General features: G+C 36.5%; 1 protein-coding gene across 1 annotated transcript; it reads right to left on the bottom strand.

Moving 5' to 3' along the window:
* Nucleotides 1-20,382: 20,382 nt before the first annotated feature.
* Nucleotides 20,383-56,890, bottom strand: RASSF9 (Ras association domain family member 9). Its single transcript, XM_006073008.4, has 2 exons — nt 56,357-56,890; nt 20,383-25,353 (listed from the first exon to the last, which is right to left on the bottom strand). Exons 1-2 carry the CDS (start codon nt 56,401-56,403, stop codon nt 24,093-24,095), a joined length of 1,308 nt encoding a protein of 435 aa, XP_006073070.1. The 5' UTR covers nt 56,404-56,890; the 3' UTR covers nt 20,383-24,092.
* Nucleotides 56,891-72,089: the final 15,199 nt, after the last annotated feature.

The raw sequence follows: 72,089 nt of genomic DNA, 5'->3' as shown, positions 1-72,089 counted from the left end.
CCTGAAGTTTCCAGAGATGCCGGGGTTGCAATAGAACTTTCTTTAATTGTGACAGAATCTTTTCTTTACAACATACCTCCTTTTTTGTATAAGCAAATTAACTAGGTTTCTGTCACTCACAACCACAGAGTCCTAACTATAAAAATACCCAACCTGAACCACATGCTATCTGAATATTCTCATTCTCTGTTGATTTATGTTTGTATATTTCATTTCCCAAATAAGACTGAAAATTTAAGGGATGAGAAGAGAGGGTGATGCTTGGTATATGATTCTGCAAATATTAACACAATAAACAATACATAATTATTGAATAAATATGTTAGATTATACACTTAGCAAAGCTTTGGAAATAAAGCAAATTTAAACTCATGCACAATTATGGATTTTGAAATAATGAATTTTTATAAATCAGTTTTAAAATGTTTTCTTGTAATAAAATTGTAAATTATATTTGACCACAGTACTTTTACTGCCCAATGTTATCATTTTGCAGATGAAAGATATAGGCCCCATACTGATTAAACTTAACCAAAATCACAGTTTTCTTATGTGACAATCTCCTCAACCTTACATAGACTTGAGGCAAAAAAATAAAAATAGGTTTATAGCATTTGCTTGGAATATTCAAGCAAAAGTAATTCAGTGAGTTAAATTAGATAAAATCACTTAGTCATCTTTATTAGTGCCATTGTTTTGTTAATTTTATTTGTTGTTTCTGCTTTTAGCAACAAATTTGGAAGGAATTAAAGTTCTAGTCACTATAAAAAATAGATTTCTTTCCTTTTTGTGTACTTATGTTTATCCAACAGAGAGTAAATCAATAGTGAAAAAGAGAGTGAGTCTGTCAATATGACACTCCAGGATACATAATTGATTCTTAAGCTTTTTGACATTTGCCCTAAGTATATATTGAGCATCATTCATGAAGACTTTTAAAAGATTTTTTGGTTTATTATAAATAAACAGTGAAAGTTGAGATGAAGCAATCTTACAACATTTTCTCTGAGATAGGCTTCTCCCAGATTACTTAGTGAGAAATGAAATATTTCAGAAATATTTGTAAATGTTTTAGTGTTAAAGCTATTAAAAATTCTACATCAAATAAAGAGCTTGTGAAATTTAAAAAGACAACATTCTTTTTTTTTCCAGTAAAAAATATTATTTCCTTTAAGAAACCTAGCTTAAACTGTTTATATGAAAATTTCATCAGTAATATTAGGTATTAATTTTATGTTTAATTAAGCATCTGCAAAAAAACAAAAAAAACAAAACTTCCTTTGCTTTACTTTTATACCACATCTAATTTTTTGTAAAAAAGTTCACCACACGTCAAAGTATACCCCAGCTTTGGTCCCTTTTCACCACCTTCATTTCTGTCACCTTTATTTAAGCCACTGTTTCCCACCTGAACTGTTTCGGTGGATTTTTACTGTCCTGTATACCCCATGTATATAGAACAGCTTTCTGTTCTATACACAATATCCATAGGGATCTTGTTAAAGCATAGCTTTAATTTTGTGCCTCCCATGTCTTCCCGGTTTACCCGGAGAAATGGTAACCTGTATGATGACCTACCAGGCCTACACAATATAGTGGTCTCCCCTCAGATTTCCTCCTCACCATGCTCCTAACCATCCTCTCTTCCTTTCTGTTCTGTAAAAACATCATACATGCCCACAATTCAGGTTATGCACCTTCTCTTCTCTCTAAAGTGCTCTTCAACCTGTTATTTTATAATACATTTTGCTTATTTCCTTCCTTCAAGCATCTGCACAAATGTCACCTGTTCAGGGAGACATGGATGGACCATTGTACATAAAATTAGACAGACTTTTATAACATGCATTTCTTTTTCATAGCAAGTTACACCAGCTAATATATTGAATATTTTTCTATCCCTATTAACATAATATAAGCTGAGTGAACACAGGGTCATTGCTTTGCTCACTGACGTATTCTCAGAAACAAGTAAGGGTTCAAAAAGAGAGTGTGAAAGAATAGGTAAAAAATCAATGAATCAGTGAATGAACAAAGTAATAGCATCTAAAATCTATATTGAGACATTTAAGGATGTTTTGTTTCTAACTATTGCCATTGCTTCAATCATTTTCATTTCAAAGTTTGCAATTTTTATTCCAAATAATTTGGAGATTCTACAGTTGAAGTTAGATGTTGTGACTTTAAGGTAACTAAGACATGTGTTTCTTCCAAGTTAGTGCTTGAGGGCATAATCCCTCTTAATTTGAGCCTTCAGATGAGACCATCTTGATCACAATCTTGTGAGCTCTTCTGAAGAAGCCCTAGCTCAGCTATTTCTAAGCTGCCAATCTACAGACACTGTGAAATAAGAAATGTGTATTGTTTTTAGGCTGCTAAGCTTTGAGATAATTTGTTATGTATCAATAGATAAATGATCATATTAGGTAATTTTATGTTAATTTCTTTGTGCATAGAACTTGGAATATTAATATAAAGGTTTCTGGTGTGTTCTCTAGACATTTTTTGTTCTTTTGGCAGTGCGGTAATTTATCATTAGCAAAGTATACCTTCTTCATCACTCAGGTATCATCACTGAGCTCTAAGAATAATCAAAACTTCTTGAACTTTTTCAATTTTTTTAGTATAAAGGAGCTGTTAGAGATTTCCCTGATGATCTAGTGGTTAAGACTCCATGCTTCTAAAGCAGGGAACGCAGGTTTGACCCCTGGTTGGGGACTAAACATCCTATGTGCCTTAGGGTATGGCAAAAAACAAACAAACAAGCTAAAAGAGATGTTAAAGAAATGATTTCATCATATATTATATGTAAAGATTAAATGTGCTCTGATTTATTTATTGTGCTCAGTTTGTTCCTTACATATTCTATTCTGTTGTTTCTAAGGAAAGTTGCTTACCTGTGGAACTTTCCATTCCATATCTCTTGCAGAGTCTTGATTATTTGCCTTTTTATTTTGGCACATCTCTGAGATTTTTCTTTGACTACATAATCTGTCACCTAATTTTATGACCAATTTTTTTCTTTGTGACTCACTACCATTTTTTTTGATTTACTGTATTTTTTTTCCTCACAGTGATATATTACCATTTCTTCTTTCACTTTATGTAATTAAGAACTTGTATTCAAACACGACAAACCAAAACAAATAACAACTAAAACAAATAAGCAAAAATGCCACAGAGACCACAAAGGCTTTATGGGTTACTATTATACTTCAACAAACCAGCTCAGTATATTTCGTGTTACGACACAGTAGCAGATCCTTTGTAAAAACAAGAGCAGCTTAAAAAAAAATAGTTGAATGTAGCTAAAGTTAATAGAATTTAGAAGTCATAAAACCAGCATTATTAACCTAGAGTTTCTGTCTCTAAACCTTCATGAAAGAAGTAGGTGGTCAATATCTTGACTAGCAAGAGGATCATGGGATCAAATAAAATATGCTCAGTTTTCAACAGGTGAGGATTGAAACCAGAGAGAATCTTATTATTTTAAGACAACTTCATCCTAGAAAGAAAGCAATTGCTGTGCCCTTTTCTCCTATTGGTGAGTTATATTATATGTCTATATAATTAAACATTTACTGTAATTTGGTCTAAACCCTTCATCTCATTGTGTACTTAGTTGCTCTGTCATGTCCCACTCTTTGTGACCCTATGGATGGTAGCCTTCCAGGCTCTTATGTCCATGGGGATTCTCCAAGCAAGAATACTGGAGTGGGCTGCCGTGCCTTCCTCCAGAGGAGTGTCCCAACCCAGGGATCAAACCCAGGTGTCCCTCATTGCAGGTAGATTCTTCACCATCTGAACCACCAGTGAAGGCTATCATCTCATTAGATTCCTGATCATTACTTGTAATATATGTTTCTGTGTATAGCTGCAACCTGTAGCTTAATTATGTGTCTTAAATATACTACAAATCAAACTATTAATTATTTGTCCTTGGAAATCCTTTCCATCAGATACAAAGAAATAAGAAAAGGAAAACAACAGAATGACTTTTCAATCCTAAACAGCAAAAGTACTTTCTATTTTCAATTCATTTTCTCACAGGAACTACTCCTCAATTCAGTAGATACATTCTGTTGTAAATGATTAACCTTCTGATTGTAGGCATGTTCAAGTGTTAGTTTGAGCCAAATGAATTTGAATATTTCTTAAGTGAAAAACAGTTTAATAACAGTAACTTTATATTGCTTTACCTAGCAGGATACCTGATGTTCAATTATTCTTTTAAGAAAGGTTAACCTCAGTTTGGATTATTCTTCACTTGAAAGGAGTTATTCTTTCCCACATTGTTTTTAAAATCCATTGAACACCTTTGCATATGAGATTGTATCTTTCCCACACTCATTTATAATCATATTTTTCAGCATATGTCTAAATGTGAGACACCACAGTATTACATATAATACCACTAGATTACCTCTCGACCCAGGTGTGGACTGGCACTGCTGCAGGCTTACATTTGTGAGTCAGTTGTCTGTAATTTTCTATGAGAATGTGAAAGAGCCTTTTAAAGGCCAAACTGAATTTCTCTTGTGATCAGTGGAGCATTTGGTCAAGGAGTATTTTTTTTTTTTTGTAGATATAGTATATGCTCATGGTAAAAACCTTAGAATATATAATGGGACCAAATGGAAAAAAAAATTGAAACCAGTTTCTCTAGAGTACAGTCCAAGGGTTTGCAAAGAGTCAGACACTACTGGGTGACTGAGCACACACACATACACACAAACTACTATTCTAATGTATGTTCGTTTAATTTTTCTTAAGCCTATGTTATATTTATATGAATCAATATATGTACTATCATCATATATTTTTTGTATATTTATGGCATGCATATATATATAATTGCATGGAAAAAAATAAATGGTTGATGGACCTGTTAATATGTTCTTCTTATGAGTTTTTATTATTGTGGTACCCTCTATTCCTCTGTATCTACAAACATTTTGAGGCCAACACTAACATATTAGTAATAATTAATAATTCTTTCATATTGTTTTAGAAATATGAGTATTTGTAGATTCCTATAACACCAGAGTTCCAAAGAATAGCAAGAAGAGATAAGAAAGCCTTCCTCAGTGATCAATGCAAAGAAATAGAGGAAAACAACAGAATGGGAAAGACTAGAGATCTCTTCAAGAAAATTAGAGATACCAAGGGAACATTTCATGCAAAGATGGGCTCGATAAAGGACAGAAGTGGTATGGACCTAACAGAAGCAGAAGATATTAAGAAGAGGTGGCAAAAATACACAGAAGAACTGTACAAAAAAGATCTTCACAACCCAGATAATCATGATGGTGTGATCACTCACCTAGAGCCAGACATCCTGGAATGTGAAGTCAAGTGGGCCTTAGAAAGCATCACTACGAACAAAGCTAGTGGAGGTGATGGAATTCCAGTGGAGCTATTTCAAATCCTGAAAGATGATGCTGTGAAAGTGCTGCACTCAATATGCCAGCAAATTTGGAAAACTCAGCAGTGGCCACAGGACTGGAAATGGTCAGTTTTCATTCCAATCCCAAAGAAAGGCAATGCCAAAGAATGCTCAAACTACCGCACAATTGCACTCATCTCACACGCTAGTAAAGTAATGCTCAAGATTCTCCAAGTCAGGTACAGCAATACGTGAACTGTGAACTTGCAGATGTTCAAGCTGGTTTTAGAAAAGGCAGAGGAACAAGAGATCAAACTGCCAACATCCACTGGATCATGGAAAAAGCAAGAGAGTTCCAGAAAAGCATCTATTTCTGCTTTATTGACTATGCCAAAGCCTTTGACTGTGTGGATCACAATAAAACTGTGGAAAATTCTGAAAGAGATGGGAATACCAGATCACCTGACCTGTCTCTTGAGAAACCTATATGCAGGTCAGGAAGCAACAGTTAGAACTGGACATGGAACAACAGACTGGTTCCAAATAGGAAATGGAGTTTGTCAAGGCTGTATATTGTCACCCTGCTTATTTAACTTATATGCAGAGTACATCATGAGAAACACTGGGCTGGAAGAAGCACAAGCTGGAATCAAGATTGCCGGGAGAAATATCAATAACTTCAGATATGCAGATGACACCATCCTTATGACAGAAAATGAAGAGGAACTAAAAAGCCTCTTGATGAAAGTGAAAGTGGAGAGTGAAAATGTTGGCTTAAAGTTCAACATTCAGAAAATGAAGATCATGGCATCCGGTCCCATCACTTCATGGAAAATGGATGGGGAAACAGTGGAAACAGTGACAGACTTTATTTTGGGGGGCTCCGAAATCACTGCAGATGGTGACTGCAGCCATGAAATTAAAAGACGCTTACTCCTTGGAAGGAAAGTTATGACCAACCTAGATAGCATATTGAAAAGCAGAGACATTACTTTGTCAACAAAGGTCCGTCTAGTCAAGGCTATGGTTTTTCCAGTGGTCATGTATGGATGTGAGAGTTGGCCTGTGAAGAAAGCTGATCGTGGAAGAATTGATGCTTTTGAACTGTGGTGTTGGAGAAGACTCTTGAGAGTCCTTGGACTCTCAAGGAGATCCAACCAGTCCATTCTGAAGGAGATCAGCCCTGGAATTTCTTTGGAAGGAATGATGCTAAAGCTGAAACTCCAGTACTTTGGCCACCTCATGCAAAGAGTTGACTCATTGGAAAAAACTCTGATGCTCGGAGGGATTGGGGGCAGGAGGAGAAGGGGATGACGGAGGATGAGATGGCTGGATGGTATCACTGACTCGATGGACATGAATCTGAGTGAACTCCGGGAGTTGGTGTTGGACAGGGGGACCTGGTGTGCTGCAATTCATGGGGTCACAAAAGTTGGACACGACTGAGCGACTGAACTGAACTGATATCACCAGTACACAAATATGTGCTTCAATGAATGTAAAATCAATATTCAATAGAAGCTTCAATAGAAATGAAGCTTTGTTTACTGAGTTAAAGACAAAAGAGAAATTAGCTGGCTACTTATTTCAATAAAGTAAAATTAGAAAAACTAATATATTCCAGAATAATTTACTTCCTAATGAATGTGAAAATATAACTGCTAAGACTACAATTTAATTTGCACTAGGCAAGCCATTGTTTCCCCAAATGTCTCATAAAATGCTACTTTAGTGGATGCTTTATAGATGTAACAGAAAAAATAGAGTTTAGAAACCAAATAGTCTTGGACGTAATTATCTTAAATGAAGCAGGTTATTTGTTATTGTGCTATTCTTATTGTGTATTTTTCTTTGTTTTTAACACAGATATTCTCAGATATTTTAACATGCTCATATACATTGCAAATAATGAATAATAGTAGGATACATTATTTCCCAAAATATTGGACCATGGGACTCCCCCATTTCTTTTCTTTTTTAATAACTGACAAGTGTTTTAGTGAAAAATCCCTGGTTAATGCTTGTGTAAAAATATCAGAAATGATTTTTCTTGACTATTTAGCATGTTATTTCTTTTAGTAGCTTCCACTTAGGGGTCTATATAGACTAGATTAGAAATGTTGTGCAATTTTTTTACACAATAGTCTCACAAGGCTTCGAACTCTTTAAATTCAGGGATCTTTACTCTTTTGACTCTTTAGTCCTCAAGGTATTTGGATGTTAATTTCCATTTTTTAAAAAAAAGTTTTTGGCCATGCTGTGCAACATGTGGTATCTTAATTCCCTGATTAGGGCTCGAACCTGCATCCCCTGCCTTGGAAGTGCAGAGTGTTAACCACTGGACTCCCAGGGAAGTTCCTTCCATGGCTTAATCTTAAACTCTGAAATATTTTTCTCTTATCATCTCCTCTATTATACTTCTTTACTTACCTGAGCAAATTCCCAATTATTAGGCATCACAGTCAGTATTTCAATGAACCTCTTCCTTCTTTCTCCTACTTTGGTTTTATCAATATAATCATCAGAGCTCTTCTTAAAGTCATTATAGGGAATAGCCAAGGTTCAAGGCTTGGACTGAAAGGAGATCCAACCAGTCTACCTAAAGGAAATCAGTCCTGAATATTCATTGGAAGGACTGATGATGAAGCTGAAACTCCAATACTTTGGCCACCTGATGTGAAGAACTGACTCATTGGAAAAGATCCTGATGCTGGGAAAGATTGAAGGCAGGAGAAGCAGGGGATGACAGAGGATGGGATGGTTGGATGGCATCGCCGACACAATGGGCATGAGTTTGAACAAGCTCTGGGAGTTGGTGATGGACAGGGAAGCCTGGAATGCTGCAGTCCATGGGGTTGCAAAGAGTCACACATGACTGAGCAACTGAACTGACTGAAGGCCACTGCTCCATGAATTTTCTCTTAGTGATAGTAACCGATTTTTTAATTCTAATGAAACCTCAAAATCAGCAAATCAGAATCTTTAATTTTTTATCTACCTTGGTTCTACTAAGTCCTACTCAATTTACAATTTTATGTATGTTTTGTCTCCTTCCTCAACCATAGCCCAATATTTCAAACACTTTCCTACAGTTAATATTCCTGAGTATCTCTCCTGTTTTTCCCTCTATAATCCCAGTAGCAGCCACCCTTTAGTACCTCATTCCCTCCTAACTACATTTTGCTATACCATCTATTCGTTTATCCTTCCAGAATGGTAATCTCAAAAAAGTTTTGATCATGTTACTGCCAATTTATTAACTATTTAAATTAAATACAAACAAATGCAACATTTGTTTATCACTTTTCCCAAGTCTGTTTCCTTTAGCCAGGCTAGACTATTCAGATCTCTTTCTCATTCCTTAATCTTTGTATTCCTTTGTTTACATTTTTTTCTCTCTACCAACTATCGAGACTTCCCTAAGGGTAAAGAGTCTGCCTGCCAAGGCAGGAGACCCTGGTTTGATCTCTGGGTAGAGAAGATCCCTTGGAGAAGGACATGGCAACCTATTAAGTATTTTTGCTAGGGAAATCCCATTAACAGAGGAGCCTTGCAGGCCACAATCCATGGGGTCATAAACAGTCAAACACAATTTAGTGACTAAATAACAACAACTTTTCAAGTCCTTTGGGATCCAAATAAGATCTTTGGCATCATGCACTTAGTTTCAAATCTGACTGTGTTATCATGGGAAATACGCTTATCCTCTTTTAGTCTCAGAGTTTTTTGTTTGTTTGTTTGTCAATCTGGATGGTTGAGATGATAATATCTATCGCAGGCTTGTGCAATTGAAATGAGATAATGATTGCCAAGTCCCTAGTTAAATATGCTGCTGCTGCTGCTGCTGCTAAGTTGCGTCAGTCGTGTCTGACTCTGTGCGACCCCATAGATGGCAGCCCACCAGGCTCCGCCGTCCCTGGGATTCTCCAAGCAAGAATACTGGAGTGGGTTGCCATTTCCTTCTCCAATGCATGAAAGTGAAAAGCCAAAGTGAAGTTGCTCAGTCGTGTCCGACCCTCAGCGACCCCATGGACTGCAGCCTACCAGGCTCCTGCGTCCATGGGATTCTCCAGGCGAGAGTACTGGAGTGGTGTGCCATCGCCTTCTCCGCTAGTTAAATATAGACCCTCAAAAGTGTTAAGTTTCTTTCCTAACTAATTTTGCCTCCCCTACAGATTTTCTTTAAAATTCTGCCATGTTACTTTTTATTTATAATCATCACTTCCTCTCTTTTCATGGCTATATGTCTGTCTTGCTTTGAGACTGCACCCATCTTGAATCATACTTCTTTTGTCTTCACCACAATACTAAGCATGTATTGCTTTCATTGTTAGGATCATCAAATATTAGTTGAATGGATTTTGCTAAATCAGTTATACATTCTTCCATTGAAGTATAATCTAAAATCTTGAAAATTTAAATTGTGAAGAATTTCATGGGTGCTCCTAATCTGTAGATGAAAAAAAAAAAAAAGCCATCAAACTTTTGGTATTTAAAAAATGAACACAAAAGAGAGGAAGGAAGGGAGGGAGGGAGGGAATAAGAGAGGAAGGAAGGTCAAGAAGAGCAATTAAAATGTGGTTTTTAAAAAAGTAAAATGTGTATACAGTTTAAGATAAGAAACTGATATGAGAGAACTAAAAGGCAAATTTTATTCTCTGCCTACACCTTGGAGGATAATGCTTGGAGAAAAACACTTTGATGTACTTTTGTTTTAGCATCTATAAAATGCAGTAAATTTACTTAACTCTCTTCCATGTGAGTTATGATGGTAGGATGATATCATATATGGAAATCTTTTGAGATTTTTGGAAAGTTTCAATTACTGCTATTTATAAAGTGGGGTCATCATTGTGTATACTATAAATATTGTGTAGATGTAATTCTTCCAGATTTACAATATTAGTTCATTTTTATAATTTCTTCTTGTTAGTGATGATTTCATGTTTACATAGCATTCATTTTACCTGATATGATCTGTTCTTCCTTCCCTCCCTGTTTTGCTGAATATGCTCCCTGAAACTGGGACCTACCTAAGTTCAGCTTCTTCAGTCATCCCTAAAGGTTGTGTACCTCAAGTTTTAGGCTAAAGCTCAAGATGTTTGTTATTATAATTAAAGTACAGTAAGCTCTCAATTATCTATGATAATGGGTTACTGGGAGAGCCTATATAAACAGATTGGCTTGGAGATTTTTCACCTTGGGTAAACTCTCCCAGGGTGTCCCCTGGGAGTGGCAAAAAGGGTAGGGTGAGAGGAATCAGCAGGCTGACTCCCCACATTGACTGGAACTCCAGAGGGTGGCTTAACAGATAACTTCTGGAATGTTCCTGTGTCATTTATCCTTGCAGGATGAAAGGACTGACAAAACTGAAAGCCTTTAGCAAGAAACATTTGTTGAGTAAATGAGTGAGTGAGAGGATTTACTTGGTGTGGCTCCAGCAGAGAAATCTCTTCTTTTATTTCCATCACAAGTTTGGAGTAAATAAACGCATCCAGGGAAGAAAGACTATGGCTGTGCAGACTCTTGTCTCAGGAAGGTAGACTTCAACAAGAGATACTCTGTCAGCCTTTCTGTAAACTATATTCACGGCAACAAAGCAACAAATAATAATGAAATATTTTAAAATCTGCTAAATATGAAATAGCACTTCTTTAAAGATTGTCTAATACTTTATGACATTCAAAAACAATATTTATTCTGCCCCTTTGGAAACTGCTGCTGATTTTCCTGTAGTTATTTTTATTCAGTCACAAAGTCATGTCCAAGTCTTTGGGACCCAGTGGACTATAATAGCATGCCAGGCTTCCCTGTCCTTCACAGTCTCCTAGAGTTTGCTCAAACTCATGTCCATTGAGTTGGTGATATCATCCAACCATCTCATCCTCTGTCACCCCCTTCTCCTGCCATTCAGTTTCCCAGTATCAGGGTCTTTTCCAATGAGTCAGCTCTTCGCATCAGGTAGGCAAAGTATTGGAGTTTCAGCTTCAGTGCCAGTTCTTCGAATGGATATTCAAGGTTGATTTCCTTTAGGATCGACTGGTTTGATCTCCTTGCTTTCCAAGGGACTCTCAATAGTCCTGTAGTAGATAGTTTTGAAAAATGTTAACTGTTTATTGAGATAGGGAGAAGGTACATGTCTTTGAATTGTATAACCAATTGTGTAAAATGACTAGTTCATTTGAATTCAACCAATATTCATGAGATACTTGTCAGGTCTAGCATTTTCTAGTAATTAAGGATGAAAAGGTAAACAAAATACTGCAGTTGTCCATTTGTAGCTACTGTGAGTATGTGGTATGAGTTACAGAGAGCTTTGATCCCAGACTCTACAGCTTCCAGGGCTTCATGAGACTTCTGTATCAATATTTTTTTTTTTTCCCTCAAAGAAAGAAAAGATACTAAGATAAATATTCTTAGAATCTTAGAATTGGGACAGTAAGTGGTAAGTTAATACAGAGACTGCAAATAATCTACTTTCCTAAAGGCAACATGAAGAAAGAGAGAGGTCTGAATCTCAGTTATAATTCTGCCACTAACTGTCTTTAAAACATCAGGTGTCTTTTCATAATATGAGAAACATGAAGTACAGGAACTCTTAAATTTGTCTCAGGCCCTAACTGCAATAGTCGTGTCTGATTCTTTGCGACCCCATGAACTGTGTAGCCTACCAGGCTTCTCCGTCCATGGGATTTTCCAGGCAAGAATGCTGGAGTGGGTTGCCATTTCCTTCTCCAGGGGATCTTCCCAAGCCAGGGATCGAACCCAGGCCTCCCGCATTGTAGGCAGACGCTTTACCATCTGAGCCAGCAGGGAAGTTGAAGGTGAAAGTGAAGTCGCTCAGTTGTGTCCGACTCTTTGCGACCCTGTGGACTGTAGCCCTCCAGGCTCCTCTGTTCATGGGATTCTCCAGGCAAGAATACTGGAGTGGGTTGCCATATCCTTCTCCAGGGGATCTTCCAGACCCAGGGATCGAACCCAGGGCTCCCGCATTGCAGGCAGATGCTTTAACCTCTGAGCCACCAGGGAAGCCCCTAACTGAAATAAGACCATAATAAATATGGGATTTTTGAGAACTATGTGGATGACCAAAATAATGGATCATTTAATGTGAGGATTTGATGTAGTGAAGAGTCTAAGGAGTTACTGAGGTTTCCAATTGGATAACCTATGTCTGGGTAAAGGTTTTAGAGAGGTTAGTTAACTATTAACTCCTTCCTAATACACCTGAAATGAGAAGGAAGCAGCAGCCAGGGTGATTCATATACTTGACAATTGAGCACTGATTGCCTAAGAAAACTATAATCAATCTTTTTTCTTTTCCTTCCCCTGACTTGCATGTTCTTGTTCTACCCATGTAGAAAAATTCCCCTGGCGTATGCACTAAAAATTCATAACTCACTTAGCATAGAGTAAGCATACACTCTTCAAGCCTCATTTAATTTGTGTCTACAAGGAATGATGAATGCTAAGCAAGGGCTATAATTATAATTTTAAGATAGTGGAGTAAAACATCAAGAAATGACCACCCATGATCCCAGTTAATGGTGGTATTAAGTACAATAAGGTGGAGACGGAGACTTACAGAGCCAGTTTCAGCTGAGCTTCCATGGTGACTGAGGCCTGTACACAGTGCTTGTAAAAGTCTATCTGGGATGACACATCACTGCATCAAGGCTTTAAAGTATTCAACTCACTTCACATCCTTCAATTCCATTATATAAAAAAAGTTGCTTACTTATTTATGTGTTTATATATGAAAAGACATAAGATTTCAGTTGAAAATAAGTATATATTTTATCTTTTTATAGCATTTTGGGATTCTTCATCTTTAATCATTATTGATACTTTGGTTATATTGTAACAGCCACATAATTTTTTCCTGTAGTATTTTTATTACTTGAATCTCGAAAATAATTGATACTAATTGCTAAAGTAATCTTTTCTTTTTGTTAATGTGACATGGAAATAGAGATCGGAGTTGGTCTCTTTCCAGGTGTTTCCAGCTGTTTCATAACTATCATCTATTTCCTTATGTGCCGAAGTCACATACTACCTCCTCCCTAGCTCAACTAAACTGAAGTAACATTAGAGAAAGATGGTCAGCAGCCTTTATTTCTTTGGAAATTGGGGTTTTGATTATGTCTTTCTTGATGTTATCTGTTATGAAATAATAGTGGTAAGGTAAAATGTACTATACATAGAATAATGTGTATTTGCTCAGTAATGTTTTTTGAGGAATGAAAGAAACACTACATGTTATAACATTATTGACCAACCATTGTATCACTAACTTTTCTGTTATAACAAAAGTGCAGGTCAGTCTTCCTCTTAAGAACTCTTAAATTGTTCTAAATCACAAAGTATTGACAATTATGACTACTTCATATGTACCTATGGAGAAGGCAATGGCAACCCACTCCAGTACTCTTGCCTGGAAAATCTTACAGCAGGAGAAGCCTGGTAGGATACAGTCCATGGGGTCACTAAGAGTCAGACACGACTGAGTGATTTCACTTTGACTTTTCACTTTCATGCATTGGAGAAGGCAATGGCAACCCACTCCAGTGTTATTGCCTGGAGAATCCCAGGGACGGGGGAGCCTGGTAGACTGCCATCTATGGGGTCACACAGAGTCGGACACGACTGAAGTGACTTAGCAGCAGCAGCAGCATATGTACATAAAATGCTGGTTTCATAACAAATATTTATGAACTTGATCTCATTATCTTGAGAAACAGAATGTAAACACTCTGTAATAGTTTGATTCCTTAACATAATTGAATATTATTGGAAATTAATTTTTCCTAACAATCAGTCAGATGTTTTTGAAAAATTGTCATTTGGTGTCTGAGAGATATTCTGCACCATGCATAATTTACTCACACCAACATTTCTTAACTTTGAAAATTTTGTGGTCTTTTTTGAGATTCTAGGCAGTTTTTGCTGCCTTTAATTGTCTGTTCTATGAATACACAATCCCTTCATAAGTGTTTCAATGATCAAGTATAGTGCAACTTTATCTTATTAATTTCATTAAAATTTTGGTTGTTGCTTCAAATTAAGTATAAAAGTAGTCGTTCTCCAAGAAAGGATATATATATATTGCTAATAAAATTTGCATTTATATTTCAATTTATAGCTCTACTTCGATTCTTTTTTTTTTTCATACAAAATTTTAATTTTCATGCTGGACTGTAGTCAAGTATGTTAAATGAAATTTTATGGTGTAGTACAAACTATGTAAATACATAGCTGAAATGGCAAGTGGGATGAATAGATGGACACTCTGTAAATAATCCCCCAAAACTGACAGCAAAAACTGTAACATAACCTACTCTTCAACCCGATGGGCATTTAAATTTTTTTGACATAAATGAAATGATACATGATTATTTCATTATCCTTAACATATTAAAAAGTAATAAGATCGAGAACATATTGTTGTAGTAATACTTGCTGCAATTAAAAAAGGCCTACAGGTGCCATGCTCGGTATTTTTCATGCTACATCATTTATCCTTAAAGCGTTACAAAAATTCAGATACTGTTATCTCAATTTTTTAGTTGAGAAAATTCAAGCACAAAATGCTTGAACAATTTGACTAAAATCATGTAGGAAAACAGCCTGAAATCCAAATTGAACAGAATTGACCTGGCTTCCCGAGTGAAAACTCTTAGCTATTTTATGATGGAAGACATCGTATTTAATTTGAGCTAATAAAACACACCAGGTTGGATAGTTTATTATTCTCAATATGCAAGCCTACTTACTCGCCTCTGAGGAAAAGAGTATGAAACACACAAAAAAATGTCTGCAGTACGCATATGTCAACAGTAGTCCCCAGGATAGTCTAATTTCTTCTATCATTTTCATCTCATATTACATGCTGTTTGAAAGTGATACAATAAGGGTTCTGTCCTTGGGCACCTGCCATCTCAGGAGCTGCCCTTTAACAAATTTAGTGTCTGTTTTCGGATTGCCTTTGGCTTCAGACCCTAGAACTGTTTACATCTTTCCCAAGCCAATGATCTCTCTTAGTCAATTTGAGAATTCTTGCTCCTCACATCCTTTATTTTAGCATAGCAAAGCCTTCAGTTACTCACCAGCTCTGCTAGAATTAATAAACCACAATTGAATGTTGTTGCTTTAGAAACATTAGGGTAGCTGTTTAACAGCACAAAAGTTGGGGCTACGATCTAGACCGCCTTTAGTCCAGTTCTCCAGGGTGAAGTTTAGGAATTTTTAACAAGCACTCTGTGAGTCTGTTGTGGAGATAGGTTTGGGGAATTACTGCAGAAAGCTTCACGGCTCAGAATGCCTAAAAAGTTAACTCTCCAACCCAGGGCATGTTCCTCCCTACTCTGACATACTTTTGAATTATAAATCCCAGTTAGCACTACCATGCTTCATCCCAGGGAAACTGCTGTTCCTCTCAGGATTGACATTTGTCATGATATAATCCTTTGGAAGATGACCTCAGGAGTGGGTAGTGTGAGTAGATGCTGAAAAGGGGGTAGTTAACTTTTCTGTACATCTTTGGGCTCTTTCTCCTTACGGTAATTTAGCTTTTTGTCAATACTTGAAAAATCAGAAACAATATTGGTAATCACTATGTCAAACACTTGCACTTGCTAGAGGAGTGATTCATGAAACTCACATATGTAAAAGGTAATGCTAAGAAGCATTTCAAAGTCTTAGTTTCAGTTCCTAAAATGGTATAAAACTCTCTCCATTCTCTTGTGTGAGGTGTGACAAATGCTACTTAGAATGAAAAATAAACTTTAAAAATAGGACTCAGAAGGGAAAAACCTTACCTTGAATGTGCCTCTGTATAAGTGCCAGTGTATTTGTACTGAGTGATAGACAGTTATGATATAATCTTTCCAAGATACTTAAATTATAATAAGAAAATTATTGGATAGAAATTTCACTTTTTGCATCACTTACAAAATAATAGTTAACAGTTATAGAACAGCTTTTATGGTCTAGGAACTGTGCTAGAACTCTTAGTTACACATCTGATTTTACTAAAAATTTTTTGGTTAATACTAGGTGCTAATATCTGTTAGAGTCTGGAGCAATATAAATATAAATAATCCAGGCTATTTGTCTCTCCAACTCCATTTCCAGCATAGTTTTTTTTTGTTCTGGAAACATAAATGATGTTCTTTTTCCCTGGCCATGTATTGTTTAACTAACATAACCATGACTCCTTTGTCTACCAAGGGCCATGCTAACAGCCCTACAGCCCTGTCCTAACTAATCTGGAAAGAGATAAGAGTGAAAATATTGAGAAAGGCAGAATTTTTAGTTTTAACTCCTTCTTTCAATGGGTTACTTTGATTTAACCTTGCATAGCTGCTGCCACCGGAGAAGGCAATGGCACCCCACTCCAGTACTCTTGCCTGGAGAATCCCATGGACGGAGGAGCCTGGTAGGCTGCAGTCCATGGGGTCACTAGGAGTCAGACACGACTTCACTTTGACTTTTCACTTTCATGCATTGGAGAAGGAAATGGCAACCCACTCCAGTGTTCTTGCCTGGAGAATCCCAGGGACAGGGAAGTCTCATGGGCTGCCATCTCTGGGGTTGCACAGAGTCGGACATGACTGAAGTGACTTAGCAGCAGCAGCAGCAGCTGCTGCCAGAGATAAAAGAAAGAGAACAGAGCCAAAAACAAGAAATATATCAAGTGTTTATTGTCATTTACCAAAGCCATTGAATGTATTATCTTACATAATTTAATCAAGCTATAAAGAACCATTGCTCTTGTTGTTTAGTCACTAAGTCATATTCCTCTCTTTGCAAAATGGACTCTGGATCACCAGGCTTCTCTTTCCATAGGATTTCTCAGGCAAGAATACTGAAGTGGGTTACAATTTCCTTCTCCAGGGGATCTTCCTGACCCAGGGATCAAACCTGTGTCTCTTGCTTTGGCAGGTGGATTCTTTACACTCAGCCACCAGAGAAGCCAAATGTGGATTAGCTAATTTATTTTTTTAACTTTTCACTTTCTTTTAAAAAATTATTTTATAGGTAGGAACTTGGTATTCTGGGATTCAGAAGGTTTGCTTATAGCATTCAGGCTTTCTGTTCCCAGTTGGTTAATCTTATCATTATTCATCACTCTAGCTGTTTGATGTACATGAAAGTCTCTAAAAAGTCTCAGAAAAAAATATAAGAAAGTCAGTGGGATATTCTAGTATGTACAGAAAACACTTTTAACGTCTTTAGGTTATGATGTGTATATATGAAGTATATTGTGAACCAAATTTTCACCTTAATACAAAAACTCTTAGCAAAAAACATGCATCTTCATTTTTATATGAATTTGCAATTTGGTATGCATTTTTTAAAAAACAGAATTGGTCAATATACATTTTGACAACATATTAAAAAACAGAGACGTCACTTTGCCAACCGAGGTCCGTATAGTCAAAGCTATGGTTTTACAGGTAGTCATATATGGATGTGAGAGTTGGACCATAAGAAGGCTGAGTGACAAAGAATTTATATTTTCAAATTGTGGTGCTGGAGAAGACTCTTGAGAGTCCAACTGACTGCAAGGAGCTCAAACCAGGCATTCTAAAGGAAATCAGCCCTGTACATTCATTGGAAGAACTGATATTGAAGTAGATACTCTAATACTTTGGCTTTGTGATGGGAAGAGCCAACTCATTGGAAAAGACCCTGATGCTGGGAAAAACTGAAGGCAAAAGGAGAAGAGGGTGGCAGAAGATGAGATAGTTAGATAGTATCACCAACTCAATGGACATGAATTTGAGCAAACTCTGGGAGATAGTGTAGGACAGGGGAGCCTGGCGTGCTGCGGTCCGTGAGATCACAAAGAGTCGGACATGTCTTAGTGACGGCAACAACAACAATGCATGTTTTCGTTTTTTTTAAACAGAATTGGTCAGTATACATTTGTAATTCCTTTCTTTCAAACTAGATTTCTCTGTTGTGTGGTCTTATAAAAACATCAGTATTAATGTCTATAAATTTCTCACACAAGTAACACCTCAGAATTTACCTAATTCCTCTATTATTGGGGTTTTCATTTACTATTATTCATAAAAACTTGATAAGTACTTGAATGTATATGTGTTTTCACAAATTTTGGAATATTTGCTTGCCATTTATTATGAAAAATAGGAGTACTGACTGAAAGCTGTGAATAATTGGAGTTGTTGATAGATACCAGCATTTCCAAGCTACTTTCTAATGTTAGTTATAGCAATCACCAGGTAAAGCACAAATTCTAATAAAATACACATCTAAATCAATGGAATGCTATAGAAAGTCCAGAAATAGACCCAAAAAACATACAAGAGATTGATTCACCAAAAAAAGGTGGGACAGATTTATTTAGTAAGTGATGAGGGATAACTGGTAACTATCAAAATAATTCTCTTTGTAGTAACTATCAAAAAAATTGTCTTTCTACTTTTAAACATTGTGGTAAACTCAATTTTAGATAGTTCAAATGTTTAAAAATAAGACATGAAACAAATATAGCATACAGAAGATATGATAGAAACAGTTTTAAAATCACTTATCATGAAATGGAAAGGCGGTTTTAAAGAAAAATCCCCCCACCCCAAGAAAACCCTCATGTGTTATTAATGAGAAAAATCCATAAATTCAAAATAAAATTTTTTTTAAATGTTTACATTCAAACACACAAGCAGCACACACTGTGGAAGGAATGAGTATCTTTCCAATTCAGTTCTTAAAGAGTTAATTTCCTTAAAGAATAATTAGCAATGTTCATTCAATTTTTAAAAATATATTTTTCATTCTTTAACACAGTATTTCTATATCTAGCAATCTAGCCTAACAGAAATACATTGATGAGATAACAGTAAATGATTGTTAATAATAATAAATTGGAATATACCTAAATGTCCATCAGAAGAGGACTAGTGAAATAAAATTCTGATTGATATAGTGGAATCGCCTGCTACCATCAAACCTTTACATGAATAATGTAGGAATATATGTGTGTGTGTGCATATATACATATATATATGCATAGGTTATCTCTAAAACAATAAATAACAGTGATATTTCTGAGGAGGATATCTGGATAATTAAGTAATGGGAGACTTACTTTTCTTGGTACACATTTTTTGAGTATTTGAATTATAGTAATAATAATTTAAATATCATGTGTCTATTTTACTTGAAAACAAACTCAATGGTAGTACATATACATTATATATATACATATGTGATGTAGGGAGAGACTTAATAGTCTATAAAAATGCGTCTGATATTTGTATTTAGTAAAAATTTAATAAATTACTTTTTTAAAAATATGAAGGCATTTAGTTTTTCACTTCCTGATATGAAACTATTCATTATGGACCTTACAAATTGTGATTCTCAATTCCAAGGGTTATTGAAAACACAAGTTAATCTTAGGTTAAGAAAATGACTACTGTGCATTTTCTCTCACTATTGAGATACACTAAGAAAACAATGTTAACTTATTTCGATGTGTCACTACTAAATATTATATACAATCTTTCAAGAGCAATTTCATGGTCATTTATAAAGTGAACAAATGAGTTTCCTTATTTTCCAAATCATTGAGTTATTTCCAAAATTAATTAAAATTATTGTTGTTTGAGAAATAAGGGTAATGACAAACTGAATAACAGCAGGGTAGATATATACTTGAGTAGTTTTATTTTTAACTGGACTTCATTATAGAAAGTAAGATAGCCGTCTAGTATCCATCTAGTATAAATCCCACCATCTAGTATAAAAGCGAGGATATTCTTTCATGATAAGTTGAAACAAACATGTATGAAACCCAAAACAAAAGGTTTTGTTAGATCATTTGCTCTATATTAATATTGTCATGAAACAATGCCTGATATTAACTTGTGTGAGTCAGCATGACAATTACATAATTTCAACTGAAAAAAATTTATTTTTAATAGACAGGTAACACACCCCAAAAGACAAACAATATCACACAAAAGTATACAACTATTCCTTTTATTATTTTGGACCAGTTACACTTGAAAAAATTGTATTTTGTACTTGTCACATCAAGTTATTAAACCAATCAGGTAGTATGAAAAGAAATAGCCTAATAATTAAAAGAAATCTGTATCATATTAAAAGGTATTCCTTTTGTCTCAAGAAAAATACATTTCAATTAAAATAATAATCCTACCTTGAAAAATTATAAAATGCAGCCACAGGTATATATTTTGTCATGTACAGTAGATGTTTAAATAAATATAAAAATAAAATTTTAATGGATTAAAATAGCTTCTACACACCAATGAAAGGCCATTTATTTATATTTTTAATGAAAAGGAGAAAATAAAATAGTTAAGATATTTCAAAGTTATTTTGTGTGTCTACCACTTAAAACCTAGCTCTATAAAATATTTTTCATTACATGCAGGGATGCAGTGAAAAACACCATAATTTAACCATTGAAGCTTTTATAAAGAAAATATTCCCATTGTTTGTAATCAGTAACTCTGTGAATTAAAAATAAAATAGAAAATAGTAAGGCAACATTTTTTCATAATGACACTAAGACGTAGTCTCTCTTCCAAAGGATTTATAAGTAGAATTGTTAATGTTTTAAGTTTGCTAAAATGCATATTTATGTATAAAATGCACCGGTATCATTTACCATGTATAGAAATAACTTTTTTTAAGTTATAATCTTCTAAAATTTAGCAATTCAATTCCAGAATTGAGTAGGGACAAAGAGATTGATTAGAGGCAGTAAGGTTAACAAGACAGACAAGTAATAAGACAATAAAAATATGTTGAGGGAGGGAAGTTAGATGAGTACATACATAAATATATGCTAAGCCAGAATATAAATGCTCCTTTATGAAAAATACACCTAAAATAATTGTGGGTTCAGAGATAAATTATTACAATGGTTGAATAGAAAAACATGTTTCATAGCAAGAGATAACACACTGAAAAGCCTGAAATGGATGGTATTTCAGTATATAGCAGATGGAAGAAAAAGAGAGACATTTCAAGTGGGAGAATGAACAAGACACAGTCTGTGAAAATCTGTCTTGTTACAGGGAAAAATAGGTTTTGTTTGCTATTTCTAGCTTCATCTAACAATTTAATTGTTAATCTGTTAGGTTACTCAAGAATTTATAAACATTTTATTTTAAAGCTTCTATAAATAATTAAAACACTAAAGTTTTTTATCAAGTTCTAAATTTAGACTATACATTCTCATTTAATTTTTCATAGCTCAGTATCCAGAGATGAGGGCACTGCATTTTAGTATTTTTATTTGTATTAATATATTATTCTAAATTAGAGATTCACCATGGTAGTTGATGATTTAATACTGTAATGAATCAAAGGCACAAATACATTTGTATAACAACAGAACAAGTTGAAATTCTAATGTAATTTTAAAACTCAATAGTCTTGCTTTCTGACAAGAGTTTTTAACATTATTTACTGAAAAAATAGAAGAATTGGCCCTTAGAATGCATCACTATGCTTAATTGTATAAAACCAGACATTGTATAAAATCAGGCAAAGTTTCTAAAAATGCCATTATCTAGCTAGTTCTATTTATCAGATTTGGATTCAGATAATTAATCAAATTATATAGCAGATAACAATATTCTTCTTATTATTTTCTCACTAGAGAGTAATCCAAAGAGATTCAGAGATTACTTTTGAAAAACAATACTACAACTGTTTTTATCTTTGATGATGATCTTCTGAGTTTAATCCCCAGAAGAGAATAATAAATATGTCAATAGCTTTCCATAGTACTGAATGATTAATGAGATATTAGGCAAATAAACTTCCTTTTCTTAAATGACTATTTAATTCCCTTATTTCTTTCAAATTAAACCCATGTTTGTGTTATTACTTATCATCATACTTTCCCTACAGTGGAAATTCCTACTTTTCTTACCATGCAACTTCAGATAAGGTGTTTATCATGCACCTTCAATAAGGCCTTCAGCAGAATCTTAGTATGAAAAAGGGTAACATTAGATACTCCCCAAAGCTGAAATATTAAGAAAATTTAAATATCTTCCCAAAGGTTGGCAAAATGTCTGGAGGATGGAGAAATTTTAAAAAAGATTAGGAGACGGAGTTAAAACATATAGTACAGTAAACATAAATATAAAAAGGAAAGAAATGAGAAATACTGAGAATCTTAACCAATATCCACATATTCAAACTAAGTAAAATAATCTTTCTATCTACTCACATGTGAGAAAGATATTAGCTAAAGGAAAAACGAATTGCGGCTGTATTCATGCAACAGTACAACAAAACAGTTTTTAATATGATTGTGTCATGTGTTCAATAGCAAGAAATAAGGCAGGGAAAGAAGGAGATAAGAGAGAGAAAGAGAAAGAAAGGAACTTCCTAACTAAAAACCAAGCCAAACTAAGCCTCTTCTGGCACTATAATGATTCTCAGTCAAGACAGAATCTAAACCATCTATTCAACTTGTTGGATATTTACTTTCATGCTTGAGAGTGGGATAGAGTAGAGCTCCTTTTTTTTTTTTTTTTTTTCAGTTTGCACCTTAAATGAAGGACCATATAGACCATCTGAATTATAGTGTAGCAGAATAAAAGGTTTTTGTTCACATGAGTTCCTATCTCTATTTTCAGAGGAAAAATACTAATATTTATGGGTGTATTTTTGTGTGTGCCAAGTTGCTTCAGTCGTGTCTGACCCTTTGTGACCCTATGAACGGTAGCCCTCCAAGTTCCTCTGTTCATGGGATTCTCCAGGCAAAAATACTGGAGTGGGTTGCCATGCCCTCCTCCAGGGGATACTTAAGGTACATGGAGTTCTATTTTACCCACACAAAGGACGCCAAGCTGCATCCCTTCACCTTTTTTAGATAAGGTATAATCAAATAGGACTATGACCCTGTGATTTTTCTCTGTAACTCACACCGTATCTCACTCAAAGAATGAACCTGCATAGATGACTGGTTTGATCTAAAGGTTTGCATATCAGATAGAGAAAGCACATAAATATCTATTAATTTTCAGCTTTTTTAGAAAAGTTGCTGTTGTCTGCAAAACTTGGCTTTTCTTATTTATATCCCTGTCTGATCCACTGATGGTATTTGTACATGTTCCAATAACAACCCTTCCATCTCTTCTTATCTAAACCTAAACAGGTAGAGGGATTCAGGAACTAACAGAGATGATATACATTTTAAATAGCAAAGAAATGAACAAGGATTTGAATTAATATAGTTACAATAAGAGTTATCATATACTTTACAGATTATAAAATACCAATGATACAGTGTTGAAAATTCTATAACAATACATCTTAATTTTACTTGTTCACGTGTATAGTTTCAATATACTGATGCTAATATTAAGAACTAGTTTGAAGTTTGAATACATCACTTCTCATAGAAACAGACTATAATTCACATCAAATTACTTCTCTGTTATATACCTACAAGCTATTTTTGCTGCATTCCTAATGAACAGCTCATTGTTTGAACTTTTGTAATAATTAGATAACACTGGAACTCTTAAATCAAAAACAAACCAACAAAGTTCTCTAGTTCTTACTAGCTACTGAATTCCTTAACATTATTTACATTTTTCTCCAGAGTGGAATATTTAAATTTTCCTATTAAATTAAACAAACACAAACAATATTAAAGTAGGTCAGAGTGAAGCCATTTAAATTACGTTGACAACAGCACCACATCTCCTGCAGTTGTTTCCGAGTCCTGACTGTGGTTAGAGCTGATACCAGTGTCTGAGTCTGTGTCATTTGTATACATGTTAAATATTCTTTGAGTAAAAGGAGAAACCACCCCATTGCTGGTGGGCACCTCAGATTCCTTTCCTCTGTTTTCCTTTAGCTGGCATTCATCTGCATTGCTGATATGAAGGGAATTGAACTCCTTGGTGAGGAGCTCATATTCCTTAGCTTTCATCTGAAGCAATGAGTCACTGTATTTAATCTCTTTCTGGATGCCACTCAAGTGCGAGTGGATTTTCAAACCAGCTTTCATGCTTTTCTCCAAATCACATTTAACACTCTCTAAATTAGAGCTTTCAAGTTCACTGGCAGCTGCCCCTTCTGCATCTTCATTTATCTCCACGCAAACACTTTTTACTTCTTTTTCTATTTCGGCAGAGAGCTTATCAATGAGCTTTCTGTAGTAGGTCAGTCGTTCCTCCAGCTGTACAATTCCATTACTTTCTCTTAGGTCCTCCAGCATCTGCCTTTCATCATATTCCAAGCCTAGCTTTTGCTCAACTTGACTGAAACTGGGCATCAAATATGCATCCTGGACATAATTTTCTCCATTGTTTTCTACCCGATCAAGATGAAATTTAGCTTCACACTTTTCAATTTCCAGATCCAGCTCTTTCATTCTCTTCACTTGTTGATTAATAGTGTGATCCTGGGAAATAATCAGATGAACTAATGTCTCCATACTATCTCGCTCTTGGGAAACTGTGTCCTGCTTAATTTTAGCCAGTTTCCGGAAAGTTTTCCTGACTATTCTTTTTTGTTTATCTGGTGGTAATGTCTTCATGTAATTTGCCGGGCTGAGCTCCCACAGTTTTTCTGTGTTTTGCACTAATTTGGCTTCAGCTGTCCGCCACAAGGGAACTGGAAGAAAAGCATCTGCTTTAACCAAAACAAACTGCATATTAGGCTGCTCGTCTCCCCATGCTTTCCAAAGCTTCAGGATTCTAGTTAGGGGAGGAAGAACCCGTTCAGAGCCTCTCCACTTTTCTATGATGCAGTAATCACTGGGCTTTCCCAGAAGAAATCGTTTCTCCCCAAATGTAGTCTCGTGTTCCTCAAGCAAAGCCTGGATGACGTCGGCAGAGGTGGTGCGTTTGGTTAGCCCACAGACAATCTTCTCTTCCTGGCAAACCCAAACCACAATTTCCTTCTCTTCTGAATCCATTTCTTTAGTTGGAGATCTAAAAGAAAAACAAAGTACATTATACTACAGCCTTCACTTGTATGAACCCAGAAAGATGGTTTAATTTTAATACCCTCTCTAAATCTTACCCTCAGTGACAGATGCATTTTGAGGTGAGACTACATAAGAATCAGACGTTTTATGGTAATAAAGAAAATTTAAGACCATGAAAAATATCTTGGTTTTCTTTTTAACTCCTGTTGGGCTCTGGAACAGGCAAATTGTTGTCAAAGATAATGGAGGCTATTTTATGTTTAGAAAGCCAGACACAATATAACTGCAGTTAGAATTACCAGAGTTAAGATAATAATCAGAGTGGTGATGAATAAGAGGTAGAATAAGGCTATTCTGGGGCTTCCCAGGGTGGTGCTAGTGGTAAAGAACCTGCTTGCCAATGCAGGAGACACACGAGTTGCTGGTTCAATCCTTGGGTCAGGAAGATTGCTTGGAGGAGCACGTGGCAACCTGATCCAGTATTCTCGCCTGGAGAATCCCATGGGCAGAGGAGCTACAGTTCATAGGGTCATGAAGAGTAGGACACAGCTGAAGTGACTTAGCATGCGCACACAAGACTATTTTGCTGGAGACATAGGACTAGGGAATAACCATGGAAATGTAAATAGAATGTTAGTAGAGTAAAAGAATTGAAAATAGTCCATTATTGAAATTAGTGATTATTTCATCCTGCAAATATTTACTATATGTCAACCATGTGCCAGATATGTCTGAAGATGCTAAAGATATAGCAATAAACCAAGGAGACAAGGACATGGACATAAATGTGTAATTAATATAAGATAGTGGTAAATGCTAGGAAGAGAATTAAAGAGGATGAAGTGATAGAGAATGACTTGGAAGAGGAGAGGTCTACTTTATTTCGAGAGGTCAGGAGAGATTTCTCTAAGAAGGTGACATGGAAAGTGAAGATTCAACCTAAGCAAAAAAGCTGACTGGAGTGTACTTTTAATTAATGCACTGTAAAAACAAATTTATGAGTTTAATGGCTTAGACATGTAGATTAAATTGGAAGAAAAACCATAAACTACTTAAAGAGGAACTTTATCACATAAATTAGCCTTTGATAGCAATGGAACCACAGTGCCTCATTAGAGCACCCAACTGGTCAAGGAAGGACACTTCCCAAAAGCCAGCCATGGAGAAAAGCATGTGGAAATGTATTACCTTCTATGTCTTTTTCTTATTAATCTTATTCCTGCTTTCATACAGCAATAAGGATTTTGACTGGCCTGGATGCCTCCCTTAGCTGATAAAACTCTCATAAAAGCCCTACGGCTAACTCCTTAGAGTAATCCTTATGTCCTGTTCCATTTTCTAGATGGGAAACCTCAGTTCTGGGTCTGTAGCTAAGGATGACACATGACTTATAAATGCTTCAGCTCTACACTGTAGCTGTGAAGAAGACTGGAAAACAGGGATCAGGGAGTCTTTATGTACGCTAAAATAATAATGACATACATGAGAATTCCCCAGTTCTTCCATGATCCCTGCGCTAACTGGGATTCTCTTGTTTTGGAAGGAGCAAGTGCTTATATGTTATGGCTTCCACTAGAGACCTGATAGTTTTCAGCTCATGTGGATGATATAACCCTAACAGTCATTATGCACAATCAAGAAAGATATTATTATTTCCATATTATATATGAGAAATTGAGTGCCTTTATTAACAGTCTCACAAGCTAACTGGTTTCAAACACTTAAAAAAAAATTTGCTTTAAACGTCCTTTTATTTTCTTGAGTCAATTATTCTCTAAATATTTTGAGGAATTTTTATTATCATCATTCAAACCAGGTAATTTTCAAAACTTCTGCCACTTGACTGAGCATGTTTAAAAGTAATGACCATTCTTCATTGAATGTAGGCAGTAAATCTTCCATACCTAGTATAAGCCACATTATGTTTAATTCTACTTTGTAGCAGGCTTAGGATTTTGCAAATGATGTTTATTTTATAGTATGGCTCCAATCGAGTTTCTATTCACTTATTCATTTGACAAATATTTGCTGAGCATTTCTTCAGCAGTTGATACCATCATGGAAATGTGGATCACAGAAATATTTGTATGATTTATAAAACATTTGCTATTTAGTTACTAAGTCATGTCAGCCTTTTTTACCACCCATGGACTGTAGCCCACCAGGCACCTATGTCCATGGGATTTCAGGCAAGAATACTGGAGTGTGTGGTCATTTCCTTCTCCAGGGGATATTTCTGATCCAGGGATAGACTTGTCTCTTGTGTCTCTGGCATTGGCAGGTGGATTCTTTTACCACTGAGTCCCCTGGGAAGCCCAATATATAGTATACTGCATCTATAATTATGTAGTATGAAAGTGTGTTAGTTGCTCAGTCGTGTCCCCATGGACTCTTTGTGACCCCATGGACTGTATGTAGCTTGCCAGGCTCCTCTGTCCATGGGATTTCCCAGGCAAGAATGCTGGAGTGGATTGCCATTTCCTCCTCCAGGGGATCCTGACCCAGGACTGGAACCCAGGTTTCCTGCATTGCAGGTGGATTCTTAACCATCTAAGCCACGTAGGAAGTCCTTATTATTATATACACAATATATACTACATAATTATTTACTATATATTATGACCTTTCCCATACATACTTTAAAAATTATATATGTATTTTATACTTTATTAAATTTGATATTATTGAATATATCCAAAGATTCTAATTAAGTATTGTTTTGTTTGGGATCCAGATTGCTGGGAGAAATAGCAATAACCTCAGATATGCAGATGACACCATCCTTATGGCAGAAAGTGAAGAGGAACTAAAGAGCCTCTTGATGAAGGTGAAAGAGGAGAGTGCAAAAGCTGGCTTAAAACTCAACATTCAAAAAACTAAAATCATGGCATCCAATCCCATCACTTCTTGGCAAACAGAAGGGGAAACAATGAAAACAGTGACAGATTTTATTTTCCTGGGCTCCAAAATCACTGCAGATGGCAACTGCAGCCATGAAATTAAAAGACGCTTGCTCTGTGACCAACCTAGACAGCATATTAAAAAGCAGAGACATTACTTTGCCAACAAAGGTCCATACAGTCAAAGCTATGGTTTTTCCAGTAGTCACATTCTTGGCTGGAGAATCCCATGGGCAGAGGGGCCTGGAAGGCTACAGTCCATGGGGTCATAAGAGTCAGACACGACTTAGCGGCTAAACCACCGTCACCATGTTTGGATGTGAGAGTTGGACCATAAAGAAGGCTGAGCGCCGAAGAATTGATGCTTTTGAACTGTGGTGTTGGACAAGACTCTTGAGAGTCCCTTGGACTGCAAGGAGTTCCAACTAGTCCATTCTGAAAGAGATCAGCCCTGGGATTTCTTTGGAAGGACTGATGCTAAAGCTGAAACTCCAGTACTGTGGCCGCCTGATGCAAAGAGCATTAGAAAAGACCCTGTTGCTGGGAAAGACTGAAGCCTGGAGAAGGGGATGACAGAGGATGAGATGGTTGGATGGCATTACTGACTCAATGGACATGAGTTTGAGCAAGCGCCGGGAGATGGTGAAGGACAGGGAATCCTGGCGTGCTGCAGTCCATGGGGTCGCAAAGAGTTGGACATGACTGAGAGACTGAATAACAACAACATGCTCTGTTTATGTTTTCAAATAGTTTATAATCACAAAATAAGCTTAAAAATTATTTACGTATATAAAAGAAAATAAAAAACACTCATAGCACCACAGTATCCATTTTTATCTGATGCTTCAAATTCTTTTTTGCCTTCTGAAACATTAACAAGATTTATTTGTAAAGATTTTCAAAAAAGGAATAGTAGGAACAATACTTGATAGTTTAAAATATGATTTCATCTTAATTTTCACTAACAATTCATTTTCACTAACTAATTCATTTTGAATTCCAATAACTTATTTTAATGTATAGAATTTATTTATGAATTTATAATTAGAAAAATTATAAATTTTTCTAATCTTCTGTACTCATCACTGTAATACTGCAATATATATTATATATCTGACTCACATTTCTCACAAGATTGCTTCAAATATCAGATAAGAGAAAGAAGAAGAGTGCTTTGAAAATTGTGGAAAATGTACCGGGTAAATATAGGTTATTAACACTAATGGTAAAATTACTGTTATTATTACTTAATGCTGAGAAGGGTGTGGTATTATTCAGTAACATTATTGAGCTTGCTACAGTAGTTAACAGTATTATTTTCAAAATCTTTTCCAATCCATCCCACAATATTTTTTCACCTGTTTTCAGCTAGTCAGTATTTTTGCATGTACACTTCCAATATAACACAACTGTTTATCTAATTAAAGATGTTTAAAAGGATCATTAATATAATATTTGGATCACAGATGAGCTGAGAATCCTTTTAATCTTTCTCTGATTTATAACTCTCAGATTTTAACACTGTGGTAATAAAGTTTATTATACTGAAAAGAAATCTTTACATATATTTATATTTCACCTGACTACTCTTCCATAACTATTTCATTATTCAGTTTTTGCCTTTTAGAGTATCTTCTTCAGACAATTAAGAAAATTTATATGCCAAATGAAACTCTTCAGCAACATGTGTTAGCCTCACAGGTACTTTTCCAGATTTATTCTGAAATAGAGTGAAAATTATATTTGAGAATTTTTGCATTCACCCTATATTCAATCATGAACTTAAAAATGCCTCCACTGATAATTAGTTTTAATACCACAGAACACACAGAATTAAGATGAGTTGGCTTGGAATTATATATGCAAATTCATACAACTAAACATTTCTTCAACAAGTTTCCATTGAGAAACTATGGTGCATAAAGCAGTAGGGAATAAATCAACTATTTAAATCTGGAAATCTTAAGTATTAAATAAGACATTTTAATGTCAAATTGAAGATCCACAACATAAGTATTTACAGAAAAAGGATTAAGTGTGAAGGCAGCAAAAAATAAAGATAAACAGATAATATTTGGCTATCTTTAAGTTGTACAAAAAAAAAAGAACTTGGGGCCCAGGAGAATAATTCAAAGAATGACATTTCTTCCTAGTATGGTAGACATTGAAGTTTAATTGAAATTTGATGTATAAAATTTATCAGGACAAATATTTCATATTGAGCCCTACTTTAAAAAAAATAAGAATCATTAAAATGAGAAATTATTAAGAATAATTACATTATAAGATATGCTAAAACCCAGTATATGTAAACTAGCAATCCATGGTATTTATAAAAAATATTTAGATCTCTGAATGCATTTTTCCAAAGAATCTACATTATAACTTTTTATTTCCTAGGCCAGCCTGGAAGTATGATACTAACATAATCTAGCTGCCATATATAGGAGTGATTCTAAGTGAAATGCTCTTATTGCTCAACTCTGCAGAATCATATTCCATGCTTGGAAATCAAAAGTTATACTTTTATCAGTTTCAAGCAATTGGTGGAACCTCTGTCTGCAAACAGTGATGGAAGTCTCCAACAGATTGAAGGATACAGACCTGTGAAGCTTTACGGGCATGTTGGACATCTCTCTTAGTGTTGCCTCAGTGCCCAAAGACTGTTCTGTTTCTTTTTATTATCATTGCTTATTATGTAAACTGAACGCTCTCCTTCTAAACCAGTGGTTCTCTACCAGCGGTGATTTTGCCTGAAATGTGTGGGGACATTTCAGGTTTTCACATTAGGGTCTGGGAATGCTAGGAGCATGGGAATGATCTAGCCTAAAATGTCAACAGTGGTGCCGTTGAAGAACCGTGTATGCATGCGTGCGTGGGCTCATTGCTTAGTCATGTCCGACTCTTTGTGACCCGGGGACAGTAGTTCACTAGGCTGCTCTGTCCATGGGATTGTCCAGGCAAGAATACGGAGTGGGTTGCCATTTACTCCTCCAGGGGATCTTCCCCACCCAGGAATTGAATCTGCATCTCTTGTGGCTCCTGAATGGCAGGTGGATTCTTTACTGCTGAGTCACAGAGGAAGCCCGTTGAGGAATCTTGATCCATATATACAACAAAATATACTTTCATCACAGCTTTGTCTATTCTGTTTTTTCTTACATCTTGTGGAGAATCTAACAGTAAAATATATTAAAACAAAAATAACAAATAAGTGAGACATTTCCTAAATAAGTGATGGAAGTTGGCATTCTACTTAATGGATTGCCAATGGAACTTTTTCTCCTTTCACCCTCATGGCCAGTATTTATGATTATTATTATTAATCCTGTCCAACTGGACTTCCCTCTGTTAGTCCCAGAACTGGTCCTAAAGAATACTGATAGCTGCATTAAGATGCTATAGAAACACAAGTATTCAGAATAGGATTAATTTTAGTTCAAGGGAAAAACAAACAAACAAACTTGCATTCATAGATTTCATTAAGAAATAGTAAATCTTCCTTCTTCATTAAGAAATAGTATTTGAATATCTGACCATTAAATGGGGGAATGGACAGTAGGAAGAAAAGATGTGGGGATGAAATGACAGGATAGAAGTGGCCAAGGAGACTAGGGCAGTGCCAGAGGCATGGAGAGGGTTGGAAGTCAGCAGAAAGGGTTTCATTGTATTTCTCCCTTACTCTTTCTTTGCAAGTTTATTCTGCCCTGTGACAGAGTGGACAACCAAAGACCAGAATTAGGAATGAAGGTTTTGAGACACCTTCAGTTTAGGAGAAGAAGTAGTCAAGAAATATCTGCAGTCTTTACAGGACCAAAGGGAAATTCCCAGAGATAACCAGGGGAAGTGAGGAAAAAAAAAAATAAATCTATCACTTAGTTAAGGCTGTGGACAGTACAGGCATGTACGACATGCCTAGACAAGTTAGAAAGTATCTTTAAAAATATACCTTAGCAATAAAACTACACTGAATATAACATTTTCTTGCTTTGGTTATTCAAAGGCACCCTGGAATATAATACTGTCTTGAAGTCACATTATTCAAATGAATTGGAACACAATGCTGTATTTTTAAAAATCTGGTTATTTGCGCTTTTCTGATTGCTGAATACAAAACAAAGGTTGCTATTATTCTAAATTTTATCAGACTTTTGGCCAAACTAAGATATTGTCTTAGTATTTTTTTTACATGCAGTTAAAATTAAATGAATGCTTTCCAGTCAAACTTCTCATTCTATAGAGAAGTATGAATAATCTCCTTAATATTTCCTAACACATAGTAAAATTAATTCCCTTTGAAATTTTGATTAAACCTCAAAATATATTTAAACTCCTCAAAATACATTTATTTTTCCCTGATATCATGCAGTTCAAAGCCATAGCAAGGACACAACCAGAATTAATATAACATGTGTTATTCATTTATGTATCCTGTAATAAAAATAAGAATACAGAGAAAAAAAAAAAATACATGTTGCACTGAGATTCTGATCCAGCACAGAGAACAGATTTCAATGCCTCATAATAGTCAGATTTTCCATGGAAAACATAGATGCCTGTGGAATTATAAAAATCCTTCTTATGAAGTCTGTTCTCAAAATATCTTGACCAAATAAACTATCACAGGGAATTAGATCCAGTCTATAGAACTCTTCGGTGTATAACCCACTACATGTGGCACTCATATTTAAAACAAGTCAGTAAATAACACTTGGAGACAGACTAACTTAACAATGCAAGATTCAGAACTAAAGATAAGGAATGGCAGCTATAATACAGTAACAAAAGAAATTCAATTTCAGGATATTTATCTCAGGCTCAAATCTAAAATTACCTTGTAGAAGTTTACTTTGTCTTGAAGAAAAGCATATAATTAATTAAAGAATAAAGATCAGATCAGATCAGTCGCTCAGTTGTGTCCGACTCTTTGCGACCCCATGAATTGCAGCACGCCAGGCCTCCCTGTCCATCACCAACTCCTGGAGTTCACCCAGACTCACGTCCATCGAGTCAGTGATGCCATCCAGCCATCTCATCCTCTGTCGTCCCCTTCTCCTCCTGCCCCCAATCCCTCCCAGCATCAGAGTCTTTTCCAATGAGTCAACTCTTCGCATGAGGTGGTCAAAGTACTGGAGTTTCAGCTTTAGCATCATTCCTTCCAAAGAAATCCCAGGGCTGATCTCCTTCACAATAGTCTGGTTGGATCTCCTTGCAGTCCAAGGGACTCTCAAGAGTCTTCTCCAACACCACAGTTCAAAAGCATCAATTCTCCAGCGCTCAGCCTTCTTCACAGTCCAACTCTCACATCCATACATGACTACTGGAAAAACCATAGCCTTGACTAGACGAACCTTTGTTGGCAAAGTAATGTCTCTGCTCTTCAATATGCTATCTAGGTTGGTCATAACTTTCCTTCCAAGGAGTAAGCGTCTTTTAATTTCATGGCTGCAATCATCATCTGTAGTGATTTTGGAGCCCAGAAAAATAAAGTCTGACTCTATTTCCACTGTTTCCCCATCTATTTCCCATGAAGTGATGGGACCAGATACCATGATCTTTGTTTTCGGAATGTTGAGCTTTAAGCCAACTTTTTCACTCTCCACTTTCACTTTCATCTTCACTTTCTGCCATAAGGGTGGTGTCATCTGCATATCTGAGGTTATTGATATTTCTCCTGGCAATCTTGATTCCAGCCTGTGCTTCTTCCAGTCCAGTGTTTCTCATGATGTATTCTGCATATAAGTTAAATAAACAGGCTGATAATATACAGCCTTGACGTACTCCTTTTCCTATTTGGAACCAGTCTGTTGTTCCATGTCCAGTTCTAACTGTTGCTTCCTGACCTGCATACAAATTTCTCAAGAGGCAAATCAGGTGGTCTGGTATTCCCATCTCTTAAAGAATTTTCCACAGTTTATTGTGATCCACACAGTCAAAGGCATTGGCATAGTCAATAAAGCAGAAATAGATGCTTTTCTGGAACTCTCTTGCTTTTTCCATGATCCAGCGGATGTTGGCAATTTGATCTCTGGTTCCTCTGCCTTTTCTAAAACCAGCTTGAACATCAGGAAGTTCATGGTTCACATATTGCTGAAGCCTGGCTTGGAGAATTTTGAGCATTACTTTACTAGCGTGTGAGATGAGTGCAATTGTGCAGTAGTTTGAGCATTCTTTGGCATTGCCTTTTTTTGGCATTGGAATGAAAACCGACCTTTTCCAGTCCTGTGGCCACTGCTGAGTTTTCCAAATTTGCTGGCATATTGAGTGCAGCACTTTCACAGCATCATCTTTCAGGATTTGAAATAGCTCCACTGGAATTCCATCACCTCCACTAGCTTTGTTCGTAGTGATGCTTTCTAAGGCCCACTTGACTTCACATTCCAGGATGTCTGGCTCTAGGTCAGTGATCACACCATCATGATTATCTGGGTCATGAAGATCTTTTTTGTACAGTTCTTCTGTGTATTCTTGCCATCTCTTCTGAATATCTTCTGCTTCTGTTAGGTCCATACCATTTCTATCCTTTATCGAGCCCATCTTTGCATGAAATGTTCCTTTGGTATCTCTGATTTTCTTGAAGAGATCCCTAGTCTTCCCCATTCTGTTGTTTTCCTCTATTTCTTTGCATTGATCGCTGAAGAAGGCTTTCTTATCTCTTCTTGCTATTCTTTGGAACTCTGCATTCAGATGTTTATATCTTTCTTTTTCTCCTTTGCTTTTCACTTCTCTTCTTTTCACAGCTATTTGTAAGGCCTCCCCAGACAGCCATTTTGCTTTTTTGCATTTCTTTTCCATGGGGATGGTCTTAATCCCTGTCTCCTGTACAATGTCACGAACCTCATCCCATAGTTCATCAGGCACTGTATCTATCAGATCTAGGACCTTAAATCTATTTCTCACTTCCACTGTATAATCATAAGTGATTTGATTTAGGTCATCCCTGAATGGTCTAGTGGTTTTCCCTACTTTCTTCAATTTAAGTCTGAATTTGGCAATAAGGAGTTCGTGGTCTGAGCCACAGTCAGCTCCTGGTCTTGTTTTTGCTGACTGTATAGAGCTTCTCCATCTTTGGCTGCAAAGAATATAATCAATCTGATTTCAGTGTTGACCATTGGGTGATGTTCATGTATAGAGTCTTCTCCTGTGTTGTTGGAAGAGGGTGTTTGTTATGACCAGAATAAAGAATAAAGATAGGTGAAGATAAAGGGCAAGTTTACTAAATCACATTTCATACCAAAGATTATAAACTGGTATTTTAACTTACAAACCCAGCTCTATACAAATTATGAAGTTTAAAATACTGAGGGATGCCATAAGTAATTAGTTTGGGTAGTCAGGGTTTAAATTACATGACACATCTCTTTTCAAACTAAAAGGTCAAGCTTCCAAATTTAATAGCATCTTTTCCCAATAATCAAAATTATCACAATACAAATACTGGTTTGGCCATAACATCTTGCAGAAAAACTCAAATGAACACTTTATCCAATTCAATACAATGAGTTTAGCTCATTAATTAGTTAACATCACTACTATTATGTGAGAGAAAAATTTATATTTTGTGTACTATAATTGGGTGGCTTTGTAGTAAGAGAAAAAGAATGACCCAAATAGAAATTTAAGACAGACTCTGGTAAAGATAAAAGTTTAAATATATGATTGAAAAAAGTTCTATGTAAATCAATTAAATCTATCCTAGTAACTAATAAGTTAGTTATTCCCCAAATAAATTGTCCATTTTGAGTTATATCATACATATTTTTATAACTTGATTCAAGATTCATTTCTTAACACATTACTGACCAGAGGCATTAGTTTCTGCAAAACCAGAGGCATCAGTTTTTGCAGAATGTGTTAATTCTGTAATTCAGTATTGCAGAATGCAATAATGTGTTAACAGAACTATGATTTTAACAAATGTGAATAAACGATGAGGGTAAAATTCTATAGAAGATAAGATGATCTTTAAGTTCAGAAATGCATTATATAGCTAGGGAAGGACAAAAGATATGTTTAGAGATAAAGAGACTTAAAATATTCAAGATCATCTTAAATATTATTGGAAATCATGAGATATTAACATATTCTGTATAAAAATGCTACAAAATTTTTTAAAAAGCAATAATAATCAAAGTTAGGTAATATGTAATAAACCATAATAAGACATAGAAGTTGACCCCAATGTCTTCAAGACATTCTCAATTTCCATAACCCTTTAAAGTCAAATTAGGTAAAAGAACCTCATGAGATTTCATTTGGGACAGGATCTTGGATCCTGTATGTAAGATCCTTAGATCTTATCTGTGAGGAGGACTCTTTCAGTTTATTACTTAATATGATGATGTTTAGGCTTGGTGGTTAAGGAACAGATACTTAGAAAATAAGTAAGGTGACTGGGGAAAAGACAGTGGGGTCTGTGTAGAAGGAGACATTAGATAACAATCAGATCAGATCAGTCACTCAGTCGTGTCTGACTCTTTGCGATCCCATGAGTTGCAGCACGCCAGGCCTCCCTGTCCATCACCAATTCCCTGAGTTCACTGAGACTCACGTCCATCGAGTCAGTGATGCCATCCAGCCATCTCATCCTCTGTCGTCCCCTTCTCCTCCTGCCCCCAATCCCTCCCAGCATCAGAGTCTTTTCCAATGAGTCAACTCTTCGAATGAGGTGGCCAAAGTACTGGAGTTTCAGCTTTAGCATCATTCCTTCCAAAGAAATCCCAGGGCTGATCTCCTTCACAATAGTCTGGTTGGATCTCCTTGCAGTCCAAGGGACTCTCAAGAGTCTTCTCCAACACCACAGTTCAAAGGCATCAATTCTTCAGCGCTCAGCCTTCTTCACAGTCCAACTCTCACATCCATACATGACCACATGAAAAACCATAGCCTTGACTAGACGAACCTTTGTTGGCAAAGTAATGTCTCTGCTTTTGAATATGCTATCTAGGTTGGTCATAACTTTCCTTCCAAGGAGTAAGCGTCTTTTAATTTCATGGCTGCAGTCACCATCTGTAGTGATTTTGGAGCCCAGAAAAATAAAGTCTGACAATAGCTCACATTTATTGCATGCTTAATATGTGCCAGGCATTGTTTTAAGTGCTTAAAATATATAAACTCATATAATTTTCATCACAACCCTATCAGCTATGTCCTGTAATCAAATTCATTACAAAGATTAAAAAACTGAAGCACAAGAAATTAAGAATTTGTTCAATACCACCCTCAGTTAGTAAGTGCGAGAAAATACAGATCATGTAGAAATAAGGAAAATAAGAATAATTTGGATTAAATGAGTTAGAATTGAATCCGTATTGATGAACTCCCTATTGCCTAATAAAATAATCAACATATTTCATTAAGTTTTCTCTCACTGGAAACAAGATACTAAATCTGAGTCAGATACAGTAATCTACTGAAGAGGGAAAAAAATTGTGATATTATGATAAAAGTATTTTATATATTTACTACTACCTGCTTCTATACATTGTCCATACATACAGGATCATCTATCAATGTGATATTTAATGACTAACTTTCTTGGAAATCTGGAAGCTTGTCAGTACACAGACTCCTAATTCTTTCACCTGTTTAAGAAGCAACTATAAAATAATTTTATAGTTCCTCTAGTAGACATCTGGGTAAAATGCTGAATTGCCCATTCAATTCAGATTTTTTTTAAAGTACTTTATTCATCCCAGCAACCAGAGAGAATAAATATTTTTTCTGTACATATACTACATTTTTAGTAAGTTCTAAAGCATGACACGGTCTCTAATCATTTAAAAGCTATACTGAGAACCTCCCTGGTGGTCCAGTGGTTAAGAATCCACCTGCCAATGCAGGATACACAGGTTCAATCCCTAGTCTGGGAAGAGTCCACCTGCCACAGGGAAACAGGCTGTGAGCCACAACTGCTGAGCCGGCACTCTAGAGCCCACATTCCACAAGAGAAGCCACCACGATGAGAAGCCCACGCACCACAACTAGAGAGTCTGTGCACAGCAATGAAGGCCCAGCATGATCAAAAATAAACACATTTTTAAAGCTATATTGACTTTTAAAATCTATTTGGTTTGGGCTGTTTTCTGTACTTAAACATTGATCACCTTAATGCACCATGAAGGCATGTGAAGTAAAGCAAATATACTATTGATGGGATTCAGTACATGATACTTCAAAATATAGTACCTTGAGTATTTTAAGTGGAAGGAGTTCTAGAAAATGGGAGAAATGGGGAGTTCACTTGGACATTCCATCCAAGCCTCTCCCCTGAAAGGGATCCTAGCATCCTCAGCTGAGAGATGCCCTTCCTATATGGGAAGGAAAGGAGCACTCTTATCTCTGAATACAAGTGAAGAGAAGAATCCAAAGAGACTCCATTAAATTTCTTGCAGTTTAGTATACTTACTTTGCATTCTTTGACCTATCTACCACACTTCTCTATGACTGTGCATTCTTCATTAAACCTAGCATAAAACAACGGGATTTAACCATTTCTTTAGATCTTCATTTCCTTAAGAAGGCTCCTGTGTCATGTAAAACTTACAATAAATTAATTTGAATGCTTTTCTCTTGTCAGTCTGTTTTTGGTCAGTTTAATTTTCAGAACCAGGCATGGAACTTAACAGGGTCAATGAAAACTTTTTATTCCCATACACTACCCATAAAATTAAAAAAAAAAAACAACTATTAAGTGACAATTTTGACTCTTTCTGTAATGTTTACACGCTTCAGTTCAGTCACTCAGTCGTGTCCAACTCTGCAACCCCATGAATCGCAGCACGCCAGACCTCCCTGTCCATCACCAACTCCCGGAGTTCACTCAAACTCATGTCCATTGAGTCGGTGATGCCATCCAGCCATCTCATCCTCTGTCGTCCCCTTCTCCTCTTGCCCCCAATCCCTCTCAGCATCAGAGTCTTTTCCAATGAGTCAACTCTTCGCATGAGGTGGCCAAAGTACTGGAGTTTCAGCTTTAGCATCAGTCCTTCCAATGAACACCCAGGACTGATCTTTTTTAGAATGGACTGGTTGGATCTCCTTGCAGTCCAAGGAACTCTCAAGAGTCTTCTCCAACCCGAGTTCAAAAGTATCAATTCTTCGTCGCTCAGCTTTCTTCACAGTCCAACTTGAACATCCACACATGACCACTGGAAAAACCATAGCCTTGACTAGATGGACCTTTGTTGGCAAAGTAATATCTCTGCTTTTGAATATGTTATCTAGGTTGGTCATAACTTTCCTTCCAAGGAGTAAGCATCTTTTAATTTCATGGCTGCAATCACCATCTGCAGTGATTTTGGAGCCCCAAAAAATACGGGAATGGTTTACACACTTAGACACACACAAAACAAAGTCTGAACACAATTAAAATTAATGAAGTAGACAAATGGTGAGGAATCTCTCCACATCCACATGCTAAAATAACTGGTTGTTTTACCCAGAGAATAATGCATGCCCTCTGAAGTAACATTTTTGAGATCATAGTACTGCAGTCTCAGGAAGAGATAATCACAGGTCAAGTCAGATCACAAGTAATACAAGTCTTTGCATAGCAAGGCTGCTATGCAAATTTGGATTACTGTTTTGATAGATGAAGGATGAAAATAGTGCTATCAAATAGTTTTCATTAAGCACAAACTATTTATTTTAGTCACATTTTATTCAAATAGTTTTAAAACTGGAGTCCTTCAGAAAATTAATCATTCTATGAAAAATAGGGGCAGCAAAATATTCAAACTATCTTGAAAATTAAAATTTTATGCATACATATACATAGAAAAAATCACTAGTTCTATGCATTACTAATATCAGTTTTAATTTTCTAGGGTGTAATAATATAAGCCAGTCATATAAGATAAGAAAAACCCTAAACATTCCATCACTACAGGGTCCTATAATACTATACATAATTCCCATAAACAGAGAAAAGGGAAGGGGATGTGTAAAGAATGTGTATTGGAGATTACAGGGGGTTAAGTAAACTAAGCTTATAGTTCAAATTCCGGAAGTTGATTATATTAAAAATGTAAATATTAACATGTAGTGTTTATCAGATGAAATGCTGAGAAAATATCTAATCTTATTGGAAATTCTAGGGCTTACTTCCAAGTGTTACCCATGCTTCACAAATACCTAAAATTTCCTTATTGATTTGTACTTTGTAAAGAAATATTTCATAACAACAGAGCATATTCATTAACGGAAAGTTATCCAGCCTGAATATTTAGTTTAACAATAGCTGTAGTTATGTCAACTACTAACATTCGTTTTCCTTTTGGCAGCTAAGCCCATAATTGGTTTTGCCTTCTTAGTGGAAGCTGTTTTCTAATGACGGTGATTTTCAGCTTGTATTTGCCTGCAGCCACCTACTCATCCCTCTCTAAATGTGTTCTGAAATATGATGGCAGATTTGAATGGCACTAGAAATATGTAAGAATTTTAATTATCCAGTAGGATACCTGAAAACATAAGAGGAGCTCCTTTATTCCTGATTTCTACATTCTGAATATGGTCTATAATAAACAGTAATAAACTGTGATTTCCAACTGGAAGTTTTATCTAAAATAATCATCTCTTCACATTAATCACAAATCAATTACCTAAAGAGCAACAAGTAAATTACTTGTAGAAATAAGAATATACCAGGGCCTCATGCCATTTTTTTAAAGAGCTACTTGAAAACGTTATTGATAAAAGAAAAATACTGGTCATCTATATGAAAAGTATCTTACATCCATTTACCTTCTCAAAAGTTTTTAACTCTTTAATAGCCTCTGAATGTCACTGTCTCCACCTCCTCTAGGACTTTGCTTCATAATTTATCCCTTCTTTTATAATGTTTTAAAATAACTTCTTTTTTATTTATTTATGTGGCTGAGTGGGATCTCAGCTGCAGCATGTGGGATCTTTTGTTGTGACGCACAGAATTCTTTAATTGTGGAGCTCAGGCTAAGTAGCTGCAGCACAGGGGCTCAGCTGCTCCGGGGCATGTGGGATCTTAGTTCACCAACTAGGGATCAAACCCCTGTTCCCTGCATTGCAGGGTGGATTCTTAACCACTGGACAACCAGGGAAGTCCCAGTTTATCCCTTCTTGCTTCCCTGGTAGCTTGGATGGTAAAGCGTCTGCCTACAATGCGGGAGACCCGGTTTCAATCCCTGGGTCGGGAAGATCCCCTGGAGAAGAAAATGGCAACCCACTCCAGTATTCACGCCTGGAAAATCCCATGGACCAAGGAGCCTGGTAGGCTACAGTCCATGGGGTCGCAAAGAGCTGGACATGACTGAGCGACTTCTCTTCACTCTTCAAACTCTTTATATCTTCTATCTTTGCTTCTGGTCCTTCCTACAATCAGGTCACACAATTTGACCACACACACACCTCAACTATTTTTCCTTCACAAACTCAAATAATAACCCACAGTCACTTTCTCCAATTCACCTCTTTCCAATAACAACCACTTTAAAGTAACTTCCACCACCACACACCCACAGCAGACACATTTCTTCCTAGCTTTATCAAATGTAATCTCTAAATCCAATTGCTATTTTTGGAACTGATCTGACTTGACCTCTTTATAAGATTTATGTTGTGACCTTTTCCTCTCACTTTTGCAGTAGTCTGTTTCCTTGACTTCATAACTTCACTCTTTCTTTCTTTCCCTTTCTAACTTCTTTTCAGTTCTGACGTGGCCCTTGTTTCTGCATACTCAATAAATGTAGATGTGATGCAGGGGTGGCCACTAATTCTTTGCAGCTTTTTCCATTGAAAGATGGAATCTATTTCTTTTTCCTTGAATAGACTTTGGGACTAAGTATGGCCAATAGAATGCAATGAAAACCACATGTGCACGTTCTAGAGTCCAGGCTTCAAGAAATCTTGCAACTTCGCCTTCTTCCTCCTGGAATGTTGTTCTGAGACTGCTGTTTAATGAAAAAACTTGAGATGAAAGACCACATGGAAAGACAGGGTGATCCAGCCATCTCAGTTGACCAGTTGACCCACTGGATCCTAAGCCTTGACTAACTCACTGCTCATGAGAAAGCTCAAGTAAAAACCAAAATAACGATCCCAGTTTACCCAGAAAATCAAAGCAAATAATGCATCGCTAGAACTTTCCTAGTAGTCCAATGGCTAAAACTCCATTCTCCCAATGCAAGATGCCCAGGTTAGATCCTTGGTTGGGAAACTAGATCCCACATGTTGCAACTATACCCCACATGCTGCAACTAAGACCCCATGTGGCCAAAAAAAAAATGTTTTCAGCCACTAATTTTTATGATGCTTTTATTATCAGTAAATGACAACTGGTACAATAGGCATCTTCCAGGTTTTTAATGACTCATTTCTTGTCTCACTATATACACAGGACTGGAAAAAGTCAGTTTTCATTCCAACCCCAAAGAAAGGCAATGCCAAAGATGCTCAAACTACTGTACAATTGCACTCATCTCACATGTGAGTAAAGTAATGCTCAAAATTCTCCAAGCCAGGGTTCAGCAATATGCGAACTGTGAACTTCCAGATGTTCAAGCTGGTTTTAGAAAAGGCAGAGGAACCAGAGATCAAATTGAAAACATCTGCTGGAACATCAAAAAAGCAAGAGAGTTCCAGAAAAACATCTATTTCTGCTTTATTGACTATGCCAAAGCCTTTGACTGTGGGGATCACAATAAACTGTGGAAAATTCTGAAAGAGATGGGAATACCAGATGACCTGACCTGCCTCTTGAGAAACCTGTATGCAGGTCAGGAGGCAACAGTTAGAACTGCACATGGAGCAACAGACTGGTTCCAAATAGGAAAAGGAGTACGTCAAGGCTGTATATTGTCACCCTGCTTATTTAACTTTTATGCGGAGTACATCATAAGAAATGCTGGGTTGGAAGAAGCACAAGCTAGAATGAAGATTGCCGGGAGAAATATCAATAACCTCAGATATGGAGATGATACCACCCTTATGGCAGAAAGTGAAGAAGAACTAAAGAGCTTCTTGATGAAAATGAAAGTGGAGAGTGAAAAAGTTGGCTTAAAGCTCAACATTCAGAAAACTAAGTTCATGGCATCCAGTCCCATCACTTCATGGCAAATAGATGGGGAAACAGTGGAAACAGTGGCTGAATTGATTTTGGGGGGCTCCAAAAGCACTGCAGATGGTGATTGCAGCCATGAAATTAAAAGACGCTTACTCCTTGGAAGGAAAGTTATGACCAACATAGACAGCATATTAAAAGCAGAGACATCACTTTGTCAACAAAGGTCCATCTAGTCAAAGCTATGGTTTTTCCAGTGGTCATGTATGGATGTGAGAGTTGGACTATAAAGAAAGCTAAGTGCTGAAGAATTGATGCTTTTGAACTGTGGTGTTGGAGAAGACTCTTGAGAGTCCCTTGGACTGCAAGGAGATCCAACCAGTCTATTCTAAACGAGATCAGTCCTGGGTGTTCATTGGAAGGACTGATGCTAAAGCTGAAACTCCAATACTTTGGCCACCTGATGCAAAGAGCTGACTCATTTGAAAAGACCCTGATGCTGGGAAAGATTGAAGGCAGAAGGAGAAGGGGATGGCAGAGGATGAGATGGTTGGATGGCATCACTGACTCTGTGGAAATGGGTTTGGGTGGACTCCAGGAGTTGGTGATGAACCAGGGGGCCTGGCGTGCTGCGATTTATGGGGTCCAAAGAGTTGGACATGACTGAGCGACTAAACTGAGCTGAACTGATATATCTTATGGGTGACTGTAATGTCAGCCACAAGCTTATCAACCAGCTGTATGATGACAGTTCCAAAATCTATTATTTTTTCCTTTGAGCTCTAGACCAATATTCCCAACTTAATATTTACATGTTTACTTGATCTTTATATTATAGCCACCTCAAGCATGGCCCATCAAAATGAATTCACCATTTCCTCCTCACACATCTCAAACTCTTCCATCTCTTGATTTCCCATCCTAACAAAAGGGAATCACTATCACCCTGCCATTTCACTCGAGTTTGCAAATTGGGAGTCTTCCTAGATTTTTTCTCTAGCTCATCCCCCTTTAACACAGTCACCATGTCTACCTAAGTATTCTTTTATTTATTAATCTTTTTGGAGCATGAGTGGTGGAAGGGTTTTGAGGGAGAAATAAATAAAAGGAATTTTTCAGTCAACTAGGACCTGCTGGTTATAACTATCCACTCCATGTAAATAAAAATTTGTTTATGTATAGTCACACCCACTTAATTCTGAATTGTCTATTTCACACCACATGGAAAGAGTTGAGTGGTTGAGACATTATGGTGGGAATAACCTAAACATTTATTATATGACCTTTTACACAAAAAGTTTACCGACTCCTGACCTAGATGATTTACTTGTATCAAAAATCTAGATTCTGTTTATTTAATTACTAAAATATTATTTGAACTCTGATATCTATACAGTGGTTATATGTATTATTCTTTAGGGGATAAGAAAGTAAAAATAGTGTGAGGGAGGTTCAAGAGGCAGTGGATATATGTGTATATATATAGCTGATTCATGTTGTACAGCAATTATCCTCCAATTAAAAATAAAAGAAAGTAAAAATAATCTGGCCTTTATACAGTAGAATGCATAATCTCATGGAAGTCATGACCATGTTTGGAAGTAATTTCAGCCAAAGGCAATGAGTGAAGGCTCACTAAGACGATGGCAGTGAAATGCTGTATGAAGAATGAGTGGGTTTAACATAGGATTAGTCAGCTTGAAGGTCTTGGCTGGGAAACTAGTGTGTTTTGCCTTTAAAGTCCCATTCCAGGTGCAGTATGTTCCATATTAATCAGTCCCATATGGATGTCAGGCGGGATGGGAGTAGGCTGGATGAAAGGCTGCTTTCAATGTGCAGTGTGTCCAAACACCAGGTGTTTGGAGGTGGAATATTTGGTAACATTCAAAGGACACCTTGAATTTTTTTACTCTTCACCCTCATGTTCTTCCCTCCCTCAAATTACTCTTGCCATTTTTTCTTTTCTTTATGATGATCCAACTATATTCCTATTTACTCAGAGCCCAAATTATAGTTATCATTGATTGGTTATTTCCCATCCTGATACTTTCTATCATGGCCTTCTACTCAGTTTTGAATTCTTATAGTTCTGTCTTTATAGTGATTCCTATAACTGTAATCTCTACCTGAAATTTCTTGTTCATTTATTGTTTGCTTACTGTCTGCCTGTCCACCATGGCACTATAACCTCAATAAGAATAGAGAGATTGACTGTCTTTCTCACTTTTTTATCTGCAACACACAGAAAAACGTGTGGCACACATTTTAAGGTAAATAAATATTTTTGTTGAAAGCACAGATTTTATTATGATGTTTTAAAATACCTGCCTGTATTTTAATTAAAGTATGTCTGTGTGTCTACCAAGCAACAATTTCCTTAAAGTAAGGTCCATTTAATCTTATTAATGCCCCCAAAGAAAGGGATTCATTTGATATTTTTGAATTTTTAAAAATCATCAAATAACCATTATCTTGAGTCCAAACAAGGGAAATATATACAAGTAGATACCAAATCTGATAGAGTGGGAGAGTTGAGAATGTTTTATTTTCAGATGTTAAGGTAGATAATAAAGCGATACTATTATATGCTGAGACTACATAAGGCAATGCATAACAAAAGCTGCCATTTTACATAATTCTGTAAACTGCGATTAAGCAAGTTCTCCTAGCTAAAAGTAGAACCACTAAAAATGATCATTAAAAAAAACAAACTTAATCTAAGTTCCATGCCTATTATTAGTAATTCTAAGAAAAAGTTCTTTGACTTTCACTACCAAAGTAGAAGAACAAGCAGTCAAGAAATTAAATCTAACACTTTGTGGTTGCCTGCTATAAAGTGCTTGACTTCCTGTGCATAAAAAATGGTAGAACTCAAAGGTCCACTATAGTTTCATAAGTGCTTTTGCTAATTGTGTACAATTCTTTTCTTCTTATGAGATTGTAGTTATTATATGTCTACTCCATGGTTTTTCAATAGCATCTCTCATAGCTTCCAGACAAAGGTAATTATGTGCAGAGCTAAAAATACACATCTACAAGTTCTACTCTCAAGGTCTGTGGGGGTGTGCATGCTAAGTCACTTCAGTCATGTCTGACTCTTTGCTACCCTATAGACTGTAGCCCGCCAGGCTCGTCTGTCCATGGGATTCTCCAGGCAAGAACACTGGATTGGGTTGCCATGCTCTCCTCCAGTGGATCTTCCCAGGGATCAAACCCATGTCTCTTACGTTGCCTGTGTTGGCAGATGGGCCCTTTAGCACTAGCACCAGCTGGAAAGCCCAAGAAGGTCTGTGGTCCCCCCAAGCTGATTCACTGCTAATAGTTCTTACATACCTTCAGTTAACCATAACTGCAGGGAATTCTAGAAGGACTGAAAAAAATCAGAGTAAATGAGGAGCATAAGAGTAACCAAAGACATCTTAGGTGGCTATAAAATATCTCAGTCATTGGTTGAGACCAAGTATATACTGTGTACATCAGTAAAACCCAGACACAAAATTCCTACCAATTATACACCATAATTAGTGAGGATGAAAATTTGTTGAAATTGGACCACTATCTGCGTTAGTAGAGCTAAAATTTAAAAGATCCACAAAATAGTAGAACAACTCAATTCTATAAACTGATAGACTGACCAGTTTAACATGATTATTAGAATAAACATCAGTCAATTAAAGTTGACTGTAAGTCTATTACTGTTATATAAACACATCCTTAACATTTTTCTCAATTGTCAAATATTGTTTTCACCAACCCAAGCAAGATTCTGGATTCTTGCCAAACCGACCCTATTTCTGCGGGCTTCCTGAATTCTTCTCTTTTGATCACCCTGAGTCATTCCTAGCTTTGTATGATTCAGTCCCCTCCTACCTCTCTTTATATACCTTGTTGTGTTCCCTTCTCTTGTCCAAGCCTGTCACATAACTGTGGGAGTTCAATAAACACTATCTAATTATGATGATGCTCCTTTTATTTTTATTTTTCTCCATTTACTTCTCTATTATGTATTTCTATTTAGAATCAATCAAAAACATTTAGTGAGCAGCTACTCTACAGAGGAACAGCCTTCCTCAACTCTAAAAGATTATACTTTCATTTTTTTAAATTGTAGTATAAAGATTATGACTTTATTTACCCTGTCAATGATAGTTTCCCATGGAAGAGTGATTTTAAAAAAACAATTTCATGCATGAGCTACTATAGTGCTGTTTTCTCAATTAGGAGTTTAATCTCTTAGGAATGAGGTTGTGTCTTTGCATGTTTGGTACAATACGAAATACATTGTTTACCAGTCCTGAAGAAATAAAATAAAATGATAGCTATTCCTAACATTTTTACATTTGTGCTACTAAACTTAGAATTGTGCTTAGCAAATACTCAATAATTCTTAATATTATAATTTATAAACTAATCATGTCTCTTTATAATTGAAAATAAACCATTTGACTTTTACCATAATGTTACCTTTCATGGTGGAGGTTATGTGGCAATGCATGAGATGTTTAAGTAAAGTAAAATTACAAGAAAAAATCTTTCTTTCAATTCCATTTTTAAAAGTTTTCTTGAAAAGGCATAAAAAGCAGGACAAGAGAATTGAATTATATTCTGCAGGGGGAATTTTAAAATCACAGAAGCTTGAAACATGAAAGACACCTTAAGTATTCGATTCAGTCTCTCATATTATTAAACAAAGATAATACTAAAATATTCAAATTATGTATCATTTCGTTTTAGTTAAAGTTCACAGAGGCACATAAAGAACTGTCTCTTAAACCATGCTGAGCATTGCTACATGCTAAGTCACTTCACTTGTGTCTGACTCTTTGCAACCCTGTGAACTGTAGCCCACTAGGCTCCCCGGTCCATGGGATTCTCTAAGCAAGAATACTGGAGTGAGCTGTCATGCCTTCCTCCAGGGGATCTTCCCTACCCAGGGATGGAACTCATGTCTCTTAAGTCCCCTGCATTGGCAGGAGGTCCTTTACCACTAGCGCCACCTGGGAAGCCCTATGCTATACATTGCAAAATCATTAATTGTCTCATAATTTTGCTAAGATGAGATGTGATGACAATTAATTTTGCTAAGATTTGCTGAGATGACAATTAAAGGTAAAACTGTCAGAATTGAAATATTTCATCAAGATCCAAAGTTAGTACTGTGCAACATTTATATACTTATATCTGATTACATTCGGTAATTTTTGATGTTACCTCTTTGTATCTAGGGAGGAAAAGAGATCAGTGGTGATCAGGAAAAGAGACCAGAGTTCTAGTGAGTCAAGGTTGAAATTTTGAACCACAAAATATCATGTTTAGGTATTAAAAATTTAAGATATACTTCATAACATATTTAATCCAAGAGACTTAAACAAGGAGTGAATATTTACTGAATTTTTACTTTCCTAGCACTGTGCTAAGTTTTTATTTATATTCAGATTTAATCCAAATTCTTGATGGTTTAGGATTAACTCTGTGTTGGAGATGAGAAAACTAAATACTAAATAAACCATGCAGAGTAATGGTTAAGAGGATGGATTCGAATTCTGTCTCTGCCACTTATTAATTGTTGCACTACTCTGGGTCTTAAGTGACTAATATGTATGAAACAGGGGAAAAAGTCGTACCTTCTTCACAGGGCAATTTTAAGTATTATGTAAATTACTTAGTGCACATAGTAAGTGTTTTAAGATGTGTTATAAATGGATTTACTCTGAATCTAATGAAGTTGAGGCATAAGGGCTTCCTCATTTGCACAGTCACATTCCGAGGCCCCATAATGACTTTAGTGTATTATTAATCATAATTGTGTATTTCCTCTACTTAAAGAGCAACCCCTTCAACTGTCAAACTTAACATTTTGCCTTTGCAGGATAACTGCTTTACAGAATTTTTCTGTTTTCTGTTAAAAAAAAAAAATTGCCTTTGCTTGCTCTTGTTACTGTTATTGTTGCATTAGAAAGATAAAATAGGGACTGCCCAGGCAGTCCAGTAATTAAGACTTTGCCTTCCAATGCAGAGGGTTTGGGTTCCATCCTTAGTCAGGAGAGAAGATCCTACGTGTCTTGAGGCCAAAAAAACAAAACATAAAACAGAAGCAATATTGTAACAAATTCCATAAAGACTTTAAAAAAAGATGCACACAACCAGTGATGGCAAATCCGAGATAAGACCTAAACTTTAGGTGACTAAAGAACTGGAATTTTCAATTAAGATTACTTTCTGCCTATTTCTAGCATTTTCCCATTGTCTCATAACTGTAATTGTCATATACAAAGAGCATAAATCCTCCTTTCATGTGAGAAAACAAACTGGTCCCCAACTGTATTTCCCTCTTGTCTCCACAGAAGGAGGAAATGTTCTACATTCAACAGTGGGGTCTAGAATAGCCAGCTACCATCACCCGCCAAACCTAACTCACATACATACATGGCTACATTCAAGGAGCATGAGCGGAAGTGAGAGCATCCCTAGAGGAGAATGAATCACCCTGTGCCTTGGTTTGTTTTTTACCAGGAGTCCAGTAAAAGTCTCTTACAGCATCTATTTCTCATAGATGGCCCTTAACCATCTAAAAGCAAGGACTTGAGCCTAGAAGCTGGGATGATGAGAGGTCAGCCATGAATTTATGGATTCATTCTTTGACTACCCATGAATCTGTTCACCACAAATGTACAACTCTGATACAAATGCTTTATGGGGACCAGCTGTATTTGGGGAGTATATGAATTCATTTATTCAATCAACAAGTTTTATTGAGCACCTACTCAATTTTATCTAGAAAGAAACAAGATAGGAGAGGTCCCTGATCTCACTGAGTGTGTATACTCTATGAGAATTTTTTATAGATATCTTAAGTCATCTTACTTATAAAAACAGTGGGCATTTCTAACACGCAGATATAAACCATTGAGAGTAATTTGCCTTGTCAGTCAGCATATTTAATACCCATCACTCATTTTTGTTCTTGAAATAGTTTACTGATCACTGCCAATGCTAAACATCTCCCCAAGACTCTATTTCATTCACACAAGTAATTATTAAATACTTTGCTGTTGGGTGACCATTTGCATTAGTAATTACTTCAAGTTACAATCAACAGATACGCAATCTATGCAGATATGCAATACGCAACAGATATCTCTAGAAGGTGTAGCCTTGCAATAGTCTCCCCAATAATTGAATCAGAACCCATTTTTTAAAAAAAGAGATATACACTAATCAATGTTGTATGCGTTATGCATATTTTGCCAAATGGATATCTTTTAAAACTCCCAGGCAAGTATACACTAAAGAACATTATTACACAGAAGTATGCTGAATGTTTTCCGGTCATATGTACACAATGCAGATGGCATGTTGCCTTGTTTAAGAAAGCCAATATGTTACTAAGAGATTTCTTATCAAGGACTGGCATCCACATTTACCTGGAAGAGGTAAACTCATACTACTACTTCAACTTTTTTCCATTTTTAGAAATAAAATCAAAAGAAGAGAGCCATAGTTTTGTGAATTACTTAGAGATCTACCCAAATATATACCAACCAAATAACATCAAAACTTTCTAAGTTATACAGTCTAGCTAATAAAAAGGCCATATAAATAAAACTGTTAACCAGCTACAAACTTTTAAATATAAAAAAATCCTTAAGATTTTCATCTTTACATGTTTCACGAATTGATATGGTGCATAATAAAGCATCTTACGTACTGGGCTCTAAGTTGGCTTGTAGTTTTTTGAGTAACAATTCAAGATTTAACCTAGGGCTCAATTTCAGCACAGCCACTGCTCTCAGGGTATTTTTGCCAGGGTTAGAGCATTCCAATCATTGTTCCTAATGCATTGTCTGCTGCCAAGTAATAACTACTTAAGTTACCAGGTATCATCAGGGGAAATCTCTTTCAGGAACACCTGGGAACTGAAAAGATGTACGTACTCAAATATCTGGCATTTCTCAAGTCAGTTTCCGGGGCATTTCAAATATTTACTGGAGGTTAGACAAAATAGTTCACATGATAGTTTCCTGTTTTACAGAATTCATAAATTACCATACTTCTAATTATAAAGAGAAAACATCCGGCTTGCCAGCAATTTTTATCATGAGCACAAAACTTAATTCTTCCTTCTGATGAAGTATTTGTGGCATGCGGAGCTTCCAAGAGCAATATGAGGCACCCATTTTTAGAAAACTTGGTTAGATATGTTTTCATTCATTTAAAAGCAAATTTTAATGCAAATTATATGTCAATTATAAAACAATATAGCTGTATTATTTACTACTACTAATTTTTTTACAAAATGTTTGGAGACTTTTGATTTCAAGTTGATATTAGGGCAAAGTTTGTTATCACCTCTGATATAGGTATAGGAAAATGCCAAAGGAAAGACAAGTTGTCTGAATATCGCATCCATGCATGCTAAGTCATTTCAGTCATGTTAGACTCTTTGTGACCCCATGGACTGTAGCCCGTTAGCCTCCTCTGCCCGTGGGATTCTCCAGGCAAGAATACTGGAGTGAGTTGGCAAGGCCTCCTCCAGGGGAACCTTCCCTACCCAGGGATCAAACACATGTCTCCTGCATTGGCATGAGGGTTCTTTACCACTGGCCCCACCTGAGAAGCCCAGCTGAATGACACCTAACGATAATTATAAGGTCTTATTCACACAATTACCCACTCCAGTGTTCTTGCCTGGAGAATCCCAGAGACGGGGGAGCCTGGTGGGCTGCCGCCTGTGGGGTCACACAGAGTCGGACACGACTGAAGTGACTTAGCAGCAGCAGCAGCATTCACACAATTAGACTCTTTCATAATCATTGTTAATTTTCAGTGAATCACCTGAAAAAAGTATTCTAATTTTATATTTCCAACAAACGTATGAAGTACTGCTTTACAATGGCAATTTTTTGCTTCTAGCAAGGTTTGGTAAAAAGTCCAACCAATTCTCTGCCCCCAAATTTTATTAAACACCAAGGAATTGTAGGGGTTTCCCAGGTGGTGCTAGTGGTAAAGAACCCGCCTGCCACTGCAGGAGACATAAGAGACGCAGGTTTGATCCCTGGGTTGGGAAGATCCCCTGGAGGAGGGCATGGCAACCCACTCCAATATTCTTGCCTGGAGAATTCCATGGACAGAGGAGCCTGCCAGGAGTCTATAGGGTCACAAAGAGCTGGACACGACTGAAGTGACCTAGTACAATACAAAGATAAGCACACTCACAGATGGAACTTCTGTGAGTACCTAAATATGTTAATAATCTAAATTCAATTATTGAATGTCCATTTGAATACCAATGAATTCACACTTCATTATTTGCTTCTCTGGATTTTCTATGAGAAACAAAAGCCGCCTAGCGACTTTTTAAAAACATTTTCATAAACTTTAATTGTTCATTGAAAAGAAAATATCTAGACTCTCCAACATTTTTATTCTTTATGTGAACAAAAAGTTGCATAAGAAGGTAATCCTCAATCTTTGGGATTCAATCACAGGACATTCTAATTATTACAGAAACAAAGTGAACAATCCACTTCCTGAGACCAAAGGGTTTTCTGAAAAGTGTACTCTTCCTGTTAAATATTATAACGAGCAGAAAGTTGTAAAACAATTATTCTGATTTAAGCATAAAGATTTTAGATTGGCTCCATTTCTTTTAAATATTTACATGAAAGTTAGAAATGAAAAGCATAAAATGTTTATGTGTCCAAATAAAATTGCTTTGTGACCAAGCATTATCCTCAGTATTCCTGAAGACTATTTTCCAGTTTTTTGAATTGACTAATTCTTAACATTTAGAAAATATGTTCTGGTAGGGTAGGATTAGCTTAGTGTTCAAATCCATATAAATTTTTTGTCCATCTCCCTGGTTTTTGGATTGTATCAATTGTCAATCAATCCTTTACAGAGTATTCACATTTATATAATACCAGGTGATATCAGATGATGACTAGAGAATAGAATGTTGCCGTGTGTTTTTTTATTTGAGTACAAGTAACAATTTTAGTTTATAAAACTACGTAAACAACTGTACAATATAAGTCCATCACATGTCGGGCGCTGTCCTGAGATTTAGAACCAATGGGGACTAGACAATGGTGATGGCTGGTGATGGACAGGCAAGCCTGGCCTGCTGCAGTCCATGGGGCCGCAAAGAGTCGGACATGACTGAGCGACTGAACCGACTGGGGACTACACAGATATGGCTCTACCCTCCTCAACATTTACAGGGCATGTTTTCTAAAAGTTTTTATGCTTCATACTTTGAAGCTTCATTTATTTTTCATCTGTCTTTAAGACTCTCAAATATCCATGTATTATGAGACTACTGACAGAACTACCTTAAGAGGTTCAACCTTGGGTGATTAAATATCACTCTATTAATAAGAGTGAACAAAACCGAAAAGAGAGAGAACATGACGCAGAAAACTTCAATAAACAAACTTTCTTCAAATTTTATGATCTCAAAATCCTAATATTCCCTCCAAAAATCCTCATTTCCCTACTGACAAAGATACAATAATCTTTTAACTGCATACATTTTATATCACAGTGTATACAAATACATTGCTCAAATTCTTCCTTTACTTTTTACAAGGAATTTTATACTATGTACTTGAAGAATGCATTGGCTGTTATCAGATAACTGTTTTATCATCGAAGAATGAATCGATCAAAGGATGAATCACCTGTCATTTAAGGAAAGTTATTTGGTTCCTATGTTTTGGAGTATAATTATTTAAATCATTATAGAACTTGGGAACTGAAATTAATAAACTTAATCCTGTAACTAAATTTCACTTGTAGTTTTACCCTTGAGAATATGGAAAAACAAAACAGACAAAACAAACAAACAAAATCTCATCTATAGCAAAACTAAACCTTGAAGAAAACAAATATACATTAATTCTCTTTCAACACACCACGTGGCTTATTTACCTACTTAGTTGGAAATACCCACAGTTTTACATCCCAAGTCACCTCTGGGTTTAAGTGTTTCTTAAGGATTGGAAAAATACAAATCTTTAATAACATAGTTATTACAGTCATTACAGACTACTACCACTTTCACCAAAACACATGTTCATAATAAAGCATCACCTTCGATTACTTCAATACCATTCCATTTTCTCAGAGTAACTTAAAATACTATTAAGCTTCCCCATCTTTCATTGTCTGCTTCCACTTTTTCATAATTTTGCCTAGAAAAGGTCATATTAAAATGTTTCTATACTCACCTCCATGAACAAAAGCCAGTTGTATGGGCAGATGTTGAAGAGTCAATTTGAGGCAACGGAAGTAGACGTGGGAGGGAAACTCCCAGGGGTGTACCCAGATTTGTTGTACGGTTATTTGGCGTACCAATGACAGAATTCTTGAGTTATTTAAAACACACATACAAATACAAAACAACTCTGATCTACAGGGGTGCTATTCAGAAAGATCACTATACCGAAAACAAAACTTGTTTTATAATACCATGAACTTTCCCAAAGTAATCTTTTATATATCTTTACAGCATTAAACAAACACACTTCAGAAATAATGGTACTGAAATACCCTTCAAAAAGCAGTAAGGATTTTCTTTTGGCAGAGGGAGTTGTTTGAAATAATTTTTAATGCATCGGCAGCACTAAAATACAAGCTTATTTTTGATAACTATCACTACCACATTTTTAAAGACTACCCTGGTAGCTCAGACAGTAAAAATTCCGCCTGCATGCTGTGCGGGAGACCTGGGTTTGATGCCTGGGTTGGGAAGATCCCCTGGAGGAGGGAATGGCTACTCACTCCAGTATTCTTGTCTGGAGAATTCCATGGACAGAGGAGCCTGGCAGGCTACAGTTCATGGGGTCACAAAGAGTCGGACACTGAGTGACTAATACTTTCACTTTCTTTAAGATACATTTAACATACACATAGTCTCATTAACGATAAGAAATATTTGTGATATATATTCAAATTATTAGAAAATAAAACATATTTAGAAAGTTTGATAGTACTGATTATTGCTGCTTTCGTTTCTTAATTTAGTCAACTAAATCATAAAGACATTTGGAAAGAGATAATGACAGTGTTTTTCAAGTAGACATTCAGGCCCAAATTAAAGTCTAGAGACTGACTTTAAAGTTGTACCACTATAATGCATGCAGACCCTCTAAAATAATCGTATCATTTCCTGCCATGTAATTATATGCTTTCAAATTTATACTACGTAAATTATGACAAGTACAAACAAGCGTGTTTGAGAGAAAAGTTGTAGAAAAGCCCTTGTGTCAAAATATATTAAAAAAGTAAAGCCCCTCTCTACAGTTACCCTCACATTTTTTTTAGGCATAAAAATGTGGTATTTGAGTTAATAAAATATTTAATAGGACTGACACACACATAAATACATATCAAGAAAAATTTGCAGGTATGTGAAATACATTTATTTACACTATGGGCATTGCTGGCTTGAAAAATGGCAAATCAAATCAAATAGTAATAATAAGGATTAAGGAGGACAGCTGTTTGAATCCTTTTTAGTGCCTAAAATCACCTAACATTCTCAAAGATTTTCAAAAGAATGAGTTCACAAAAAGCTTCTCTACAGAGAATTTTCTCTTTGGGAACTTTCCAGGTTTCAAGAATGCCCCACTCAAAGGGGAGCCAAAGCATTGTTTCCAGACTGTATCAGCAGTTCTGGTTTCTTTCTAATTAGTAGCTAATAAATTGTAGTTCTATCTTCATCTAATACACTAAAATCCTGTCTGACACAAAAGAAAACTTGCCATTCCACTACTATCAAATAAGCAAGGCAACAAGCACAAAGAGCGGGATGCTAGTGGTGGAACCAGCAGTGGCCAAAGGAAGAAAAAAAGGAGTTAAAAACATCATTTTTTATTTTCAGAGATCCTTCCACTGCGGTCTCTGCAGTCACTGTGACTGGAACAATATCCTTACCACTGGAGTGCAAATACAATACCTAACTCTCCAGGACTTTATTCCCCCAAGAGCATTTTAAATCAGAATCTAACTACCACAGAACACATACTTTCACGCAGAAGCTTCTGAACACACACACGCTGAACTTTTACCTGTTTTTATGCCGAGTCTTTAGCAAGTTTCTTCCAAAGGGAGCCATGGTCCGCCAGGCCAGCGAGCAGCAAGGATGATATCTTAAAGTTCTCGGGGGTGAGAGTGGGGGTGGGATGGGGGGATTGGATTCATAGAGTGGAGGGAGGAGAACTGGGAGCTTCCTCTTCACCTCCTCAGATGCTCCTGGTTTCTTAGCTCATTAGTAGCCGCCTAAAGAGAGCGGCTGAAAGTTGTGCAACTGCTGCTTAACTTTGAACTGCAGGATTGTTGTGCTGCTGTACCTTTGGAGACCTGCCCAGCTTCAGCCTCCAAGAAGGCGTTTGGAGGCAGGAAAAGGAAAAAAAAAAAAAAGGAGAGAGAGAGCTAGAGAGAGGAAGGGAGGGGGACTGTATTGTGCTCTGTAGTTATTTGCAGACTTGCTAAACTTTAAAGAACTGCCAACCCCACAGGCATGATAATACCCACGAATGGGAATTTCACTAGATTTGGAAACCCCCCTCCCCCGCTCTCCACACCCAACCACACAAGGTGTAGTGAACACATACAAAAGATTTAAAAGTAAATACCCCCCACCTCCCAGCCAGCTCCAGTCTGTGAAAAGTAATCTGACTGAGGCCAGAAGGAGTGAGGGTCAAGAATTCTTTGCCCAGCGATTCGCCACAAAAATCCCTGCCTGGGGTCTCAGGCTTAGAGGAGCGAAGCTGGAGGCTGGGTCCTGGTGTACTCGAAGACCACCTCGTAATCTTAGCCCCCCGAGTTCAGGAGGTTAAGAGGTTCCCAGCTCCTCCACTCTTCCAGTTCATCTTTCAAAAGTTGGAGGACCTGAAGGACCAAAGGGCTCCAGGGCTGAAAGATCGCAGCACTGGCACAGGAACCAGCCAGGGTTTGGGGTCTCGACCCCGCCCCATCTTTGTCATTGACTAGCCCTTTTAGAGTTTGAAGGAAGAGCCAACTGCTTGCTGTCACCCCTGGACGAGTAAATTGAGATAGGACGCGCCGGGCGGCCTTCTGGCAACGGAAGTGTGTAGTGCTGGTCTAGGGGCTGGGGGCATCTCCCGGTCCCACGTAGGCTCGAACCCGGGACCCCGGCAACCCGCGGGTGCGGGGTGGGCGGAGCTCGCCTGCGCGGAGACACCGTGAGAAACAAAGCGCTGTCCAGGGGCGAGGCCCTGCAGAATTTTCCCAAGACATTTTTTTCTCAGATTTCATTTCCACCCCTCTCCTCCGACTCCCCTCTCGTCTACCACCTCCTCGCGCCACCTCCTGCCCGCCCCCAGCCCCGCCGCTCTTCTGATCTTTGCTTGGAGGAAGGGAGGGGAAAAAAAAAATCAAAGGACTGTGGCTTCAATCTGAGTAACACTTCAGGCTAGTGGATCTCTAGCCCTCAGCGAAGGACATGAAAGGCTTATACTTTCTTTGGGAGCACACTCCTGACCCTCAACAAAAGCACACCGAAAAAAGAGTGATCTCAAAGTTTTCTATTATTTTTATATGCACTGATTTATACAGATTTCTACAGAGCTCAAAAAACTCATCTTTCCAAAATTTATCATAATTCTTACCTAGTACTCTGTGCTGTATATACATATATGTATTTTATATAGCACTATTATTTAAAATTTATTATTTGTAATTGTACATAAATATTACAAGCCACATATATGTCCCTAATTGTTATGTTAGCTCATTTATTAGAATAGCCAGTGCTTTAATTCCATTCAGTTCAGTTCAGTCAGTCATGTCCAACTCTTTGTGACCCCGTGGATTGAAGCACTGATAGGCTTCCCTTACCTTTTATCTACTCCTGGAAGAGAGGACAATTTTTAAAAAATACAGTCATCTTTTAAATGCATCTGTGGCAATGATGCCAGAGAAAATCTTTAAAATACTAAAAGTAGTAAGTATTAATGACATATTTTGTTTTATATGTTTATATATATACATATTAATTTATACCTGTATGGGGCTTCCCAGGTGGCTCAGTGATAAAGAATCTGCCAGCCAAGCAGGAGACTCAGGTTTAATCCCTGGGAAATGGCAACTCACTCCAGTATTCATGCTTGGGAAATCCCACGGACAGAGGAGCTTGGCAGGCTACAGTCCATGGGATCGCAAAGAGTCAGAAACGACTTAGCAACTAAACCACCACCACCACCATACACATGTATGTGTGTATATATGTGTATATATACATATACACGTACACACTTTACATGCAACATAAATAAAACAGTCTTGGATATAATTCAGTTTCAGTCCTTGACTTTATTTTACAAGCACATCCCCCCAAAATGATACTATCATGGAAACTTGCCCAGTTATTCTAAGTTGTTCAAAATAGAATCCCCTAAAGCTATGCTGTTCACTTATTAACATTGGCTGCAGCCAAGTTGGAAAGAATTTTGCATTTACAAATATCCCTGCGTTTCCTGTAGTTTCAGTCCTAGACCCTTATTAACATTATTTATATATGTAGTTTTCATATAAAACAATTTTTAATAGAGCAGTTTAATGGAACAAGAGGAAACAACATTATATCTTTATTAGCATAATCATGTTGAGTTTCAAGTTAGCACAAATGAACCTCATTTAGGATGTAATTATTCCTCACATAAAATATTCTATTAATACTATTTATGACAAGCTCTTTGATGTATGAGAATTAAACACAAAAGATTAATATCCCTCAGATATTAAAAGCTGAAAGGAATCAAAAACATGGTCACTTTTACCTAAATAGAAATGCAAGCAAACAATAATTTGAAAGAAAATAACAAAATCATGTTTTAAAAAAACAGCTATTAACCAGATATTATGTAGATAAATTGAAATGAGATTTTATTTTTCATCTACCAAAATGCCTGATTTTTAAAATGATAATGCTCAACTCTGTCAGTTGGTGGTCAGAGTATTCTATTCTACATGAATAGTACAGATGGTCATATCCCTGATAGAAATGAATTTGGCTATGTACATCAATAACCTTTAAAATATTTGAACTCTTTTATCCAAGTTTTTTCTCATAAGAATTTTTCTTAAGGAAATATTCAATTTCATAAAAAGGCTTATGCTTATTAATGCAGTGTTGAGAACTAAATAAAAAATTACACATGAAGTGTTGACACAGTATTAGACAAGGAACTGGGTATTTTTCTTTATTAGGTAGAAGGTAGTATAAAAATTATTTCATATTGAAAATAAGGCAAACTAATGACTGCATGGCCTTTCAGTGATATAGTGAAACTTTTTTCTAACAGTTCCTCTCAAAGACTATCCAGTTCCCTGGAAGAGTGAGATTTTTTGAACTTACTATTTACTACTGATTAGGCCCAAACTCTGTGAAATAAGGGCTTAAGTTCTATAAGAAAAAAGAAACAGAAGAAAAGAAAGATGCAAATAGAAAGATAACTCAAAAGATTATAGTTTTATTGCTATGTGAGACATCAACCAATTTTACATCTAACTTAGGACTATTTCAGCCTTCTTTCTTTAATTCATTAACTGTTAATATATATGGCAGTCTTTCCTATCTGCTTTTGGACTGGCTTTGCAATTCTGTTGAATTCTTCATTAATACATTAATCATTGACACTTGCACACTATATATTAACATTTGTATGAGATTCATACAGTTCAGGTTTTTGAATAATATACTTTAGAAAAACTCTGAGCATGCATCTGAACTTTTCTGAACCAATGGAAAATCTTCATAGCAAAAATTTGGTTAACTTCCTATACAATCCCTATCTTTATTAAAAGATAAAACGTGTAAAATGTGTTTGATGGTAGAAAATGCAATCTTCCTTCAATCATAGTTAAGTATACAGCTCAGCCAAAATAAAAAAAAAATAGTATATTTCCTTATATATTTAAATTAAGATGAAAATCAACAAGGAAGATACTACATTATACTTGATAGTAGAAGAATGAACGTTCTCCTGAATCATATGAATGCTATTGAATCTGTGGTTAAGCTGTTATCAGAAGCTAAACAGTGTCAAAACAGGTATTCTGATATAAAGGCCTGTTTTAGAAGGAGGTATAACAAGATATATGTATGAATTTGGGGTCCAGTTTATTCAAAGCCTTTCTTCATATTAAGAAGGTTTGTTTTTATTTATTTATTTTTTTTTGGCTACACCATTCAGGATCTTAGTTCCCTAACCAGGGAGCTAACCTGTGTTCCCTGAAGTGGAAGCATGCAGTCCTAACCATTGGACCACCAAGGAATTCCCTAGGGAGTCTTTTTTAAATTGAATTTTCCCAGTTTTATTGAGATACAATGGACATATATCACTGTATAAGTTTAAGGGGAATGGCATAATTGTTTGACTGACATGTATTGTGAAGTGATTACTACAATAGGTTTAACCAGCATCCATTTCATAGATACAATAAAAAGAGAAAACAAAAAAAGAAAAAAAAAATTCTTGTGAGAACTCTCAGGATTTACTCTCTTCAAGTTAGTATACCTTTTGAAAATGAAAGTGTTAATCGCTCAGTCGTGTCCGACTCTTTGGGACCCCATGGAGTGTAGACTACTAGGCTCCTCTGTCCATGGAATTCTCCAGGCAAGAATACTGAAGTGGGTTGCCATTCCCTTCTCCAGGGGCTCTTCTTGATCCAGGGATCAAACCTAGGACACCTGCATGCAGGCAGATTCTTTACCATCTGGGCCACCAGCCCAATGTACTTATACACCAGTGTTAACTATAGTTATCGTGCTGTTCGTTGTATCCCCAACACTTATTTATCTTGTAACTAGTAGTTTGTACCACCTGCCTCCAATTCCCCCTCCCTCAACCCTGTCTACACTTCTGCTGACCTTTTTATTATATGAATGTGGCTGACTTTTAGCTTTAGCAGTGTTACTTCATTACAAGGGTAGTAGATATGAGTATAGCCTTCCGAACCTGCCTGCTAATGCAGGAGACATAAGAGATGTGGATTCAGTCCCCAAATCAAGAAGATCCCCTGGAGGAGGGCTTTGCAACCCACTCCAATATTCTTGCCTGGAGAATCCCTTGGACAGAGGAGCCTGGTGGGCTACCGTCCATGTGGTCATATGAATGAGTGGCTAATCACTCCACTCCATATGGTAATCTGTGAAGAAATAGCATACTGTATGTTATTATATTTTACTAAATATAACAGCTTGTTATAATCAATTAGTTTAGTGATGTACTGAAAACGCCATTTTCAATTAAGGGAAAAATGGTAAGATAGAGAGGGCTTCTCAGGTGGTGCTAGTGATAAAGAACACACTTGCCAATTTAGGAGATGTAAGAGACTCAGGTCTGATCCCTGGGTTGGGAAGATCCCTTGGGGGAGGGCGCAGAAGCCCACTGTGGTTTCTTGCCTGGAGAGTCCCATGGACAGAGGACACTGGCAGACTACAGTCCATGGGGTCGCAAAGGTGGATGCAACTGAAGTGACTTAGCACAGCACAGCACAGCAAGACAGAGAACCTGTTTTATTTGGACAATGAAGAACTCAGAGATAATTAAAACTAGCCAGAAGAGTGGAATCCATATTTGGATGAGAATCTCTGGACAATCAAGATGCAGCAAAAAGGCACCATGTGGAACAGAGCTGTTTAAAGCAAAAGGTAGAAAATGTAAAAAAATTGTGAGTGGAAGATGTGGTTAAACAGAATTCCAGAGCTATTATCACTGTTATTATTATTCCAATAAGTGTCTATCTTCTAAAGTTCTTTCCTCTCTTAAGGGTGCTCATGGAAGTATAAAGCATGTCTAAAAAGGGGAATGGATGTACTTTTTCTCACAGAATCTTTTAAATAATGGATGTATTATGGGTTATGAGAGGTTACTCTCTAAAAGTTTGAGCAAGGAAGAAATAGCAATCTTGAATGGTTGAGGAAAAGCCCAGAAGCACAAGTTCATTTCAGTTCCAGGATTCTACAGTGGCAATGCTCTTTTGATTCTTCCAAAAGAAAAATTTTAGAATGGCACTTTGAAGCTTTTGAAGATTTTGCATAAGCACAAGTCTAGTTAGTCATACAGCTTCAATAGGTGGCTTCAAGCTTTTAATTGATTAAACAGTATTTGAAAAGCTGGCTTGTTGGGTGTTGGCCAGATACCTGTGTCCTAAATAAAAGGCCAAATTTCTTCCCTTAACAGCCATGGCTATTATTAACCCTAAATGAGATAAAGTGACAAATCCACATAAGGAAGGCTGTTCCTAGAAATTGATCAACTTCAATGATTATGTTGTGAAGAACAGATACTTTAATAAAATAAAATGAGCATATATGAATATATAAGTATCCTCAAATATACATTCACCTGTTATATGAAATAATAGAATTATAACATTATGTTATAACAATAGAATTCAATAATAATAGAATTATAACATTTGTGCTTTACACAAAGCATTTATACGCTTGATCCCAGTATGTTCAGCAGAAGAGAAAATATTGTTTTAGTTTTATAAATAAGGAAAACTGAAGTGTAGAGCCATGCGATGGTTTAACTATTATTCAAGACAAAGAACAAAATGTGGAGGCAAAGATGACTTTAGTATAGGTAAGAAGCATAGCTCTACCCTCTACTTCAAATCTCTCATTATGTAAATGAAGAAGACGAGACTCAGATATAAATGCACTTGCTCAAAAAAAAGTGTTAGCATGAAGTAAAACCAAGAACAGAGCTTCTTGGCTATACTAACAACTCAAATAGAGCTTTTTGATTAACATTAAAATAGAAAAAAATAAAAATAATCAGCCTAAATAGCATAATTAAAAACACAGCCCTTAGAATTCATCTGTGCAAGGGCTCATTTTACTGCTTAAGTGCAGAGGAGAGTAGATTTCCAAATTTAATGCAGTAGTAGGCTTTCAACACAGTTCTTCCAATTCAGTATTCTTGTAAAATTATATAACTGTATGTCCTTAATCTATTTTCAAGCATTTAAATAACCAGTTCAAATCTCATAGACCTAAATAACCTCTATTTCATAGTTAATAAAGAAGGAAAACTATTTTAATTCAGTGACAGGAATTTTTACGAACTCATGAAGCACTAAGAGTTTTTGCTGCAAAAATTATATATCTTATAGAGACATGTGATGTGTTTATTATGAGAAACTTTTTTTAATTTTATTTTATTTTTAAATTTTACATAATTGTATTAGTTTTGCCAAATATCAAAATGAATCCGCCACAGGTATACATGTGTTCCATGAGAAACTTACTATTCAAGTTTTAATATGCCAGAAACTAACAATTTTAACATTCAAAACTCTCCTTTAGAAAATATAATATGGAATGAATAAGAGAAGGTGATACAATATGTTTCCTATAAGGAAATTAAACACTATTTTAGGTAGTTCAAGATAAGTGAGGTTTGATGCAGCAAATTGGTTACAAAGGTGTTGGAAAGAATGGAGAACTATAAGCTGAATACCAGGAAGTTGCTACCATGATTGTACTGAAACCCATGAGCTAGCACCAGATTCTCAGCTTCTGGAGAAACTTCTTAAACTTCTTCCACTTCTGTTTTAACTATTCCTGGTGAAAATCCTGAAGTGTGCATTCCAATAGCACTGGGTCAATATTTGCAAATCTCTCAGCTTCTCCAACTTTCCAAACTCTGCCTGCATTTCTCAATGTTAGAACTTAAGAGAAAGTTGGCACTGAAGCCACTAGCTTGGCAAGTTCAGTTCAATCGCTCAGTCGTGTCTGACATGACTGAGCTTGGCAAAGCATCTCATAAATATAGTTTGCAGGCTTCTAACCCTGTTGATGTGGGGAAATAAGAGAATGATATGGAATCAAGAACATCAAACACAATTTGACATTTGGTAAATAGTATTTCAGTGTAGAGCCACCAGGAAGATTTCAGAGACAAAAGACATGCTTTCTGTGTATGAACTAAATGGGTGAAAAAAAAATTCTAGAACATGGTCCAAAGAGCCTGAGTAAACAGTCAGACTGTTGGTATGGCCCATATTATGACTGATGTAAATAGAAAACCATACAGTGGGTGCTCAAGATTTGGTTCATACTGTTAATGGAAGCTCCCAGTCAACATTCCCTTCTCTAAGAAAAGGGTCAAATGTTCTAAGAGAGAGAACTATTGTCAGGTAATATAATTTCCTAACTAATTTCAAATAGAACCCATACCTAATGTGACTATTATGAAAATTAGTAGAGTAACAGAGATAACATTCAAAGTACATTATACCTGATCAATAAAAGTCACCTCCATAAACCTGCAGTCCCTGCCACTCTGGGTGTGTATGTTCAGCTCAGTTCAGTTGTTCAGTCGTAATCAACTTTTTGCGAACCCATGAACTGCAGCATGCCAGGCCTCCGTATTCATCACCAACTCCAGGACTACTCAAACTCATGTCCATTGAGTTGGTGATGCCATCCAACCATCTCATTCTCTGTCGTCCCCTTCTCCTCCTGCCCTCAATCTTTCCCAGCATTCGGGTCTTTTCAAATGGGTCACTTCTTCGCATCATGTGGCCACAGTAATGCAGTTTCAGCTTCAACATCAGTCCTTCCAATGAATATTCAGGACTGATTTCCTTTAGGATGGTCTGGATGGATCTCCTTGCAGTCCAAGGGACTCTCAAGAGTCTTATCCAACACCACAGTTCAAAAGCATCAGCTCTTCGGCACTCAGATTTCTTTATAGTCCAACTCTCACATCCACACATGACTACTGCAAAAACCATAGCTTTGACTAGACGGACCTTTGTTGGCAAAGTAATATCTCTGCTTTTGAATATGCTGTCTAGGTTGGTCATAACTTTTCTTCCAAGGAGCAAGCATCTTTTAATTTCATGGCTGCAGTCACCATCTGTAGTGAATTTGGAGCCCAAGAAAATAAAAGTCTGTCACCGTTTCCATTATTTCCCCATCTATTTCCCATGAAGTGATGGGACCAGATGCCATGATTTTAGTTTTCTGAATGTTGAGTTTTAGGCCAACTTTTTCACTCTCCTCTTTCACTTTCATCAAGAGGCTCTTTAGTTCTTCTTCGCTTTCTGCCATAAGGGTGGTGTCATCTGCACATCTGAGGTTATTGATATGTCTTCTGGCAATCTTGATTCCAGCTTGTGCTTCATCCAGCCCAGCATTTCTCATGATGTACTCTGCATATAAGCTAAACTAGCAGGGTGACAATATACAGCCTTGATGTACTCCTTTTCCTATTTGGAACCAGTCTGTTGTTCCATGTCCAGTTCTAACTGTTGCTTCTTGACCTGCATACAGATTTCTCAGGAGGGTCAGGTGGTCTGGTATTCCCATCTCTTTAAGAATTTTTCACAGTTTGTTGTGATCCAAAGGCTTTGGCATAGTCAATAAAGCAGAAGTAGATGTTTCTTTGGAACTCTATTGCCTTTTCAATGATCCAGTGGATGTTGGCAATTTGATCTCTGGTTCTTCTGCCTTTTCTAAATCCAGCTTGAACATCTGGAAGTTCATGGTTCATGTACTATTGAAGCTTGGCTTGGAGAATTATGAGCATCACTTTGCTAGTGTGTGAGTTGAGTGCAATTGTGCGGTAGTTTGAGCATTCTTTGGCATTCCTTTTCTTTGGGATTGGAATGAAAACCAACATTTTCCAGTCCTGTGGCCACTGCTGAGTTTTCCAAATTTGCTGGCATATTGAGTGCAGCACTTTCACAGCATCATCTTTTAGGATCTGAGATAGCTCAACTGGAATCTGAAATTCCATCCACTAATTGTTCGTAGTGATGCTTTCTAAAGCCTACTTGACTTCACATTCCAGGATGTCTGGCTCTAGGTAGTGATTACAGCATCGTGATTATCTGGGTTGTGAAGATCTTTTTTTGTACAGGTCTTCTGTGTATTCTGGCCACCTCTTCTTAATATCTTCTGCTTCTGTTAGGTCCATACCATTCTGTCCTTTATTGAGCCCATCTTTGCATGAAATGTTCCCTTGGTATCTCTAATTTTTTTGAAGAGATTGCTAGTCTTTCCTATTCTATTGTTTTCCTCTATTTCCTTGCATTGGTCACTGAGTAAGGCTTTCTTATCACTCCTTGCTCTTTTTTGGAATTCTGCATTCAAATGCGTATATCTTTCCTTTTCTCCTTTGCCTTTCACTTCTCTTCCTTCCACAGCTGTTTGTAAGGCCTCCTCAGACAACCATTTTGCCTTCTAGCATTTCTTTTTCCTGGGGATGATCTTGATCACTGCCTCCTGTACAATGTATGACTCAGGCTCAAATTATCCTGTTGGATGGATTGTTCTTGGACAGAATTCGGGTCACCTCTTCTCTTCTCACTTCCTCAGCCACTCACACTAAATTCATAGAATTATTACTAGTGAAAAATTAAAGTTGGTTGTCAACCTTCAGGTTTGACTAAGTTATAGCTATTATTAGTAAATATTTAAAAGGAGTTAACTTTTATATGTTGAAGATGAGAAATAATTATACTATTCTTCAATTAGAGCACCTAAAAATGTTACAAAGGGCAATCATCTATTGATTTAAGATTCTTGGATTGCCTCAAATATTCAGTTCAGTTCAGTCACTCAGTCATGTCCAACTCTTTGCGACCCCATGAATCGCAGCACACCAGGCCTCCCTGTCCATCACCAGCTCCCGGAGTTCACCCAGACTCACGTCCATCAAGTCAGTGATGCCATCCAGCCATCTCATCCTCTGTCGTCCCCTTCTCCTCCTGCCCCCAATCCCTCCCAGCATCAGAGTCTTTTCCAATGAGTCAACTCTTCGCATGAGGTGGCCAAAGTACTGGAGTTTCAGCTTTAACATCATTCCTTCCAAAGAAATCCCAGGGCTGATCTCCTTCAGAATGGACTGGTTGGATCTCCTTGCAGTCCAAGGGACTCTAAAGAGTCTTCTCCAACACCATAGTTTAAAAGCATCAATTCTTTGGCACTCAGCCTTCTTCACAATCCAACTCTCACATCCATACATGACCACAGGAAAAACCAAAGCCTTGACTAGACGAACATTTTTTGGCAAAGTGATGTCTCTGCTTTTGAATATGCTGTCTAGGTAGGTCATAACTTTCCTTCCAAGGAGTAAGCGTCTTTTAATTTCATGTCTGCAGTATTACTTATACCCAAAATTAAAACCTTAAATCTGGTTTTCTTCTTTGAAATACATTTTGTGAGTGAAAAATTCAAACTAATTTGTGGTAATTTGCAGAGAATTTTAGAGACTGGCAAATTTTGATGATTTTTTAACAAAGGTTAAAAACAGTTAAATTATTAGTGTTAAAAAGATACAAGCATAATCTTAATACATTTGCTAATTAGTTTTCTTCTCATTTATGTTTGGTTCATGTTTAACAAGCACATTGGCTTAAGGCTATTAAGTTCTTTGACAGAATAAATGTTTATTAGACTACTAGAGTATGCAAGGCACTGAATTAAAAGTCTGCTCTTAAAAGGTGAGAAGACACTGTTCTAGTTTTCAAAAAGTTTGAGTTGAATGTGAAAAGCAATGGTAATATAAAGCATTATACCTTGAATTAAGCTGTGTATAAAATACAGTGGTGTTATGGGGGAGAAGCAATTAAATCTATTAAGGCAAGTTAGAGGAAAATCATAATAGCTCTGAGAACTAGGTATTATTATTTCTATTTTATGAATGTTTGCAACAATAATAATTTAAAATTATAATCACTTACATGATCTTTGGAAAATTTTCCTCATATGATACTTAATAGATATGTTATTAAGTACATTTGGGATTGTTTCCTTTTTTAAACTTAGTAAAGATTTTGTGAATGTAATTTTAGTTCACCACACTAAAGAAAGATGGCTATCTTTCTTTATGATGTGTAGAATGTACTAGCCTCATATGTGTCAAAGCACTAATATCCATTGTTATGGACAGAATTGTGTCCTCCCCAAATTAATAAACTGAAGCTCTAACCCCCAGTGTGACTGTATTTGAACAGATGATATTTGGGGACTCACCTAAATGAGGTTAAATGAGATAAGTGTGGAGTGCTGCTCCCACAGGGCTGGTGTCCTTATAAGAAGAGGAAGAGGCACCAGCACTTTCTCTTACTGTAGGCATAGAGAGGAAGGTCATTAGGACACAGAGAGAAGACAGAAGACAGTTTATGAGCCAGGATGAACATCCTCATCAGAAGCTAAATTTGCCAGTACCTTGGTTTTGAGTTTCTAGCTCCCACAACTCTGAAAAAATGAATTTCTGTCGCTTAAGTAACCCAGTTTGTGATATTTTGTTATGACAGTCCAAGCAGATGAATATACTAATAATATGAAGCAGATACATTTGGACTAATATTTCTTGGGGAAGAACAAACCAGAACCTTTTGTCCCAGAGAAAATTTCCCTTTTGAACCTTTTGTCCCTCCTTTAATATTCCTTGTGTTCTTGGAGAAGAGGTGAGGCAGTTGGCACTTTGATCTGGGAGCCTCCTTAGGGGGGCAGGGGTCTCAGTCCACATCTTCAATTAATATTAAAGAATTTCTCAGTGAATAACGGTGCCATTCTGGACCAAAAAGATACCAGGGTTGCCAAGGGTGATTCAAGTTCAACTTGAAGGAAGTTTTCAGGTTGTGTCTTTCTCTAGTGTTCTATCAGAAAACTCTAGCCTGTGAGGGAAGACTTATTCTGGAAAACTCTCAAAGTAGCCACCATAGGCTTTCCAATTCTACCTATGTTTGTTAGGGTAGGTTAGGAAGAAATGTGTGACCTTCCAAGTTGCCTTTTATGCACTTGCTTTTTAGGGTAGTGGACAGAGATCTGACTTTGTGTTTGCAGTTTTTGAGACTGAAACCTTGTGAGAGCGATAGGGACAAGGGCATTTAAAAATCTAGAAGTGTAAGTAAGTTCATATTTGCAAAATTTCCTTCCCAGTATTTTCTGTGAGCAGGATTGCTTTGTTTTTCCAAAGAAGGAAGAAAGTAAAGGAAGAGGGAGAGGTGATACTAGATTTCCTCATAAATATAGGCATTTACTCAGGTGATTGATGGGAGAGATATGTTCTTAAAATGTGACTCTGTTGCTATTCCAGTCTTGTGGCTTACAATTTGTAGATTCTCAGATGCAGCAGAGTCCTAAAACCTATGACTTAAAAAAAAATGGTCATGTTTGTAAACAGAAAATTCATAGAAAGATTAGAAATATCTGGTGTTGAAGTGTTAAAAATATTTCCACAGGTTCTTTGATGCTCCTTGCTTCAATAAGATGAAGCTTAATTCTCCTCCCCTTGTGTGTTGACAGGTCTTAGAGACACACTTAATAGTGGTAGGTTTGACTTAGTGACTTTCTTCTAACAAATAATGGCAGAAGAGACCATATGGCCAATTTATTATAAAAGGATATAACTCGGGAACAGCCAGAAGAAAGAGACATCCAAGGCGGGGTACAGGGACAGGACGCAGAGCTTCCACCCCCTCTCAGAGTGCTCCACTCTCCTCCTAGTTCCAAATCCAGGTGTTCTCTGAACCCCATCCTTTTAAAATTTTATGGAGGTGTTGTTACATAGGCATGATTGATTTAATCACTCGCTATTTGTGATTGAACTCAACCTCCAGCCCCTCTCCCCTCCCTGGAGTCGATAGGGGGCAGGGGACTGACAAGTGCAACCCTCTAATCAAATGGTTGGTTCTCCTGGCAACCAGACCCCCATCCAAAATTCACATCATTTACATAAAAAAGACAGACATCTTTACCATTCTCACTTAGTAAATTCCAAGGGTTTTACAACCTCTGTGCCAGAAATGGGCATGAAAATCAAATAAATATTTCTTATTATAAATCACAATATTACACAATATTATATGGTTAAATAACGATTATAATCAGACTTACTATATACCAGAGAAATGCTAAATAGAACAACACAGTCAAGTAACTTTTTCAACATTTCATTGGCCAAATTTTAAAAATAATATTTACCAGGGTATACACTTTTTGTGGGCATTTAATCAAAATGATCTGTTTGGGAAATAATTTTCCAGTGTACACTCTATAAAATGTAAAGTATACATATCTTTGATTCAGTGGTTCTGCTTCTAAAAATCTAACCTAAAGAAGTATTTGTAAGTGTCCAAATGGTGCACTATTGTATCATTGTGTGCAATAGTGAAAAACAAATTGTGTAATGAACACATTATATGTTAGCACTTTCCTTAATTCTTTTGAGAGGCTATGCGGTAAGCTCATTTTTTACATGATTCAGTTCAGTTCAGTTCAGTAGCTCAGTCATGTCCGACTCTTTGCAACCCCATAGACTGCAGCACGCCAAGGCCTCCCTGTCCATCACCAACTCCTGGAGTTTACTCAAACTCATGTCCATTGAGTCTGTGATGCCATCCAACCATCTCATCCTCTGTCGTCCCCTTCTCCTCCTGCCCACAGTCTTTCCCAGCATCAGGGTCTTTTCAAATGAGTCAGCTCTTTGCATCAGGTGGCCAAAGTATTAGAGTTTCAGCTTCAACATTTATATAATTATGTCACAGATAAGGGAGACTGGAATGTACACAGGTGAAATAACTTCCTTGAGGTCACAAAGCTACTAAACAGCAGGACAGAGAAGCAAAGCTATGTTCTTACCAATTACGATAGGCTGCCTCTCATAAAAAGAAGCATTTTGAATACAGTTTAATAAGAAAGTATTTAAATAAATAATGTATTCCAATTTTAGACAACTCTATTAAAAATAGTAAGTTAGATCTATATACAGTTTGATGAAATAATATCAGAAATGATTTCCTTCAAGCTAAGCTACATATCAAGGATTGCTAAGGAAAGTACCTGAAAGTTGTTAACAGCTGATGCTAATGAATACAGTGCCCTGTAAGAGTACAGCTCTAGCAGATTGGAGCTATGTGGAATATGAGTCCATTGGAGCTATGCTGTATGTGACTCTGTACTGCCCTGTGGCAAAGCAGTTGAGAACTTAGGCCCTTGAGCCAGATACCATGTTGAATGCCAACGCTACCATTTGCTAGGTGCTCAATCTTTCTGTGAGATAGTACCTCTGTTTGTAAAACAGGGATTATAATTGTATGTACCACTTCAAAATACTGTGAGAAAATAACGGCTGAATAAATATTAGCTATTATTACTGTGCAAGCAAAGTATTAGATTACCAGAGCCTGGTGCCAGAAGCCATTCTTATCATTTAGCAATCTTTGTGCTGATTTCATTCTCACAAAACAACTCTTGATTATAATAGACTTGTATCAAATGAAAGAATGTTTTGGTCTGAGGGTGTGGCAGCAGACTTTGAGGGTAGTTAGAGAACTCAGTATATATTAAGAAATTGCTCTTTCAGAGTAAATTGCTGTTTACTCGCCAGTGAGTTCAGTTATCATGAATTAAGTTGTCTAGGATTTGATTATATCTAAAACTAAGACATGGTCAGTTTTCTGGGTCCTAAATCATGGCGAATTCACTAATATAGATACTAACCAAAGAGAACTCTTGGTATCTAGGCTGTTGAAATGTTCTATTTTTTTTTTTTCTACTGTGAGATTTTTCTTTCAGGCTTTCTCTCTTAAAAATGAAATAAAAAATTATGTCTCTCTTCCTCGTTTAATTCCCAATCTTTAACCCAGTGCTTGACAAAAAGTCACTGTTGAATAAATATAAATGGAACGAATTAATTTAAAATGAATCAACAATTAAAAAACAATTTTCTTTGCATCAGGTGGTTTGTTGCCATTTACCTTGTTTCAAAGTGTTACTTGAGAGAAGGATTTCTCGTTCATTGACAG

This window comes from Bubalus bubalis, chromosome 4 (assembly GCF_019923935.1).
Source record: "Bubalus bubalis isolate 160015118507 breed Murrah chromosome 4, NDDB_SH_1, whole genome shotgun sequence".
Classification (NCBI taxonomy): Eukaryota; Metazoa; Chordata; class Mammalia; order Artiodactyla; family Bovidae; genus Bubalus; species Bubalus bubalis.
Note: the sequence above shows the minus strand (reverse complement) of the source record. Positions and strands in the feature narration are given on the sequence as shown.

What these genes read in the sequence shown, in the direction of transcription:
- RASSF9 (XM_006073008.4), bottom strand. Translation starts at nt 56,403, where the DNA reads ATGGCTCCCTTTGGAAGAAACTTGCTAAAGACTCGGCATAAAAACAG. An exon ending in AAGACTCGGCATAAAAACAG is followed by an intron (nt 25,354 to 56,356) that starts GTAAAAGTTCAG and finishes TTTTTCTTTTAG; the next exon opens with ATCTCCAACTAAAGAAATGG.